This window comes from Pseudophryne corroboree, unplaced genomic scaffold (genome assembly GCF_028390025.1).
Source record: "Pseudophryne corroboree isolate aPseCor3 unplaced genomic scaffold, aPseCor3.hap2 scaffold_227, whole genome shotgun sequence".
Lineage (NCBI taxonomy): Eukaryota > Metazoa > Chordata > Amphibia > Anura > Myobatrachidae > Pseudophryne > Pseudophryne corroboree.
Window position 1 is genome coordinate 95,723 of NW_026968921.1, and position 70,861 is coordinate 166,583.

The 70,861-nt window shown below is 41.5% G+C and overlaps 20 non-coding genes and 2 pseudogenes across 20 annotated transcripts; 13 read left to right on the plus strand and 9 right to left on the minus strand.

The window, feature by feature from the left end:
* The first annotated feature begins 11,644 nt into the window (after positions 1-11,644).
* LOC135009487 (U1 spliceosomal RNA) lies at positions 11,645-11,808 on the plus strand. The gene has a single exon (XR_010209028.1). It is a non-coding gene; the product is annotated as a U1 spliceosomal RNA (small nuclear RNA).
* Positions 11,809-11,960: 152 nt separating this feature from the next.
* Positions 11,961-12,123, plus strand: LOC135009593 (U1 spliceosomal RNA). Its single transcript, XR_010209131.1, has one exon. It is a non-coding gene; the product is annotated as a U1 spliceosomal RNA (small nuclear RNA).
* A 655-nt stretch (positions 12,124-12,778) lies between these two features.
* On the plus strand, positions 12,779-12,942 carry LOC135009443 (U1 spliceosomal RNA). Its single transcript, XR_010208985.1, has one exon. It is a non-coding gene; the product is annotated as a U1 spliceosomal RNA (small nuclear RNA).
* Positions 12,943-19,672: 6,730 nt separating this feature from the next.
* LOC135009470 (U1 spliceosomal RNA) lies at positions 19,673-19,836 on the plus strand. Its single transcript, XR_010209012.1, has one exon. It is a non-coding gene; the product is annotated as a U1 spliceosomal RNA (small nuclear RNA).
* Positions 19,837-19,988: 152 nt separating this feature from the next.
* LOC135009686 (U1 spliceosomal RNA) lies at positions 19,989-20,123 on the plus strand (annotated as a pseudogene).
* Positions 20,124-20,825: 702 nt separating this feature from the next.
* Positions 20,826-20,989, plus strand: LOC135009419 (U1 spliceosomal RNA). Its single transcript, XR_010208962.1, has one exon. It is a non-coding gene; the product is annotated as a U1 spliceosomal RNA (small nuclear RNA).
* Positions 20,990-21,141: 152 nt separating this feature from the next.
* LOC135009612 (U1 spliceosomal RNA) lies at positions 21,142-21,304 on the plus strand. The gene has a single exon (XR_010209146.1). It is a non-coding gene; the product is annotated as a U1 spliceosomal RNA (small nuclear RNA).
* Positions 21,305-21,975: 671 nt separating this feature from the next.
* Positions 21,976-22,139, plus strand: LOC135009432 (U1 spliceosomal RNA). The gene has a single exon (XR_010208974.1). It is a non-coding gene; the product is annotated as a U1 spliceosomal RNA (small nuclear RNA).
* A 152-nt stretch (positions 22,140-22,291) lies between these two features.
* Positions 22,292-22,454, plus strand: LOC135009696 (U1 spliceosomal RNA). Its single transcript, XR_010209209.1, has one exon. It is a non-coding gene; the product is annotated as a U1 spliceosomal RNA (small nuclear RNA).
* A 671-nt stretch (positions 22,455-23,125) lies between these two features.
* Positions 23,126-23,289, plus strand: LOC135009838 (U1 spliceosomal RNA). Its single transcript, XR_010209335.1, has one exon. It is a non-coding gene; the product is annotated as a U1 spliceosomal RNA (small nuclear RNA).
* A 6,633-nt stretch (positions 23,290-29,922) lies between these two features.
* LOC135009730 (U5 spliceosomal RNA) lies at positions 29,923-30,038 on the minus strand. The gene has a single exon (XR_010209231.1). It is a non-coding gene; the product is annotated as a U5 spliceosomal RNA (small nuclear RNA).
* Positions 30,039-30,324: 286 nt separating this feature from the next.
* LOC135009828 (U5 spliceosomal RNA) lies at positions 30,325-30,441 on the minus strand. The gene has a single exon (XR_010209325.1). It is a non-coding gene; the product is annotated as a U5 spliceosomal RNA (small nuclear RNA).
* A 270-nt stretch (positions 30,442-30,711) lies between these two features.
* Positions 30,712-30,827, minus strand: LOC135009726 (U5 spliceosomal RNA). Its single transcript, XR_010209227.1, has one exon. It is a non-coding gene; the product is annotated as a U5 spliceosomal RNA (small nuclear RNA).
* Positions 30,828-30,971: 144 nt separating this feature from the next.
* LOC135009479 (U1 spliceosomal RNA) lies at positions 30,972-31,135 on the plus strand. The gene has a single exon (XR_010209020.1). It is a non-coding gene; the product is annotated as a U1 spliceosomal RNA (small nuclear RNA).
* A 3,838-nt stretch (positions 31,136-34,973) lies between these two features.
* Positions 34,974-35,086, minus strand: LOC135009833 (U5 spliceosomal RNA). The gene has a single exon (XR_010209330.1). It is a non-coding gene; the product is annotated as a U5 spliceosomal RNA (small nuclear RNA).
* Positions 35,087-35,361: 275 nt separating this feature from the next.
* On the minus strand, positions 35,362-35,477 carry LOC135009778 (U5 spliceosomal RNA). Its single transcript, XR_010209278.1, has one exon. It is a non-coding gene; the product is annotated as a U5 spliceosomal RNA (small nuclear RNA).
* Positions 35,478-35,752: 275 nt separating this feature from the next.
* Positions 35,753-35,868, minus strand: LOC135009743 (U5 spliceosomal RNA). The gene has a single exon (XR_010209243.1). It is a non-coding gene; the product is annotated as a U5 spliceosomal RNA (small nuclear RNA).
* Positions 35,869-38,268: 2,400 nt separating this feature from the next.
* Positions 38,269-38,384, minus strand: LOC135009803 (U5 spliceosomal RNA). Its single transcript, XR_010209301.1, has one exon. It is a non-coding gene; the product is annotated as a U5 spliceosomal RNA (small nuclear RNA).
* Positions 38,385-38,654: 270 nt separating this feature from the next.
* On the minus strand, positions 38,655-38,770 carry LOC135009727 (U5 spliceosomal RNA). The gene has a single exon (XR_010209228.1). It is a non-coding gene; the product is annotated as a U5 spliceosomal RNA (small nuclear RNA).
* Positions 38,771-38,914: 144 nt separating this feature from the next.
* Positions 38,915-39,078, plus strand: LOC135009490 (U1 spliceosomal RNA). The gene has a single exon (XR_010209031.1). It is a non-coding gene; the product is annotated as a U1 spliceosomal RNA (small nuclear RNA).
* Positions 39,079-63,877: 24,799 nt separating this feature from the next.
* LOC135009590 (U1 spliceosomal RNA) lies at positions 63,878-64,040 on the plus strand. Its single transcript, XR_010209129.1, has one exon. It is a non-coding gene; the product is annotated as a U1 spliceosomal RNA (small nuclear RNA).
* Positions 64,041-66,121: 2,081 nt separating this feature from the next.
* LOC135009706 (U1 spliceosomal RNA) lies at positions 66,122-66,300 on the minus strand (annotated as a pseudogene).
* Positions 66,301-70,861: the final 4,561 nt, after the last annotated feature.

Genomic DNA, 70,861 nt, shown 5'->3' on the forward strand with positions numbered 1-70,861 from the left:
AGTAAAAATAAAAGCTAAAATATCAATCCCAGTTTTGGATTACTTTAATGAACAAAAAAAAATGCATATAGCAAAGGATAGTTTCAATCTGGCTACCTCTGGGTTATGGGCCCAGCATGCTTCCATTGCAGTACTCTGCTGCACATGTAAGTGCAAGAGATCCTGAAGCACTCACTCATCATGCGAAAGTACCAATGTGTTTCTTCGTTGGTTGCTGGAAGAAACATCTTACAAAAACTCTCCAGATTATTGACTTTTTAAAGTTTTTTTAGGAAACGTTCTAGATGAATGCTTATTAGTCTTTGTCAGTATGTACTTTTTGCAAAGTGTCTCTGTGGCGCAATTGGTTAGTGTGTTCAGCTATTAATCAAAAAGTTGGTGGTTCAATCCCACCCAGGGACATAATTGACCTTGTGATCAGATTTTGGTGATATTTAAGTAGACAAGTCAAAATTGCAAACCCCCTCTTATGGTGTAGGGTACCTGGCCTTCTCTGATGTAATCAGAGTTAGATTTGATTAAGTGATTTTATAAAAAAACAGCTAGGAAGCACAATTTAGCAGTGGGTTGCAGAGAAAAAGAAAAATGCTGGCAGAAAAATCCAATTGAGTGATTAAACAGCTCTTCATTTTCTGGCTTTATTTTTATGATAACAAATTTGTTCTCTGAAAAGTGTCCACAAAGCCAAGTATCTGATTAACATTTTTGTAGGGATGGTTTTTCACCTATTACTAAATTAAACTTGCTTCATTGGAAAGGCAGCAAGATGCATCCTCATTTCAATATCTACGGAAATAATACAGGTTGACACCAGGAAACATTAACGCCACTGCATCTTTGCTGTTTTCTCATGTGGAAGTCTGTTTAATGTGAAAACAAGGTGATATCTAATTAGCACACAGGTAAGGAATTAAGAAAATCTTTATTTAAGGGTGAAGATGTTTCTCACAAAATCGTTGCCCCAATGCATCATTGAAATTCAAGCTGGAAAGATGATTTTAATATATCACTTGTACATTTTGTATTGCTCTTCTGGTGACAATGTAGTTTGTTTTTGTCAATTACCATTTTAAAAATCGGGTAAAGAAAATTAATTGGATTTTTGAAAGAAAACAATACTGTCAATATACTATTAAAACAAATTAAAATGGTAAAAGTTATTGTACTTTAAGTAAAAATAAAAGCTAAAATATCAATCCCAGTTTTGGATTACTTTAATGAACAAAAAAAAAATGCATATAGCAAAGGATAGTTTCAATCTGCCTACCTCTGGGTTATGGGCCCAGCATGCTTCCAGTGCAGTACTCTGCTGCACATGTAAGTGCAAGAGATCCTGAAGCACTCACTCATCATGCGAAAGTACCAATGTGTTTCTTCATTGGTTGCTGGAAGAAACATCTTACAAAAACTCTCCAGATTATTGACTTTTTAAAGTTTTTCTAGGAAACGTTCTAGATGAATGCTTATTAGTCTTTGTCAGTATGTACTTTTTGCAAAGTGTCTCTGTGGCGCAATCGGTTAGTGTGTTCAGCTATTAATCAGAAGGTTGGTGGTTCAATCCCACCCAGGGACGTAATTGACATTGTGATCAGATTTTGGTAATATTTAAGTAGACAAGTCAAAATTGCAAAACCCCTCTTATGGTGTAGGGTACCTGGCCTTCTCTGATGTAATCAGAGTTAGATTTGATTAAGTGATTTTATAAAAAAAACAGCTAGGAAGCACAATTTAGCAGTGGGTTGCAGAGAAAAAGAAAAATGCTGGCAGAAAAATCCAATTGAGTGATTAAACAGCTCTTCATTTTCTGGCTTTATTTTTATGATAACAAATTTGTTCTCTGAAAAGTGTCCACAAAGCCAAGTATCTGATTAACATCTTTGTAGGGATGGTTTTTCACCTATTACTAAATTAAACTTGCTTCATTGGAAAGGCAGCAAGATGCATCCTCATTTCAATATCTACGGAAATAATACAGGTTGACACCAGGAAACATTAACGCCACTGCATCTTTGCTGTTTTCTCATGTGGAAGTCTGTTTAATGTGAAAACAAAGTGATATCTAATTAGCACACAGGTAAGGAATTAAGAAAATCTTTATTTAAGGGTGAAGATGTTTCTCACAAAATCGTTGCCCCAATGCATCATTGAAATTCAAGCTGGAAAGATGATTTTAATGTATCACTTGTACATTTTGTATTGCTCTTCTGGTGACAATGTAGTTTGTTTTTGTCAATTACCATTTTAATAATAGGGTAAAGAAAATTAAGTGGATTTTTGAAAGAAAACAATACTGTCAATATACTATTAAAACAAATTAAAATGGTAAAAGTTATTGTACTTTAAGTAAAAATAAAAGCTAAAATATCAATCCCAGTTTTGGATTACTTTAATGAACAAAAAAAAATGCATATAGCAAAGGATAGTTTCAATCTGCCTACCTCTGGGTTATGGGCCCAGCATGCTTCCATTGCAGTACTCTGCTGCACATTTAAGTGCAAGAGATCCTGAAGCACTCACTCATCATGCGAAAGTACCAATGTGTTTCTTCATTGGTTGCTGGAAGAAACATCTTACAAAAACTCTCCAGATTATTGACTTTTTAAAGTTTTTCTAGGAAACGTTCTAGATGAATGCTTATTAGTCTTTGTCAGTATGGACTTTTTGCAAAGTGTCTCTGTGGCGCAATCTGTTAGTGTGTTCAGCTATTAATCAAAAGGTTGGTGGTTCAATCCCACCCAGGGACGTAATTGACCTTGTGATCAGATTTTGGTGATATTTAAGTAGACAAGTCAAAATTGCAAACCCTCTCTTATGGTGTAGGGTACCTGGCCTTCTCTGATGTAATCAGAGTTAGATTTGATTAAGTGATTTTATAAAAAAAACAGCTAGGAAGCACAATTTAGCAGTGGGTTGCAGAGAAAAAGAAAAATGCTGGCAGAAAAATCCAATTGAGTGATTAAACAGCTCTTCATTTTCTGGCTTTATTTTTATGATAACAAATTTGTTCTCTGAAAAGTGTCCACAAAGCCAAGTATCTGATTAACATCTTTGTAGGGATGGTTTTTCACCTATTACTAAATTAAACTTGCTTCATTAAAAAGGCAGCAAGATGCATCCTCATTTCAATATCTACAGAAATAATACAGGTTGACACCAGGAAACATTAACACCACTGCATCTTTGCTGTTTTCTCATGTGGAAGTCTGTTTAATGTGAAAACAAGGTGATATCTAATTAGCACACAGGTAAAGAATTAAGAAAATCTTTATTTAAGGGTGAAGATGTTTCTCACAAAATCGTTGCCCCAATGCATCATTGAAATTCAAGCTGGAAAGATGATTTTAATATATCACTTGTACATTTTGTATTGCTCTTCTGGTGACAATGTAGTTTGTTTTTGTCAATTACCATTTTAATAATCGGGTAAAGAAAATTAATTGGATTTTTGAAAGAAAACAATACTGTCAATATACTATTAAAACAAATTAAAATGGTAAAAGTTATTGTACTTTAAGTAAAAATAAAAGCTAAAATATCAATCCCAGTTTTGGATTACTTTAATGAACAAAAAAAAATGCATATAGCAAAGGATAGTTTCAATCTGGCTACCTCTGGGTTATGGGCCCAGCATGCTTCCATTGCAGTACTCTGCTGCACATGTAAGTGCAAGAGATCCTGAAGCACTCACTCATCATGCGAAAGTACCAATGTGTTTCTTCGTTGGTTGCTGGAAGAAACATCTTACAAAAACTCTCCAGATTATTGACTTTTTAAAGTTTTTTTAGGAAACGTTCTAGATGAATGCTTATTAGTCTTTGTCAGTATGTACTTTTTGCAAAGTGTCTCTGTGGCGCAATTGGTTAGTGTGTTCAGCTATTAATCAAAAAGTTGGTGGTTCAATCCCACCCAGGGACATAATTGACCTTGTGATCAGATTTTGGTGATATTTAAGTAGACAAGTCAAAATTGCAAACCCCCTCTTATGGTGTAGGGTACCTGGCCTTCTCTGATGTAATCAGAGTTAGATTTGATTAAGTGATTTTATAAAAAAACAGCTAGGAAGCACAATTTAGCAGTGGGTTGCAGAGAAAAAGAAAAATGCTGGCAGAAAAATCCAATTGAGTGATTAAACAGCTCTTCATTTTCTGGCTTTATTTTTATGATAACAAATTTGTTCTCTGAAAAGTGTCCACAAAGCCAAGTATCTGATTAACATTTTTGTAGGGATGGTTTTTCACCTATTACTAAATTAAACTTGCTTCATTGGAAAGGCAGCAAGATGCATCCTCATTTCAATATCTACGGAAATAATACAGGTTGACACCAGGAAACATTAACGCCACTGCATCTTTGCTGTTTTCTCATGTGGAAGTCTGTTTAATGTGAAAACAAGGTGATATCTAATTAGCACACAGGTAAGGAATTAAGAAAATCTTTATTTAAGGGTGAAGATGTTTCTCACAAAATCGTTGCCCCAATGCATCATTGAAATTCAAGCTGGAAAGATGATTTTAATATATCACTTGTACATTTTGTATTGCTCTTCTGGTGACAATGTAGTTTGTTTTTGTCAATTACCATTTTAAAAATCGGGTAAAGAAAATTAATTGGATTTTTGAAAGAAAACAATACTGTCAATATACTATTAAAACAAATTAAAATGGTAAAAGTTATTGTACTTTAAGTAAAAATAAAAGCTAAAATATCAATCCCAGTTTTGGATTACTTTAATGAACAAAAAAAAAATGCATATAGCAAAGGATAGTTTCAATCTGCCTACCTCTGGGTTATGGGCCCAGCATGCTTCCAGTGCAGTACTCTGCTGCACATGTAAGTGCAAGAGATCCTGAAGCACTCACTCATCATGCGAAAGTACCAATGTGTTTCTTCATTGGTTGCTGGAAGAAACATCTTACAAAAACTCTCCAGATTATTGACTTTTTAAAGTTTTTCTAGGAAACGTTCTAGATGAATGCTTATTAGTCTTTGTCAGTATGTACTTTTTGCAAAGTGTCTCTGTGGCGCAATCGGTTAGTGTGTTCAGCTATTAATCAGAAGGTTGGTGGTTCAATCCCACCCAGGGACGTAATTGACATTGTGATCAGATTTTGGTAATATTTAAGTAGACAAGTCAAAATTGCAAAACCCCTCTTATGGTGTAGGGTACCTGGCCTTCTCTGATGTAATCAGAGTTAGATTTGATTAAGTGATTTTATAAAAAAAACAGCTAGGAAGCACAATTTAGCAGTGGGTTGCAGAGAAAAAGAAAAATGCTGGCAGAAAAATCCAATTGAGTGATTAAACAGCTCTTCATTTTCTGGCTTTATTTTTATGATAACAAATTTGTTCTCTGAAAAGTGTCCACAAAGCCAAGTATCTGATTAACATCTTTGTAGGGATGGTTTTTCACCTATTACTAAATTAAACTTGCTTCATTGGAAAGGCAGCAAGATGCATCCTCATTTCAATATCTACGGAAATAATACAGGTTGACACCAGGAAACATTAACGCCACTGCATCTTTGCTGTTTTCTCATGTGGAAGTCTGTTTAATGTGAAAACAAAGTGATATCTAATTAGCACACAGGTAAGGAATTAAGAAAATCTTTATTTAAGGGTGAAGATGTTTCTCACAAAATCGTTGCCCCAATGCATCATTGAAATTCAAGCTGGAAAGATGATTTTAATATATCACTTGTACATTTTGTATTGCTCTTCTGGTGACAATGTAGTTTGTTTTTGTCAATTACCATTTTAATAATCGGGTAAAGAAAATTAATTGGATTTTTGAAAGAAAACAATACTGTCAATATACTATTAAAACAAATTAAAATGGTAAAAGTTATTGTACTTTAAGTAAAAATAAAAGAGCAAAAATATCAATCCCAGTTTTGGATTACTTTAATTAACAAAAAAAAAATGCATATAGCAGAGGATAGTTTCAATCTGCCTACCTCTGGGTTATGGACCCAGCATGCTTTCATAACAGTACTATGCTGCACATGTAAGTGCAAGAGATCCTGAAGCACTCACTCATCATGGGAAAGTACCAATGTGTTTCTTCATTGGTTGATGGAAGAAACATCTTACAAAAACTCTCCAGATTATTGACTATTTAAAGTTTTTATAGGAAACGTTCTAGATGAATGCTTATTAGCCTTTGTCAGTATGTACTCTTGCGCTGTGGCGCAATCAGTTAGTGTGTACAGCTATTAACCAAAAGGTTGGTGGTTCAATCCCACCCAGGGACATAATTGACCTTGTTATCAGATTTTGTTGATCTTTAAGTAGACAAGTCAAAATTTCGAAAACCCCTGTTATGGTGTAGGGTACCTGGCCTTCTCTGATGTAATCAGAGTTAGATTTGATTCAGTGATTTTATAAAAACAGCTAGGAAGCACAATTTAGCAGTGGGTTGCAGAGAAAAAGAAATATGCTATCAAAAAAATCCAATTGAGTGATTAAACAGCTCTTCATTTTCTGGCTTTATTTTTATGCTAACTAATTTGTTCTCTGAAAAGTGTCCACAAAGCCAAGTATCTGATTAACATATTTGTAGGGATGTTTTTTCACCTATTACTAAATTAAACTTGCTTCATTGGAAAGGCAGCAAGATGCATCCTCATTTCAATATCTACTGAAATAATACAGGTTGACACCAGGAAACATTAACGCCACTGCATCCTTGCTGCTTTCTCATGTGGAAGTCTGTTTAATGTGAAAACAAGGTGATATCTAATTAGCACACAGGTAAGGAATTAAGAAAATCTTTATTTAAGGGTAAAGATGTTTCTCACAAAATCATTGCCCCAATGCATCATTGAAATTCAAGCTGTAAAGATGATTTTAATATATCACTTGTACATTTTGTATTGCTCTTCTGGTGACAATGTAGTTTGTTTTTGTCAATTACCATTTTAATAATAGGGTAAAGAAAATTAAGTGGATTTTTGAAAGAAAACAATACTGTCAATATACTATTAAAACAAATTAAAATGGTAAAAGTTATTGTACTTTAAGTAAAAATAAAAGCTAAAATATCAATCCCAGTTTTGGATTACTTTAATGAACAAAAAAAAAATGCATATGGCAAAGGATAGTTTCAATCTGCCTACCTCTGGGTTATGGGCCCAGCATGCTTCCATTGCAGTACTCTGCTGCACATGTAAGTGCAAGAGATCCTGAAGCACTCACTCATCATGCGAAAGTACCAATGTGTTTCTTCATTGGTTGCTGGAAGAAACATCTTACAAAAACTCTCCAGATTATTGACTTTTTAAAGTTTTTCTAGGAAACGTTCTAGATGAATGCTTATTAGTCTTTGTCAGTATATTCTTTTTGCAAAGTGTCTCTGTGGCGCAATCGGTTAGTGTGTTCAGCTATTAATCAAAAGGTTGGTGGTTCAATCCCACCCAGGGACGTAATTGACCTTGTGATCAGATTTTGGTGATATTTAAGTAGACGAGTCAAAATTGCAAACCCCTTCTTATGGTGTAGGGTACCTGGCCTTCTCTGATGTAATCAGAGTTAGATTTGATTAAGTGATTTTATAAAAAAAACAGCTAGGAAGCACAATTTAGCAGTGGGTTGCAGAGAAAAAGAAAAATGCTGGCAGAAAAATCCAATTGAGTGATTAAACAGCTCTTCATTTTCTGGCTTTATTTTTATGATAACAAATTTGTTCTCTGAAAAGTGTCCACAAAGCCAAGTATCTGATTAACATATTTGTAGGGATGGTTTTTCACCTATTACTAAATTAAACTTGCTTCATTGGAAAGGCAGCAAGATGCATCCTCATTTCAATATCTACTGAAATAATACAGGTTGACACCATGAAACATTAACGCCACTGCATCTTTGCTGTTTTCTCATGTGGAAGTCTGTTTAATGTGAAAACAAGGTGATATCTAATTAGCACACAGGTAAGGAATTAAGAAAATCTTTATTTAAGGGTGAAGATGTTTCTCACAAAATCGTTGCCCCAATGCATCATTGAAATCCAAGCTGGAAAGATGATTTTAATATATCACTTGTACATTTTGTATTGCTCTTCTGGTGACAATGTAGTTTGTTTTTGTCAATTACCATTTTAATAATCGGGTAAAGAAAATTAAGTGGATTTTTGAAAGAAAACAATACTGTCAATATACTATTAAAACAAATTAAAATGGTAAAAGTTATTGTACTTTAAGTAAAAATAAAAGAGCAAAAATATCAATCCCAGTTTTGGTTTACTTTAATTAACAAAAAAAAATGCATATAGCAGAGGATAGTTTCAATCTGCCTACCTCAGGGTTATGGACCCAGCGAGCTTCCATTACAGTACTCTGCTGCACATGTAATTGCAAGAGATCCTGAAGCACTCACTCATCATGGGAAAGTACCAATGTGTTTCTTCATTGGTTGATGGAAGAAACATCTTACAAAAACTCTCCAGATTATTGACTATTTAAAGTTTTTCTAGGAAACGTTCTAGATGAATGCTTATTAGCCTTTGTCAGTATGTACTTTTGCAAAGTGTCGCTGTGGCGCAATCAGTTAGTGTGTACGGCTATTAACCAAAAGGTTGGTGGTTCAATCCCACCCAGGGACGTAATTGACCTTGTTATCAGATTTTGGTGATCTTTAAGTAGACAAGTCAAAATTTCAAAAACCCCTGTTATGGTGTAGGGTACCTGGCCTTCTCTGATGTAATCAGAGTTAGATTTGATTCAGTGATTTTATAAAAACAGCTAGGAAGCACAATTTAGCAGTGGTTTGCAGAGAAAAAGAAATATGCTGGCAAAAAAATCCAATTGAGTGATTAAACAGCTCTTCATTTTCTGGCTTTATTTTTATGCTAACAAATTTGTTCTCTGAAAAGTGTCCACAAAGCCAAGTATCTGATTAACATCTTTGTAGGGATGGTTTTTCACCTATTACTAAATTAAACTTGCTTCATTGGAAAGGCAGCAAGATGCATCCTCATTTCAATATCTACTGAAATAATACAGGTTGACACCAGGAAACATTAACGCCACTGCATCCTTGCTGCTTTCTCATGTGGAAGTCTGTTTAATGTGAAAACAAGGTGATATCTAATTAGCACACAGGTAAGGAATTAAGAAAATCTTTATTTAAGGGTGAAGATGTTTCTCACAAAATCGTTGCCCCAATGCATCATTGAAATTCAAGCTGGAAAGATGATTTTAATATATCACTTGTACATTTTGTATTGCTCTTCTGGTGACAATGTAGTTTGTTTTTGTCAATTACCATTTTAATAATAGGGTAAAGAAAATTAAGTGGATTTTTGAAAGAAAACAATACTGTCAATATACTATTAAAACAAATTAAAATGGTAAAAGTTATTGTACTTTAAGTAAAAATAAAAGAGCAAAAATATCAATCCCAGTTTTGGATTACTTTAATTAACAAAAAAAAAATGCATATAGCAGAGGATAGTTTCAATCTGCCTACCTCTGGGTTATGGGCCCAGCATGCTTCCATTGCAGTACTCTGCTGCACATGTAAGTGCAAGAGATCCTGAAGCACTCACTCATCATGGGAAAGTACCAATGCGTTTCTTCATTGGTTGATGGAAGAAACATCTTACAAAATCTCTCCAGATTATTGACTTTTTAAAGTTTTCTAGGAAACGTTCTAGATGAATGCTTATTAGCCTTTGTCAGTATGTACTTTTGCAAAGTGTCTCTGTGGTGCAATCGGTTAGTGTGTTTGGTTATTAACCAAAGGGTTGGTGGTTCAATCCCACCCAGGGATGTTATTGACCTTGTCATCAGATTTTGGTGATCTTTAAGTAGACAAGTCAAAATTTCAAACCCCCTCTTATGGTGTAGGGTACCTGGCCTACTCTGATGTAATCAGAGTTAGATTTGATTAAGTGATTTTATCAAAAAACAGCTAGGAAGCACAATTTAGCAGTGGGTTGCAGAGAAAATGAAATATGCTGGCAGAAAAATCCAATTGAGTGATTAAACAGCTCTTCATTTTCTGGCTTTATTTTTATGCTAACAAATTTGTTCTCTGAAAAGTGTCCACAAAGCCAAGTATCGGATTAACATCTTTGTAGGGATGGTTTTTCACCTATTACTAAATTAAACTTGCTTCATTGGAAAGGCAGCAAGATGCATCCTCATTTCAATATCTACTGAAATAATACAGGTTGACACCAGGAAACATTAACGCCACTGCATCCTTGCTGCTTTCTCATGTGGAAGTCTGTTTAATGTGAAAACAAGGTGATATCTAATTAGCACACAGGTAAGGAATTAAGAAAATCTTTATTTAAGGGTGAAGATGTTTCTCACAAAATCGTTGCCCCAATGCATCATTGAAATTCAAGCTGGAAAGATGATTTTAATATATCACTTGTACATTTTGTATTGCTCTTCTGGTGACAATGTAGTTTGTTTTTGTCAATTACCATTTTAATAATCGGGTAAAGAAAATTAAGTGGATTTTTGAAAGAAAACAATACTGTCAATATACTATTAAAACATATTAAAATGGTAAAAGTTATTGTACTTTAAGTAAAAATAAAAGAGAAAAAATATCAATCCCAGTTTTGGATTACTTTAATTAACAAAAAAAAAATGCATATAGCAGAGGATAGTTTCAATCTGCCTACCTCTGGGTTATGAACCCAGCATGCTTTCATTACAGTACTCTGCTGCACATGTAAGTGCAAGAGATCTTGAAGCACTCACTCATCATGGGAAAGTAACAATGTGTTTCTTCGTTGGTTGATGGAAGAAACATCTTACAAAAACTCTCCAGATTATTGACTTTTTAAAGTTTTTCTAGGAAACGTTCTAGATGAATGCTTATTAGCCTTTGTCAGTATGGACTTTTGCAAAGTGTCTCTGTGGCGCAATTGGTTAGTGTGATTGGTTATTAACCAAAGGGTTGGTGGTTCAATCCCACCCAGGGATGTAATTGACCTTGTTATCAGATTTTGGTGATCTTTAAGTAGACAAGTCAAAATTTCAAAAACCCCTGTTATGGTGTAGGGTACCTGGCCTTCTCTGATGTAATCAGAGTTAGATTTGATTCAGTGATTTTATAAAAACAGCTAGGAAGCACAATTTAGCAGTGGTTTGCAGAGAAAAAGAAATATGCTGGCAAAAAAATCCATTTGAGTGATTAAACAGCTCTTCATTTTCTGGCTTTATTTTTATGCTAACAAATTTGTTCTCTGAAAAGTGTCCACAAAGCCAAGTATCTGATTAACATCTTTGTAGGGATGGTTTTTCACCTATTACTAAATTAAACTTGCTTCATTGGAAAGGCAGCAAGATGCATCCTCATTTCAATATCTACTGAAATAATACAGGTTGACACCAGGAAACATTAACGCCACTGCATCCTTGCCGATGATAACCTCAAGTTGGGTCATTCGGTGCTGCAGAGTCGTACGCACTCTTCCACCCGTTCAAGAGCTTTGGTATAACCCCATGGTTCTTAATGTGACCCCAGCATCCTCTAGGTCGTATGAGAAAATAGGATTTTAATACCTACCGGTAAATCCTTTTCTCTTAGTCTGTAGAGGATGCTGGAGTTCCCTTGTGCTGCCTCAGTTGAATCTCCTTTACTTGACAGAGATGTGCCTGAGCAGCGGCCCTCCCCAGCCCTATCCCAAATCATACTTATTTTGCATAGGAGATACCATGGTCATGAAGATTATTCTCCCAGGGTGAGGTTCATTCATTGCATTCTGGGTATGCTGACCCCTGTGATTTCCCCAAATGTGGGTAACTCGACTGCATTATTTGTGGTAGTGGGGGACTGTGTTTGTGTTTTCCTCTGGTCAGCTCTGGTAAAAGTCAGATTTCTTTGTTTCAGATCTTCCTCTAGCCTTGTTCTTCTTTCGAGAGTTCCCTTGTGCTGCCTCAGTTGGATCTCCTTCACTTGACAGGGGGGTGCCCGAGCAGCGACCCTCCCCAGCTCAAGCCCAACTCCTACTTACCTGCCAGGTGAGATACTATGATCATGAAGGTGTTTCTCCCAGGGCAAGGCTCACCCATTGCACTCTGGGTGTGCTGCCTCTGCGATTTCCCCAAATGTGGGAAACTTGACTGCATAATTTGTGTTTCCCCTGGTCGGCTCTCGTATAATTCAGATCTCTTTGTCTCAGGTCTCTCTCCAGCCTAGTTTGCTGTCTGTTTCCACTTCTTTTTTCTTGAGCCCCTCCCTTTTATACCCTTGTGCACTATCCTGACTTCTCCTCCTGTCTGCTTACTTTGTGCCTTCCAATGCACAATGCAAACTACACACCCTTTTACTTGCCTTACAGAGCAGCTCTGGAGCTGTTACAGTGCCAAGCTGCTGTAAGAAATCAGCTTGAATGCTTCAGGGGCTGGGGCATTGTCAACATGAGCCCCACACCGAAGGAGGGTGGGGGTGTTTAATGCGAACTAAGGGTCATCCAAGCGCCGCAAAAGGCCGCCATGCCCTGCATACCCCTTTTCTCTTTTCATATGCAGATGAGGGTTCCAGCCAACTTTGGCCCACTGCTTGGATGACATCACCGTATGCAAATCCATCTTCTGCAGAACTTCCCCCAGGAATGCTTGTACTAGTTGTTGCATTTGGTTTGTTGTTTGGGGGTGCTTCAGTATTAGGCAGCCTTCTGCCCTCCCATGTTCATCTGAAAATATGTGTTCTCCCTACAGTTGTTGTCTCCAGATGAGAGTTCCCTTGTGCTGCCTCAGTTGAATCTCCTTTACTTGACAGAGATGTGCCTGAGCAGCGGCCCTCCCCAGCCCTATCCCAAATCATACTTATTTTGCATAGGCGATACCATGGTCATGAAGATTGTTCTCCCAGGGTGAGGTTCATTCATTGCATTCTGGGTATGCTGACCCCTGTGATTTCCCCAAATGTGGGAAACTCGACTGCATTATTTGTGGTAGTGGGGGACTGTGTTTGTGCTTTCCTCTGGTCAGCTCTGGTAAAAGTCAGATTTCTTTGTCTCAGATCTTCCTCTAGCCTTGTTCTTCTTTCGAGAGTTCCCTTGTGCTGCCTCAGTTGGATCTCCTTCACTTGACAGGGGGTGCCCGAGCAGCAATCCTCCACAGCTCTGGCCCAACTCCTACTTACCTGCCAGGAGAGATACTATGATCTTCACTGTTAGGGCAATCAGGATGTGGAATTCCCTGCCAGGGAAGGTGGTAATGGCGGACTCTGTAATTGGATTTAAAAAAGGAATGGATACATTTCTGAATGAAAAAGCTATCCAAGGTTATAATACTTAAAATATCAACATGGTTAATCCGGGGGTAACATGAGTTGTAGTAGCTAACTAGTCATAAAACATTATTCAGCAAGTATGTAGAATCATCACAACTTAAAACAGGTTGAACACGATGGGCAATTTGCCTCTATTCAACCTCAAAAACTATGTTACTATATGTTACTATATTACTATGTTACTGTAGTATACAGAACACCACAATGCAATGAGCAGTGATAGTGAGCACTGATGAGGATACTAGAACTGACACTGAGCAGCAAGATGCAGCACTGGACTATTAGTAATGTACTGTAGTATGCTGAGCACAACAATGCAGCACAAGACAATGAGCAGTGATACTGAGCACTGATGAGGATACTACTGAGAACTGACACTGAGCAGGAGAGACACACTACTAGTATTACTGAGCAGCAATAAGTATCCACTGATACTGAGCACTGATATTGAGATTTCCACTGAGAGAACATAGCCACGTCCTCTCCGCTCTCTCTTCAATGCACGAGTAAAAATGGCGGCAACGCGCAGCTCTTTATATGGAATCCGAATCTCGCGAGAATCCGACAGCGGGATGATGACATTTTCCCTTGTTCAGGTTTTCCGAGTCAGGCGGGAACAACCGAGCCTGCCTCGTACCAGTGTAAACCACGTGGAGTTCGTGGGGAATTCGGTTCTCGGAGAACCGAACCCGCTCCTCTCTACCTTATACCCATCAATTTTTTTTATTTTCAATCTAAGCCCCTGCAGTTTTCTGTAAGCATCTGCTTTGCTATGATGATCAACAAGTCACAAGGGCAAACACTCAGGGCTTGAGGCGTAGATCTTAGGACCAGCTGCTACAAGCATGGCAGAGGTGTCACTATCACTGGTGACACCCAGAGAGGTGGCGAGGGAGATTGTAATGCAGTGCGCGCAGATAAGCAGCGCAATGGTAAAAAGGAGGCATGGTTTCATAGGTAGGGGCGTGGCCTGGTGGCCTGAATCTACATTTTGTTGCTCCGGGTGTCCCGGGGGTTGGGGGCTGCACCGGGGACTAGTGTGTGAGCGGTGCTGGCTCCTGCACAGTGACATGGCATGGCCACTAGAGATGTGCACCGGAAATTTTTCGGGTTTTGTGTTTTGGTTTTGGGTTCGGTTCCGCGGCCGTGTTTTGGGTTCGAACGCGTTTTGGCTAAACCTCACCGAATTTTTTTTGTCGGATTCGGGTGTGTTTTGGATTCGGGTGTTTTTTTCAAAAAACCCTAAAAAACAGCTTAAATCATAGAATTTGGGAGTCATTTTGATCCCAAAGTATTATTAACCTCAATAACCATAATTTCCACTCATTTTCAGTCTATTCTTAACACCTCACACCTCACAATATTATTTTTAGTCCTAAAATTTGCACCGAGGTCGCTGGATGACTAAGCTCAGTGACCCAAGTGGCCGACACAAACACCTGGCCCATCTAGGAGTGGCACTGCAGTGTCACGCATGATGGCCCTTCCAAAAAACACTCCCCAAACAGCACATGACGCAAAGAAAAAAAGAGGCGCAATGAGGTAGCTGTGTGACTAAGCTCAGCGACCCAAGTGGCCGACACAAACACCTGGCCCATCTAGGAGTGGCACTGCAGTGTCACGCAGGATGGCCCTTCCAAAAAACACTCCCCAAACAGCACATGACGCAAAGAAAAAAAGAGGCGCAATGAGGTAGCTGTGTGACTAAGCTCAGCGACCCAAGTGGACGACACAAACACCTGGCCCATCTAGGAGTGTCACTGCAGTGTCACGCAGGATGGCCCTTCCAAAAAACACTCCCCAAACAGCACATGACGCAAAGAAAAAAAGAGGCGCAATGAGGTAGCTGTGTGACTAAGCTCAGCGCCCAAGTGGCCGACACAAACACCTGGCCCATCTAGGAGTGGCACTGCAGTGTCACGCAGGATGGCCCTTCCAAAAAACATTCCCCAAACAGCACATGACGCAAAGAAAAATAAAAGAAAAAAGAGGTGCAAGGTGGAATTGCCTTGGGCCCTCCCACCCACCCTTATGTTGTATAAACAGGACATGCACACTTTAACCAACCCATCATTTCAGTGACAGGGTCTGCCACACGACTGTGACTGAAATGACGGGTTGGTTTGGACCCCCACCAAAAAAGAAGCAATTAATCTCTCCTTGCACAAACTGGCTCTATAGAGGCAAGATGTCCACCTCATCATCCTCCGATTCATCACCGTGTACATCCCCCTCCTCACAGATTATCAATTCGTCCCCACTGGAATCCACCATCTCAGCTCCCTGTATACTTTGTGGAGGCAATTGCTGCTGGTCAATGTCTCCACGGAGAAATTGATTATAATTCATTTTAATGAACATCATCTTCTCCACATTTTCTGGAAGTAACCTTGTACGCCGATTGCTGACAAGGTGAGCGGCGGCACTAAACACTCTTTCGGAGTACACACTTGTGGGAGGGCAACTTAGGTAGAATAAAGCCAGTTTGTGCAAGGGCCTCCAAATTGCCTCTTTTTCCTGCCAGTATACGTACGGACTGTCTGACGTGCCTACTTGGATGCGGTCACTCATATAATCCTCCACCATTCTTTCAATGGTGAGAGAATCATATGCAGTGACAGTAGACGACATGTCCGTAATCGTTGGCAGGTCCTTCAGTCCGGACCAGATGTCAGCATCAGCAGTCGCTCCAGACTGCCCTGCATCACCGCCAGCGGGTGGGCTCGGAATTCTGAGCCTTTCCTCGCACCCCCAATTGCGGGAGAATGTGAAGGAGGAGCTGTTGACCGATCAAGTTCCGCTTGACTTGATAATTTTCTCACCAGCAGGTCTTTGAACCCCTGCAGACTTGTGTCTGCCGGAAAGAGAGATACAACGTAGGTTTTAAATCTAGGATCGAGCACGATGGCCAAAATGTAGTGCTCTGATTTCAACAGATTGACCACCCGTGAATCCTGGTTAAGCGAATGAAGGGCTCCATCCACAAGTCCCACATGCCTAGCGGAATCGCTCTGTCTTAGCTCCTCCTTCAATGTCTCCAGCTTCTTCTGCAAAAGCCTGATGACGGGAATGACCTCACTCAGGCTGGCAGTGTCTGAACTGACTTCACGTGTGGCAAGTTCAAAAGGTTGCAGAACCTTGCACAACGTTGAAATCATTCTCCACTGCGCTTGAGACAGGTGCATTCCACCTCCTATATCGTGGTCAGATGTATAGGCTTGAATGGCCTTTTGCTGCTCCTCCATCCTCTGAAGCATATAGAGGGTTGAATTCCACCTCGTTACCACTTCTTGCTTCAGATGATGGCAGGGCAGGTTCAGGCGTTTTTGGTGTTGCTCCAGTCTTCTGTACGTGGTGCCTGTACGCCGAAAGTGTCCCGCAATTCTTGTTGCCACCGACAGCATCTCTTGCACGCCCCTGTCGTTTTTTAAATAATTCTGCACCACCAAATTCAAGGTATGTGCAAAACATGGGACGTGCTGGAATTTGCCCAGATATAATGCACGCACAATATTGCTGGCGTTGTCCGATGCCACAAATCCACAGGAGAGTCCAATTGGGGTAAGCCATTCTGTGATGATCTTCCTTAGTTGCCGTAAGAGGTTTTCAGCTGTGTGCGTATTCTGGAAAGCGGTGATACAAAGCGTAGCCTGCCTAGGAAAGAGTTGGCGTTTGCGAGATGCTGCTACTGGTGCCGCCGCTGCTGTTCTTGCGGCGGGAGTCAATACATCTACCCAGTGGGCTGTCACAGTCATATAGTCCTGAGTCTGCCCTGCTCCACTTGTCCACATGTCCGTGGTTAAGTGGACATTGGGTACAACTGCATTTTTTAGGACACTGGTGAGTCTTTTTCTGAGGTCTGTGTACATTTTCTGTATCGCCTGCCTAGAGAAATGGAACCTAGATGGTATTTGGTACCGGGGACACAGTACCTCAATCAAGTCTATAGTTGGCTCTGAAGTAATGATGGATACCGGAACCACGTTTCTCACTGCCCAGGATGCCAAGGCCTCAGTTATCCGCTTTGCAGCAGGATGACTGCTGTGATATTTCATCTTCCTTGCAAAAGACTGTTGGACAGTCAATTGCTTGGTGGAAGTAGTAAAAGTGGTCTTACGACTTCCCCTCTGGGATGACCATCGACTCCCAGCAGCAACAACAGCAGCGCCAGCAGCAGTAGGCGTTACACTCAAGGATGCATCGGAGGAATCCCAGGCAGGAGAGAACTCATCAGAATTGTCAGTGACATGGCCTGCAGGACTATTGGCATTCCTGGGGAAGGAGGAAATTGACACTGAGGGAGTTGGTGGGGTGGTTTGCGTGAGCTTGGTTACAAGAGGAAGGGATTTACTGGTCAGTGGACTGCTTCCGCTGTCGCCCAAAGTTTTTGAACTTGTCACTGACTTATGATGAATGCGCTGCAGGTGACGTATAAGGGAGGATGTTCCGAGGTGGTTAACGTCCGTACCCCTACTTATTACAGCTTGACAAAGGCAACACACGGCTTGACACCTGTTGTCCGCATTTCTGTTGAAATACTTCCACACCGAAGAGCTGATTTTTTTGGTATTTTCACCAGGCATGTCAATGGCCATATTCCTCCCACGGACAACAGGTGTCTCACCGGGTGCCTGACTTAAACAAACCACCTCACCATCAGAATCCTCCTTGTCAATTTCCTCCCCAGCGCCAGCAACACCCATATCCTCCTCATCCTGGTGTACTTCAACACTGACATCTTCAATCTGACTATCAGGAACTGGACTGCGGGTGCTCCTTCCAGCACTTGCAGGGGGCGTGCAAATGGTGGAAGGTGCATGCTCTTCACGTCCAGTGTTGGGAAGGTCAGGCATCGCAACCGACACAATTGGACTCTCCTTGTGGATTTGTGATTTTGAAGAACGCACAGTTCTTTGCTGTGCTTTTGCCAGCTTAAGTCTTTTCATTTTTCTAGCGAGAGGCTGAGTGCTTCCATCCTCATGTGAAGCTGAACCACTAGCCATGAACATAGGCCAGGGCCTCAGCCGTTCCTTGCCACTCCGTGTGGTAAATGGCATATTGGCAAGTTTACGCTTCTCCTCCGACGATTTTTATTTAGATGTTTGAGTCCTTTTTTTACTGATCTTTTGTGTTTTGGATTTTACATGCTCTGTACTATGACATTGGGCATCGGCCTTGGCAGACGACGTTGATGGAATTTCATCGTCTCGGCCATGACTAGTGGCAGCAGCTTCAGCACGAGGTGGAAGTGGATCTTGATCTTTCCCTATTTTTGGAACCTCAACATTTTTGTTCTCCATATTTTAATAGGCACAACTAAAAGGCACCTCAGGTAAACAATGGAGATGGATGGATACTAGTATACTTATGGATGACGAGTGACTGACGACACAGAGGTAGCTACAGCCGTGGACTACCGTACTGCGTCTGCTAGTATAGAGATGATAATTAATGATATAAAAAAAATATATATATAACTACTGTAGGTATATATAATATAATGACGGACCTGGTGGACACTGTCAGCAGACTGCTAAACTACTAGTATGAAGAAGATAGAAAAAAACTTCCACCACAGGTAGGTAGGTATACAATTATGGACGAGCACTGACGACACAGAGATAGCCACAGCCGTGGACTACCGTACTGCGTCTGCTAGTATAGAGATGATAATTAATGATATAAAAAAATATATATATAACTACTGTAGGTATATATAATATAATGACGGACCTGGTGTAATTCAGATCTCTTTGTCTCAGGTCTCTCTCCAGCCTAGTTTGCTGTCTGTTTCCACTTCTCTTTTCTTGAGCCGCTGCCTTCTATGCCCTTGTGCACTCTCCTGACTTCTCCTGTCTGCTTACTTTGTGCCTTCCAACGCACAATGCAAACTACAGGTAGTGCTGCAGGGCCCACACCCTTTTACCTTGCCTTACAGAGCAGCTCTGGAGCTGTTACAGTGCCCAGCTGCAGCAAGAAATCAGCTTGAATGCTTCAGGTGCTGGGGCATAGCCAACAAGAGCCCCACACCGACGGAGGGTGGAGGTGTTTAATGCAAACTAGGGGTCAGCCAAGCGCCGCAAAAGGCCGCCATGCCCTGCATGCCCCTTTTCTCTTTTCATATGCAGACGAGGGTTGAAGCCAACTTTGACCCACTGCTTGGATGACATCACCATATGCAAATCCATCTGCGGCAGGCCTTCCCCCAGGAATGCTTCCACTAGTTGTTGCATTTGGTTTGTTGTTTGGGGGTGCTTCAGTATTAGGCAGCCTTCTGCCCTCCCATGTTCATCTGAAAATATGTGTTCTCCCTGCAGTTGTTGTCCCCAGATGAGAGTTCCCTTGTGCTGCCTCAGTTGAATCTCCTTTACTTGACAGAGATGTGCCTGAGCAGCGGCCCTCCCCAGCCCTATCCCAAATCATACTTATTTTGCATAGGAGATAACATGGTCATGAAGATTGTTCTCCCAGGGTTAGGTTCATTCATTGCATTCTGGGTATGCTGACCTCTGTGATTTCCCCAAATGTGGGAAACTCAACTGCATTATTTGTGGTAGTGGGGGACTGTGTTTGTGCTTTCCTCTGGTCAGCTCTGGTAAAAGTCAGATTTCTTTGTCTCAGATCTTCCTCTAGCCTTGTTCTTCTTTCAAGAGTTCCCTTGTGCTGCCTCAGTTGGATCTCCTTCACTTGACAGGGGGGTGCCCGAGCAGCGACCCTCCCCAGCTCTAGCCCAACTCCTACTTACCTGCCAGGTTAGATACTATGATCATGAAGTTGCTTCTCCCAGGGCAAGGCTCACCCATTGCACTCTGGGTGTGCTGCCCCTGCGATTTCCCCAAATGTGGGAAACTTGACTGCATAATTTGTGTTTCCCCTAGTCGGCTCTCATATAATTCAGATCTCTTTGTCTCAGGTCTCTCTCCAGCCTAGTTTGCTGTCTGTTTCCACTTCTTTTTTCTTGAGCCCCTCCCTTCTACACCCTTGTGCACTATCCTGACTTCTCCTCCTGTCTGCTTACTTTGTGCCTTCCGATGCACAATGCAAACTACAGGTAGTGCTGCAGGGCCCACACCCTTTTACTTGCCTTACAGAGCAGCTCTGGAGCTGTTACAGTGCCAAGCTGCTGAAAGAAATCAGCTTGAATGCTTCAGGGGCTGGGGCATGGCCAACATGAGCCCCACACCGAAGGAGGGTGGGGGTGTTTAATGCGAACTAAGGGTCATCCAAGCGCCGCAAAAGGCCGCCATGCCCTGCATACCCCTTTTCTCTTTTCATATGCAGATGAGGGTTCCAGCCAACTTTGGCCCACTGCTTGGATGACATCACTGTATGCAAATCCGTCTTCTGCAGACCTTCCCCCTGGAATGCTTGAACTAGTTGTTGCATTTGGTTTGTTGTTTGGGGGTGCTTCAGTATTAGGCAGCCTTCTGCCCTCCCATGTTCATCTGAAAATATGTGTTCTCCCGGCAGTTGTTGTCCCCAGATGAGAGTTCCTTTGTGCTGCCTCAGTTGAATCTCCTTTACTTGACAGAGATGTGCCTGAGCAGCGGCCCTCCCCAGCCCTTTCCCAAATCATACTTATTTTGCATAGGAGATACCATGGTCATAAAGATTGTTCTCCCAGGGTGAGGTTCATTCATTGCATTCTGGGTATGCTGACCCCTGTGATTTCCCCAAATGTGGGAAACTCAACTGCATTATTTGTGGTAGTGGGGGACTGTGTTTGTGTTTTCCTCTGGTCAGCTCTGGTAAAAGTCAGATTTCTTTGTCTCAGATCTTCCTCTAGCCTTGTTCTTCTTTCGAGAGTTCCATTGTGCTGCCTCAGTTTGATCTCCTTCACTTGACAGGGGGGTACCCAAGCAGCGACCCTCCCCAGCTCTAGCCCAACTCCTACATACCTGCCAGGTGAGATACTATGATCATGAAGGTGCTTCTCCCAGGGCAAGGCTCACCCATTGCACTCTGGGTGTGCTGCTCCTGCGATTTCCCCAAATGTGGGAAACTTGACTGCATAATTTGTGTTTCCCCTGGTCGGCTCTCGTATAATTCAGATCTCTTTGTCTCAGGTCTCTCTCCAGCCTAGTTTGCTGTCTGTTGCCACTTCTCTTTTCTTGAGCCGCTGCCTTCTATGCCCTTGTGCACTCTCCTGACTTCTCCTGTCTGCTTACTTTGTGCCTTCCAACGCACAATGCAAACTACAGGTAGTGCCGCAGGGCCCACACCCTTTTACTTGCCTTTCAGAGCAGCTCTGGAGCTGTTACAGTGCCCAGCTGCTGCAAGAAATCAGCTTGAATGCTTCAGGGGCTGGGGCATAGCCAACATGAGCCCCACACCGACGGAGGGTGGAGGTGTTTAATGCGAACTAAGGGTCATCCAAGCGCCGCAAAAGGCCGCCATGCCCTGCATACCCCTTTTCTCTTTTCATATGCAGATGAGGGTTCCAGCCAACTTTGGCCCACTGCTTGGATGACATCACCGTATGCAAATCCGTCTTCTGCAGACCTTTTCCCAGGAATGCTTGTACTAGTTGTTGCATTTGGTTTGTTGTTTGGGGGTGCTTCAGTATTAGGCAGCCTTCTGCTCTCCCATGTTCATCTGAAAATATGTGTTCTCCCTGCAGTTGTTGTCCCCAGATGAGAGTTCCCTTGTGCTGCCTCAGTTGAATCTCCTTTACTTGACAGAGATGTGCCTGAGCAGCGGCCCTCCCCAGCCCTATCCCAATTCATACTTATTTTGCATAGGAGATACCATTGTCATGAAGATTGTTCTCCCAGGGTGAGGTTCATTCATTGCATTCTGGGTATGCTGACCCCTGTGATTTCCCCAAATGTGGGAAACTCGACTGCATTATTTGTGGTAGTGGGGGACTGTGTTTGTGCTTTCCTCTGGTCAGCTCTGGTAAAAGTCAGATTTCTTTGTCTCAGATCTTCCTCTAGCCTTGTTCTTTTTTCGAGAGTTTCCTTGTGCTGCCTCAGTTGGAGCTCCTTCACTTGACAGGGGGGTGCCCGAACAGCGACCCTCCCCAGCTCTAGCCCAACTCCTACTTACCTGCCAGGTGAGATACTATGATCAGGAAGGTGCTTCTCCCAGGGCAAGGCTCACCCAATGCACTCTGGGTGTGCTGCTCCTACGATTTCCCCAAATGTGGGACACTTGATTACATAATTTGTGTTTCCTCTGGTCGGCTCTCGTATAATTCAGATCTCTTTGTCTCAGGTCTCTCTCCAGCCTAGTTTGCTGTCTGTTTCCACTTCTCTTTTCTTGAGCCGCTCCCTTCTATGCCCTTGTGCACTATCCTGACTTCTCCCGTCTGCTTACTTTGTGCCTTCCAAAGCACAATGCAAACTACAGGTAGTGCTGCAGGGCCCACACCCTTTTACTTGCTTTACAGAGCAGCTCTGGAGCTGTTACAGTGCCCAGCTGCTGCAAGAAATCAGCTTGAATGCTTCAGGGGCTGGGGCATAGCCAACATGAGCCCCACACCGAAGGAAGGTGGAGGTGTTTAATGCGAACTAGGGGTCATCCAAGCGCCGCAAAAGGCCGCCATGCCCTGCACACCCCATTTTTATTTTCATATGCAGACGAGGGTTGAAGCCAACTTTGACCCACTGCTTGGATGACATCACCTTATGCAAATCCATCTGCTGCAGGCCTTCCCCCAGGAATGCTTGCACTAGTAGTTGCATTTGGTTTGTTGTTTGGGGGTGCTTCAGTATTAGGCAGCCTTCTGCCCTCCCATGTTCATCTGAAAATATGTGTTCTCCCTGCAGTTGTTGTCCCCAGATGAGAGTTCCCTTGTGTTGCCTCAGTTGAATCTCCTTTACTTGACAGAGATGTGCCTGAGCAGCGGCCCTCCCCAGCCCTATCCCAAATCATACTTATTTTGCATAGGAGATACCATGGTCATGAAGATTGTTCTCCCAGGGTGAGGTTCATTCATTGCACTCTGGGTATGCTGACCCCTGTGATTTCCCCAAATGTGGGAAACTCGACTGCATTATTTGTGGTAGTGGGGGACTGTGTTTGTGCTTTCCTCTGGTCAGCTCTGGTAAAAGTCAGATTTCTTTGTCTCAGATCTTCCTCTAGCCTTGTTCTTCTTTCGAGAGTTCCCTTGTGCTGCCTCAGTTGGATCTCCTTCACTTGACAGGGGGTGCCCGAGCAGCAATCCTCCACAGCTCTAGCCCAACTCCTACTTACCTGCCAGGTGAGATACTATGATCTTCACTGTTAGGGCAATCAGGATGTGGAATTCCCTGCCAGGGAAGGTGGTAATGGCGGACTCTGTAATTGGATTTAAAAAAGGAATGGATACATTTCTGAATGAAAAAGCTATCCAAGGTTATAATACTTAAAATATCAACATGGTTAATCCGGGGGTAACATGAGTTATAGTAGTTAACTAGTCATAAAACATTATTCAGCAAGTATGTAGAATCATCACAACTTAAAACAGGTTGAACACGATGGGCAATTTGCCTCTATTCAACCTCAAAAACTATGTTACTATATGTTACTATATTACTATGTTACTGTAGTATACAGAACACCACAATGTAATGAGCAGTGATAGTGAGCACTGATGAGGATACTAGAACTGACACTGAGCAGCAAGATGCAGCACTGGACTATTAGTAATGTACTGTAGTATGCTGAGCACCACAATGCAGCACAAGACAATGAGCAGTGATACTGAGCACTGATGAGGATACTACTGAGAACTGACACTGAGCAGGAGAGACACACTACTAGTATTACTGAGCAGCAATAAGTAACCACTGATACTGAGCACTGATATTGAGATTTCCACTGAGAGAACATAGCCACGTCCTCTCCGCTCTCTCTTCAATGCACGAGTAAAAATGGCGGCAACGCGCAGCTCTTTATATGGAATCCGAATCTCGCGAGAATCCGACAGCGGGATGATGACATTTTCCCTTGTTCAGGTTTTCCGAGTCAGGCGGGAACAACCGAGCCTGCCTCGGACCAGTGTAAACCACGTGGAGTTCGTCGGGAATTCGGTTCTCGGAGAACCGAACCCGCTCCTCTCTACCTTATACCCATCAATTTTTTTATTTTCAATCTAAGCCCCTGCAGTTTTCTGTAAGCATCTGCTTCGCTATGATGATCAACAAGTCACAAGGGCAAACACTCAGGGCTTGAGGCGTAGATCTTAGGACCAGCTGCTACAAGCATGGCAGAGGTGTCACTATCACTGGTGACACCCAGAGAGGTGGCGAGGGAGATTGTAATGCAGTGCGCGCAGATAAGCAGTGCAATGGTAAAAAGGAGGCATGGTTTCATAGGTAGGGGCGTGGCCTGGTGGCCTGAATCTACATTTTGTTGCTCCGGGTGTCCCGGGGGTTGGGGGCTGCACCCGGGGACTAGTGTGTGTGCGGTGCTGGCTCCTGCACAGTGACAGTGCATGGCCACCGAGCATGACGCCTCCATTCTTGACCATGCTGTAATTGCAGTCGCACTGCAGTTCAGCGTGATCATATAAAATGGTGTAGCCTCCTGCTGGTGCAGACTGTATGTGCGCGCAGGAAGCCGCCACCATTTTTGTGATCACAGCGGCTGAATGTGATGTCATACAGCCGCTGTGACCACGCCCCCTGTGTCTCCTCCGTTGCAGACCCCATTTTGAAGCCTTGCCCCCGCACCGCTCCATCCCTGACTTGGAAATGGAGTGTTGCTGACCCCCCTCTCCCCCCCCCCCCCGCCCCGATTGACAGGCAGAGGCGATCGCATTCTCTGCGGGGTGCCGCAGAAAATGCAGGCACATGCGTATGCTCTTAGCAATTTTTGCAGTTGGATCGCTTATTGTGATTGCAATCCAACCTGAATCAGGCCCTATTACCTATCACAATGCGCTGCGGGCAGTACAAAATTGGGTTAATATAGGAGTAAAACTCCCAGACCTGTGCTCCTTAACTGTACCTGGTGGCTAGTGGAGCGGCTGCCCAGTAATCAGTGTCCACGCCAGTGCGCACACGGTCCACCCCCTACGGCCACGCTCCCCTTCATCAGCGGCCTCGTGATCCGGAAGGGCGGTGTGTGTGTGACTGACCTTAGGAAGAAACTGGAGCCTCCGCTGCAGTGACCCAGCAACCAGGGCACGGGAGTATACAGCGCCGCTGGGAGTGATGAAGCTGCAGTAAAGATGTCTATTAGACCTAGCCTGCTGCAGCCCTTGTAGATTCTCATAAAACAAGTTCTTCTTTTCTTGTCAAAATTAATAGCTAAGAATAGGCTGCTTGAGGCAGGCCCCTGTTAAGAGGCCTGCTACTGAAGGCACCAACTACAAACTGAGCTCCCTGTTCATGGAAGCGGGGTTATAGAGGAGAATGCACTGAGCATCTTGGGAACAGTCAAAAGCTTTGAGCCGGTTGGTGCCTCAGATCAAGATCCTACTCTACACCCCAATGTGAATCCTTGTGGAGTCCAGTGTACCCCACAGAAGAAATTAATGTGTCACACCCATTGGCAGCAACCTTAGAATAGCTGCTGACGGGCACAATTGAGAAAGGAAGGGGGGGGGGGGACATTTGAATCCAGCACATAGATGCAATTCAAATATGTAATTTGTACCTTCCTATTTTAAAATATAATGGATGAACCTCACCCTGTGAGAACAATCTTCATGATCAAGAGATCTCATATGCAAAATAAGTATGAGTTGGGATAGGGCTGGGGAGGGTGGCTGCTCGGGCAGCCCCTCCCCCGTCAAGTTAAGGAGATTCAACTGAGGACGCACAAGGGAACTCTCGTCTGGGGACAACAACTGCAGGGAGACCACATCTGTTCAGATGAACATGGGAGGGTGGAAGGCTGCCTAATATTGAAGCACCATCAAATATCAAACCATATGCAACAACTAGTACAAGCATTCCAGGGGGAAGGTCTGCAGAAGACGGATTTGCATACGGTGATGTCATCCAAGCAGTGGACCAAAGTTGGCTGGAACCCTCATCTGCATATGAAAAGAGAAAAGGGGCATGCAGGGCATGGCGGCCTTTTGCGGTGCTTGGATGACCCCTAGTTCGCATTAAACACCCCCACCCTCCTTTGGTGTGGGGCTCATGTTGGCCATGCCCCATCCCCTGAAGCATTCAAGCTGATTTCTTGCAGCAGCTGGGCACTGTAACAGCTCCAGAGCTGTTCTGTAAGGCAAGTAAAAGGGTGTGGGCCCTGCAGCACCACCTGTAGTTCGCATTGTGCGTTGGAAGGCACAAAGTAAGCAGACGGGAGGAGAAGTCAGGATAGTGCGCAAGGGCATCCTTTTCTCTTAGTCCGTAGAGGATGCTGGGGTCACATTAAGAACCATGGGGTATAGACGGGATCCGCAAGAGACATGGGCACTTTAAGACTTTCAAAGGGTGTGAACTGGCTCCTCCCTCTATGCCCCTCCTCCAGACTCCAGTTATAGGAACTGAGCCCAGGGAGACGGACATTTCGAGGAAAGGATTTATTGTTAAACTAAGGTGAGCATCTTACCAGCTCACACCTTAAGCATGCCGCAGAACGTGGCATTCAACAGAACACAAGCCAACGGCATGAACAATTGCAGCAAAAAGCTGACCAGAACCATAACACAACATGTGTATAACCACAAGTAATAACTGCAGACACAGTATGGACTGGGACGGGTGCCCAGCATCCTCTACGGACTAAGAGAAAAGGATTTACCGGTAGGTATTAAAATCCTATTTTCTCATACGACCTAGAGGATGCTGGGGTCACATTAAGAACCATGGGGTTATACCAAAGCTCTTGAACGGGTGGGAGAGTGCGTACGACTCTGCAGCACCGAATGACCCAACTTGAGGTTATCATCAGCCAAGGTATCAAACTTGTAAAACTTAGCAAAAGTGTTTACTAAATAGCTGCTCGGCAAAATTGCAATGCCGAGACTCCCCGACCAGCTGCCCAGGATGAACCCACCTTTCTAGTAGAATGGGTCTTCACCTATTTCAGTAACGGCAATCCTGCCGTGGAATGAGCATGCTGAATCTTACCACAGATCCAGCGCATAATGGTCTACATGGAAGCAGGACACCCAATCCTGTTGGGAGCATACAGGACAAACAGAGCCTCTGTTTTCCTAATCTGAACCGTTCTGGTGACATAAATTTTCAAAGTTCTGACCACAGCCAGAGACTTTGACTCAACGAAGGTGTCAGTGGCCAAAGGCACCATGTGGAAAGATGAACCACCTTCGGCAGAAATTGTTGACGTGTCCTCAATTCTGCTCTATCTTCATGAAAGATCAAATAAAGGCTCTTGTGATACTGCATGGTTTGTACTGTTTTCCATGTGCTCCCAGATCTTTCAAGCAAGTAGCATGGTCAAGAAAGTTCTGTTTGAAAAGTAACAACATTTACTGTCATTGTTATAGAATTTGGGAGAAAAAACAAGAAGAAATCTGCACTGTTGACGCACTGGACAGAATGAATGAATCATAAAATATAACCTTTATTAAGTATGTATTAAAATTGGATAAATATTAATATTATTATCCCAAACTGCAGTGAAACATAAAGGTTAAAATCACAGAACTAACATACATGTGCATAAGAAGAATAAAGAGATGTGAAAAAAAGGTTTAAAAAGCGTGTCCGTGTGTGATTATTTTTGAAGGCACAACCCTGGCGGGGTTGTTTATATAGATATATATGTTGCTAATAATCACTTTCTAGCGTAATGTTATTAAATAGCTGTTAGTATCTATGTCGTCAGGTACCACTGGGTCGTATCCTATATACTCCCTTCACTCAATAGGGGTTACCTCCCGGGAAGCCATCCCCATTGGCGAATTTGTGGGGGTGATTGAGTATAACCGGTAAGCTAACCTCCAATTTGTGGGGTGCTTAGGTAGATGGGGATCACTTATTTCTCTGTGTCCCCTAAGACTATATTCCTAAATTCAATACCATAGGGGGATAGCTTTCTATATCGGATAAGGAATCACTTGATAGGGAAATCTCTATGCATCATGGAAAGATCATATTTATTAATATCCAAACTAAAAAAATGATGAATAGCTTTAATTTAGCTGTTTAGATATAGTTAATTGGCGAGATATACCAACAGGTGCGGTTGCCTTAAGGAATATGGCAATTCCAATATAAATAGCAGCCCTCCTTCATATAATCAGCCAGATCTTATTAAATCTGGTCCAGATATAGCCGTTCAGATATACTTAATTGACAACATATATCAATCGGTGGGGTTGCCTTAAGGAATATAGCAATTCCAATTCTCATATAAATAGCAACCTTCCTTCATATATTCAGCCAGATCTTATTTAATCTGATCTAGGCGTAGGCAATAATGCTTTCCTTAGAGGTATAGCCACCTCAATTCTTATTAGGAAGCAAAGTGTCTGTCATAATGGTTTATCCAATTCATCTAAGAAATAATATATTCCATGTGTCAGAGATTCATTACTCTCTATTTACACTGTTAAAGAGTTAATTCTTATTATGTTACAGTGTAATGAAATTATCATATAGGGAGATGTGGCAATTCCATGTGCTATATATATATAATAACCCTTAGTGGTCCAGATTCCACAATGAGGAATTTTCTTATAAACCGCTGAAACACACAGCTGTTTGACTGACTTCCAAATATATCTATCTCACTTTGTAACAGTCTTATGATAGAGAAACTGTTACATATTCGGTCACTTAGTTATCTAAAGGTAAACAGACTCAGTGTGAGGGTAATATAATATATCAAATGCGCTGTCAATAATCGTGGTAACTGGTGTAATAATGTGGTATATTGAGTATGCTAGTAAGGCATATAACTGCTCTCCAGCCTTTAAGTGTTACCAATCAATTTGTTACACTGTAAAGGATTTATGGTGTCCTGTTAGGACATGCAGCTGCTAGGCTGACTCAAAGATTTATCCATTTGTAACAATTATGTAACAGTTATATACATGTTACTGGTATTACATAGAAATAGTATGACACAGGCCAGCAGTCCCATGTGTCTAGATTCCACAATAGGAGATTTTCTTTGTCTTATAAACTGCTGGAACACACAGCTGCTAGACTGACTTCAAATATATATATTACTTTGTAACAGTCTTATAGTAAAGAGACTGTTACACACTGTCATTTAGTTATCTCAAGGTTAGCAGATTCTGTGTGAGGATAGTGTTCTGTTAGAACATGCAGCTGCTAGGCTGACTCATAGAAAATGTATCCATTTGTAACAAATGACACATACAGCATTAAATTAATATCTATAGCAGCCCATGTGACATCTCTACTCTTATCATAATTGTCTGGTTATTGCCAATCTGGACAGCAGGAGTGATATATATTCACTAGTCCCAATATCCCATCATATAAATATACCCACACTGATATACTTTCTTATCAAGAGTTATTAGTAGCTATCTGTATGCACTTTAGACATTGTAATTGCTAAGTGACATCATATCTAGTGTATTCCTTTCTTATAGCTCAGCTTCTATTCCCTATTAGTGGAGACTAACAGCTAACATCATAATCATATATTTTTGTTTTATAACATTTCACATGAGTCAAATACACGAGGACACGCCGTGCCCTACACGCGTGTTTCACTGCATCTATGGCAACTTACATTAAAGCTAACAAGAAAGCACACTCGTTCTGTCTTTAAACAGATAAAAGAAACCCCAATAATATGGGGCATGCAAAAATTTAGATAAAACTCAGTTTTGCTCCTCTCCACGGAAATCTTTAGTAAAAGGCGAAAGATTTGTTCGTTCTGAAGAGAAACCAGAGCATGACCAAGATTCCACCTGTCGCCTGAGTGCCATGCCAGCAGTCCTCATTCAGCTCAAAGTGAGCACCCAATATGAAAGAAAGAAAGCAGATTTCTCACCAGGCTTCCCCTTGCTATAAGCATGGTTTGTACTCTTTTCCATGTGCTCCCAGATCTTTCAAGCAATTAGTATGGTCAAGAAAGTTCTGCTTGAAAAGAAACAGACATTTACTGTCATTGTTATACAAATAAACTTACATTAAAGCCAACAAGAAAGCTCACTCGTTCTGTCTTTAAACTGATAAAAGAAACCCCAATAATATGGGGCATGCAAAAATTGAGATAAAACTCAGTTTTGCTCCTCTCCACGGATAATCTTTAATAAAAGGCGAAAGATTTGTTCATTCTGAAGAGAAACCAGAGCATGACCAAGATTCCACCTGTCGCCTGAGTGCCATGCCAGCAGTCCTCATTCAGATCAAAGTGAGCGCCCAATTTGAAAGAAAGCAGATTTCTCACCTGGCTTCTCCTTGCTATAAGCATGGTTTGTACTGTATTCCATGTGCTCCCAGATCTTTCAAGCAAGTAGCATGGTCAAGAAAGTTCTGTTTGAAAAGAAACAAACATTTACTGTAATTTCTATGCAAATGAGCTTTCATTAAAGCACACTCATTCTATCTTTAAACCGATAAAAGAAACCCCAAAAAGATGGGGCATGCAAAAATTGAGGTAAAACTCAGTTTTGCTCCTCTCCACGGAAATCTTTAGTAAAAGGCGAAAGATTTGTTCGTTCTGAAGAGAAACCAGAGCATGACCAAGATTTTCATCTGAAAATATGTGTTCTCCCTGCAGTTGTTGTCCCCAGATGAGAGTTCCCTTGTGCTGCCTCAGTTGAATCTCCTTTACTTGACAGAGATGTGCCTGAGCAGCGGCCCTCCCCAGCCCTATCCCAAATCATACTTATTTTGCATAGGAGATACCATGGTCATGAAGATTGTTCTCCCAGGGTGAGGTTCATTCATTGCATTCTGGGTATGCTGACCCCTGTGATTTCCCCAAATGTGGGAAACTCGACTGCATTATTTGTGGTAGTGGGGGACTGTGTTTGTGCTTTCCTCTGGTCAGCTCTGGTAAAAGTCAGATTTCTTTGTCTCAGATCTTCCTCTAGCCTTGTTCTTCTTTCGAGAGTTCCCTTGTGCTGCCTCAGTTGGATCTCCTTCACTTGACAGGGGGTGCCCGAGCAGCAATCCTCCACAGCTCTAGCCCAACTCCTACTTACCTGCCAGGTGAGATACTATGATCTTCACTGTTAGGGCAATCAGGATGTGGAATTCCCTGCCAGGGAAGGTGGTAATGGCGGACTCTGTAATTGGATTTAAAAAAGGAATGGATACATTTCTGAATGAAAAAGCTATCCAAGGTTATAATACTTAAAATATCAACATGGTTAATCCGGGGGTAACATGAGTTATAGTAGCTAACTAGTCATAAAACATTATTCAGCAAGTATGTAGAATCATCACAACTTAAAACAGGTTGAACACGATGGGCAATTTGCCTCTATTCAACCTCAAAAACTATGTTACTATATGTTACTATATTACTATGTTACTGTAGTATACAGAAAACCAAAATGCAATGAACAGTGATAGTGAGCACTGATGAGGATACTAGAACTGACACTGAGCAGCAAGATGCAGCACTGGACTATTAGTAATGTACTGTAGTATGCTGAGCACCACAATGCAGCACAAGACAATGAGCAGTGATCTGAGCACTGATGAGGATACTACTGAGAACTGACACTGAGCAGGAGAGACACACTACTAGTATTACTGAGCAGCAATAAGTAACCACTGATACTGAGCACTGCTATTGAGATTTCCACTGAGAGAACATAGCCACGTCCATTCCGCTCTCTCTTCAATGCACGAGTAAAAATGGCGGCAACGCGCAGCTCTTTATATGGAATCCGAATCTCGCGAGAATCCGACAGCGGGATGATGACATTTTCCCTTGTTCAGGTTTTCCGAGTCAGGCGGGAACAACCGAGCCTGCCTCGGACCAGTGTAAACCACGTGGAGTTCGTGGGGAATTCGGTTCTCGGAGAACCGAACCCGCTCCTCTCTACCTTATACCCATCAATTTTTTTATTTTCAATCTAAGCCCCTGCAGTTTTCTGTAAGCATCTGCTTCGCTATGATGATCAACAAGTCACAAGGGCAAACACTCAGGGCTTGAGGCGTAGATCTTAGGACCAGCTGCTACAAGCATGGCAGAGGTGTCACTATTACTGGTGACACCCAGAGAGGTGGCGAGGGAGATTGTAATGCAGTGCGCGCAGATAAGCAGCGCAATGGTAAAAAGGAGGCATGGTTTCATAGGTAGGGACGTGGCCTGGTGGCCTGAATCTACATTTTGTTGCTCCGGGTGTCCCGGGGGTTGGGGACTGCACCCGGGGACTAGTGTGTGAGCGGTGCTGGCTCCTGCACAGTGAAAAGGCATGGCCACCCAGCATGACGCCTCCCTTCTTGACCATGCTGTAATTGCAGTCGCACTGCAGTTCAGCGTGATCATAAAAAATGGTGTAGCCTCCTGCTGGTGCAGACTGTATGTGCGCGCAGGAAGCCGCCACCATTTTTGTGATCACAGCGGCTGAATGTGATGTCATACAGCCGCTGTGACCACGCCCCCTGTGTCTCCTCCATTGCAGACCCCATTTTGAAGCCTTGCACCCGCACCGCTCCATCCCTCACTTGGAAATGGAGTGTTGCTGACCCACCTATCCCCCCCCCCCCGCCCCGATTGACAGGCAGAGGCGATCGCATTCTCTGCGGGGTGCCGCAGAAAATGCATGCACATGCGTATGCTCTTAGCAATTTTTGCAGTTGGATCGCTTATTGTGATTGCAATCCAACCTGAATCAGGCCCTATTACCTATCACAATGCGCTGCGGGCAGTACAAAATTGGGTTAATATAGGAGAAAAACCCCCAGACCTGTGCTCCTTAACTGTACCTGGTGGCTAGTGGAGCGGCTGCCCAGTAATCAGTGTCCACGCCAGTGAGCACACGGTCCACCCCCTACGGCCACGCTCCCCTTCAACAGCGGCCTCGTGATCCGGAAGGGTGGTGTGTGTGTGACTGACCTTAGGATGAAACCGGAGCCTCCGCTGCAGTGACCCAGCAACCAGGGCACGGGAGTATACAGCGTCGCTGGGAGTGATGAAGCTGCAGTAAAGATGTCTATTAGACCTAGCCTGCTGCAGCCCTTGTAGATTCTCATAAAACAAGTTCTTCTTTTCTTGTCAAAATTTATAGCTAAGAATAGGCTGCCTGAGGCAGGCCCCTGTTAAGTGGCCTGCTACTGAAGGCACCAACTACAAACTGAGCTCCCTGTTCATGGAAGCGGGGTTATAGAGGAGAATGCACTGAGCATCTTGGGAACAGTCAAAAGCTTTGAGCCGGTTGGTGCCTCAGATCAAGATCCTACTCTACACCCCAATGTGAATCCTTGTGGAGTCCAGTGTACCCCACAGAAGAAATTAATGTGTCACACCCATTGGCAGCAACCTTAGAATAGCTGCTGACGGGCACAATTGAGAATGGAAGGGGGGGGGGACATTTGAATCCAGCACATAAATGCAATTCAAATATGTAATTTGTACCTTCCTATTTTAAAATATAATGGATGAACCTCACCCTGTGAGAACAATCTTCATGATCAAGAAATCTCATATGCAAAATAAGTATGAGTTGGGATAGGGCTGGGGAGGGTGTCTGCTCTGGCAGCCCCTCCCCCGTCAAGTTAAGGAGATTCAACTGAGGAAGCACAAGGGAACTCTCGTCTGGGGACAACAACTGCAGGGAGACCACATCTTTTCAGATGAACATGGGAGGGCGGAAGGCTGCCTAATACTGAAGCACCATCAAATATCAAACCATATGCAACATCTAGTACAAGCATTCCTGGGGGAAGGTCTGCAGCAGACGGATTTGCATACAGTGATGTTATCCAAGCAGTGGGCCAAAGTTGGCTGGAACCCTCATCTGCATATGAAAAGAGAAAAGGGGCGTGCAGGGCATGGCGGCCTTTTGCAGTGCTTGGATGACCCCTAGTTCTCATTAAACACCCCCACCCTCCTTTGGTGTGGGGCTCATGTTGGCCATGCCCCATCCCCTGAAGCATTCAAGCTGATTTCTTGCAGCAGCTGGGCACTGTAACAGCTCCAGAGCTGTTCTGTAAGGCAAGTAAAAGGGTGTGGGCCCTGCAGCACCACCTGTAGTTCGCATTGTGCGTTGGAAGGCACAAAGTAAGCAGACGGGAGGAGAAGTCAGGATAGTGCGCAAGGGCATCCTTTTCTCTTAGTCCGTAGAGGATGCTGGGGTCACATTAAGAACCATGGGGTATAGACGGGATCCGCAAGAGACATGGGCACTTTAAGACTATCAAAGGGTGTGAACTGGCTCCTCCCTCTATGCCCCTCCTCCAGACTCCAGTTATAGGAACTGTGCCCAGGGAGACGGACATTTCGAGGAAAGGATTTATTGTTAAACTAAGGTGAGCATCTTACCAGCTCACACCTTAAGCATGCCGCAGAACGTGGCATTCAACAGAACACAAGCCTACGGCATGAACAATTGCAGCGTGGCCTAAGTAAAAGGGGGTGTGACTTCGCGGGAGGACCCGCGATCGCGAGTCACGCCCCCGTTTTCGGCACTGAGGGGGCATGCCCAGCGCTCTGTGAGCCGCTGGCATGCCACCTCTCCCTCTGACTTCAGTGAATAGACGCTGTGCGCATGCGCACAGCGTCTATTCACCGCTGCTCTGCTAAGCAGGGCAGCGACAGACAGAGCCTCCCAACTGTCCTCCCCACCGCGGGACACTGCGGCCCGCAGGTGGGACAGCGGGACAGTCCCCAAAAAACGGGACTGTCCCGCGAAAATCGGGACAGTTGGGAGGTATGATATGGGGCATGCAAAAATTGAGATAAAACTCAGTTTTGCTCCTCTCCACGGAAATCTTTAATAAAAGGCGAAATATTTGTTAGTTCTGAAGAGAAACCAGAGCATGACCAAGATTCCACCTGTCGCCTGAGTGCCATGCCAGCAGTTCTCATTCAGCTGAAAGTGAGCACCCAATTTGAATGAAAGAAAGCAGATTTCTCACCAGGCTTACCCTTGCTATAAACATGGTTTGTACTCTTTTCCATGTGCTCCCAGATCTTTCAAGCAATTAGTGTGGTCAAGAAAGTTCTGTTTGAAAAGAAACAAACATTTACTGTAATTTCTATGCAAATGAGCTTACATTAAAGCACACTCGTTCTATCTTTAAACAGATAAAATAAAACCCCAATAAGATGGGGCAAGGAAAAAATGAGATAAAACTCAGTTTTGCTCCTCTCCACGGAAATCTTTAGTAAAAGGCGAAAGATTTGTTCGTTCTGAAGAGAAACCAGAGCATGACCAAGATTCCACCTGTCGCCTGAGTGCCATGCCAGCAGTTCTTATTCAGCTCAAAGTGAGCACCCAATTTGAAAGAAAGAAAGCAGATCTCTCACCAGGCTTCCCCTAGCTATAAACATGGTTTGTATTTTTTTCCATGTGTTCCCAGATCTTTCAAGCAATTAGTATAGTCAAGAAAGTTCTGTTTGAAAAGAAACAAACATTTACTGTCATTTCTATGCAAATGAGCTTACATTAAAGCACACTCGTTCTATCTTTAAACCGATAAAATAAAACCCCAATAAGATGGGGCATGCAAAATTTGAGATAAAACTCAGTTTTGCTCCTCTCCACGGAAATCTTTAGTAAAAGGCGAAAGATTTGTTCGTTCTGAAGAGAAACCAGAGCATGACCAAGATTCCACCTGTCGCCTGAGTGCCATGCCAGCCAGGGCCGGCTCCAGGCCTACTAGCACCCTGAGCGAGAAAATGTAAAAGTGCCCCCCCCCCCCCCATGCGCGCGCCGAAGGCGCGCGCGCCCTTGGAAAAGTGGGCGTGGCCTCTTGAAAAAGTGGGCGTGGTCTCGTCCCCCAGCAGTGCCAGCTACACATGACATGCCCTCCAGCAGTGCCAGCTACACGTGCTAGTGTTCACTTTTTAGGGCAGGTTGCTGATCACAGGGAGGGCACATTTTTAAGTTAGGTGGGCAAAATGATGTACATACTGTAATGCTTGTTGTTCCCATTTCCACACGCTAAAGCATGGACAGTGCGCGCCGAAGGCGCGCAGCAAAAATTTAGGGGAGTTACTTCGTGGGGAAGGTGCGTAGCCACATTATAGTGGCAATTCACATTACACCACACAGTAGTGCAGCTAATACACATTGCACCAGGTAGAACCTCCTATAAGAGCACGTTAGACACATTGCGCCAGGTAGAGCACTGAGACACACTGCCCAGCCACAGACGCCTAGCGGGAACACTACATGATATGCCCCCCAGCAGTGCCAGCTACACATGACATGCCCCCCAGCAGTGCCAGCTACACGTGACATGCCCCCCAGCAGTGCCAGCTACATAAATGGCCACACAGTTCCAGATGGATAAATGCCCCCACAGCGCAGATATGCCCCCACAGTGCCACATACATTAATGCCCTCACAGTGCAAGATATGCCCCCACAGTGCAAGAAATGTCCCCACAGTGCAAGAAATGCCCCCACAGTGCAAGAAATGCCCCCACGGTGCCAGATACATAAATGCCCCCACGGTGCCAGATACATAAATGCCCCCACGGTGCCAGATACATAAATGCCCCCACGGTGCCTGATACATAAATGCCCCCACGGTGCCAGATACATAAATGCCCCCACGGTGCCAGATACATAAATGCCCCCACGGTGCCAGATACATAAATGTCCCCACGGTGCCTGATACATAAATGCCCCCACGGTGCATGATACATAAATGCCCCCACGGTGCATGATACATAAATGCCCCCACGGTGCCTGATACATAAATGCCCCCACGGTGCCTGATACATAAATGCCCCCACAGAGCCAGATAAATGCCCCCACAGTGCCAGATATGTCCCCACAGTGCCAGATATGCCCCCACAGTGCCAGATATGCCCCCACGGTGCCAGAAATGCCCCCACAGTGCCAGATAAATGCCCCCAGTGCCAGATAAATGCCCCCACAGTGCCAGATAAATGCCCCCACAGTGCCAGATATGCCCCCACAGTGCCAGATATGCCCCCACAGTGCCTGATATGTCCCCACAGTGCCAGATATGTCCCCACAGTGCCAGAAATGCCCCCACAGTGCCAGATAATGCCCCCACAGAGCCAGATAAATGCCCCCACAGAGCCAGATAAATGCCCCCACAGAGCCAGATAAATGCCCCCACAGTGCCAGAAATGCCCCCACAGTGCCAGAAATGCCCACACAGTGCCAGAAATGCCCCCACAGTGCCAGAAATGTCCCCACAGTGCCTGATATGCCCCCACAGGGCCAGATATGTCCCCACAGTGCCAAATATGCCCCCACAGAGCCAGATATGCAATGCCCCCACAGTGCCAGAAATGCCCCCACAGTGCCAGAAATGCCCCCCACAGAGCCAGAAATGCCCCCACAGTGCCAGAAATGCCCCCACATAACCAAAAATGCCCCCTGTGTGCCAGAAATGCCCCCACAGTGCGGATCTCCCCCCCCCCCAAAAAAAAAAATACCTGCGGCGCTGGGGAGGAGTACTGCTGTCCGCCTGTGTGGGAGCGCTGGCGGGCGGGCGGGAGGCCGGGCGAGTGAGCCTGAGCCTGGGTCCGGGCTGGCGGGCGGGTGGGCGGCCACTTGTGCAGGCGGGCTATGCGCGGCGCCGGCGTCTGACGTTAGATACCGGCGCCGCGCAGCGCGCATACACAGCGCGACCGCCAAATGCTGCAGCAGCACACACACAGGGCCGGCTCCAGCATCGAATATGGCGGCGCCAGCGCGTGGCGCCCATTAAGGGTGGCGCCCTGCGCGGCCGCTCTATTCGAACATGCCTAGAGCCGGCCCTGATGCCAGCAGTCCTCATTCAGCTCAAAGTGAGCACCCAATTTGAAAGAAAGAAAGCAGATTTCTCACCAGGCTTCCCCTTGCTATAAGCATGGTTTGTACTCTTTTCCATGTGCTCCCAGATCTTTCAAGCAATTAGTATGGTCAAGAAAGTTCTGCTTGAAAAGAAACAGACATTTACTGTCATTGTTATACAAATAAACTTACATTAAAGCTAACAAGAAAGCACACTCGTTCTGTCTTTAAACTGATAAAAGAAACCCCAATAATATGGGGCATGCAAAAATTGAGATAAAACTCAGTTTTGCTCCTCTCCACGGAAATCTTTAATAAAAGGCGAAATATTTGTTAGTTCTGAAGAGAAACCAGAGCATGACCAAGATTCCACCTGTCGCCTGAGTGCCATGCCAGCAGTCCTCATTCAGATCAAAGTGAGCGCCCAATTTGAAAGAAAGCAGATTTCTCACCTGGCTTCTCCTTGCTATAAGCATGGTTTGTACTGTATTCCATGTGCTCCCAGATCTTTCAAGCAAGTAGCATGGTCAAGAAAGTTCTGTTTGAAAAGAAACAAACATTTACTGTAATTTCTATGCAAATGAGCTTTCATTAAAGCACACTCATTCTATCTTTAAACCGATAAAAGAAACCCCAAAAAGATGGGGCATGCAAAAATTGAGGTAAAACTCAGTTTTGCTCCTCTCCACGGAAATCTTTAGTAAAAGGCGAAAGATTTGTTCGTTCTGAAGAGAAACCAGAGCATGACCAAGATTTTCATCTGAAAATATGTGTTCTCCCTGCAGTTGTTGTCCCCAGATGAGAGTTCCCTTGTGCTGCCTCAGTTGAATCTCCTTTACTTGACAGAGATGTGCCTGAGCAGCGGCCCTCCCCAGCCCTATCCCAAATCATACTTATTTTGCATAGGAGATACCATGGTCATGAAGATTGTTCTCCCAGGGTGAGGTTCATTCATTGCATTCTGGGTATGCTGACCCCTGTGATTTCCCCAAATGTGGGAAACTCGACTGCATTATTTGTGGTAGTGGGGGACTGTGTTTGTGCTTTCCTCTGGTCAGCTCTGGTAAAAGTCAGATTTCTTTGTCTCAGATCTTCCTCTAGCCTTGTTCTTCTTTCGAGAGTTCCCTTGTGCTGCCTCAGTTGGATCTCCTTCACTTGACAGGGGGTGCCCGAGCAGCAATCCTCCACAGCTCTAGCCCAACTCCTACTTACCTGCCAGGTGAGATACTATGATCTTCACTGTTAGGGCAATCAGGATGTGGAATTCCCTGCCAGGGAAGGTGGTAATGGTGGACTCTGTAATTGGATTTAAAAAAGGAATGGATACATTTCTGAATGAAAAAGCTATCCAAGGTTATAATACTTAAAATATCAACATGGTTAATCCGGGGGTAACATGAGTTATAGTAGCTAACTAGTCATAAAACATTATTCAGCAAGTATGTAGAATCATCACAACTTAAAACAGGTTGAACACGATGGGCAATTTGCCTCTATTCAACCTCAAAAACTATGTTACTATATGTTACTATATTACTATGTTACTGTAGTATACAGAAAACCAAAATGCAATGAACAGTGATAGTGAGCACTGATGAGGATACTAGAACTGACACTGAGCAGCAAGATGCAGCACTGGACTATTAGTAATGTACTGTAGTATGCTGAGCACCACAATGCAGCACAAGACAATGAGCAGTGATACTGAGCACTGATGAGGATACTACTGAGAACTGACACTGAGCAGGAGAGACACACTACTAGTATTACTGAGCAGCAATAAGTAACCACTGATACTGAGCACTGATATTGAGATTTCCACTGAGAGAACATAGCCACGTCCATTCCGCTCTATCTTCAATGCACGAGTAAAAATGGCGGCAACGCGCAGCTCTTTATATGGAATCCGAATCTCGCGAGAATCCGACAGCGGGATGATGACATTTTCCCTTTTTCAGGTTTTCCGAGTCAGGCGGGAACAACCGAGCCTGCCTCGGACCAGTGTAAACAACGTGGAGTTCGTGGGGAATTCGGTTCTCGGAGAACCGAACCCGCTCCTCTCTACCTTATACCTATCAATTTTTTTATTTTCAATCTAAGCCCCTGCAGTTTTCTGTAAGCATCTGCTTCGCTATGATGATCAACAAGTCACAAGGGCAAACACTCAGGGCTTGAGGCGTAGATCTTAGGACCAGCTGCTACAAGCATGGCAGAGGTGTCACTATCACTGGTGACACCCAGAGAGGTGGCGAGGGAGATTGTAATGCAGTGCGCGCAGATAAGCAGCGCAATGGTAAAAAGGAGGCATGGTTTCATAGGTAGGGGCGTGGCCTGGTGGCCTGAATCTACATTTTGTTGCTCCGGGTGTCCCGGGGGTTGGGGGCTGCACCCGGGGACTAGTGTGTGAGCGGTGCTGGCTCCTGCACAGTGAAAGGGCATGGCCACCCAGCATGACGCCTCCCTTCTTGACCATGCTGTAATTGCAGTCGCACTGCAGTTCAGCGTGATCATAAAAAATGATGTAGCCTCCTGCTGGTGCAGACTGTATGTGCGCGCAGGAAGCCGCCACCATTTTTGTGATCACAGCGGCTGAATGTGATGTCATACAGCCGCTGTGACCACGCCCCCTGTGTCTCCTCCGTTGCAGACCCCATTTTGAAGCCTTGCCCCCGCACCGCTCCATCCCTGACTTGGAAATGGAGTGTTGCTGACCCACCTATCCCCCCCCCCCCGCCCCGATTGACAGGCAGAGGCGATCGCATTCTCTGCGGGGTGCCACAGAAAATGCAGGCACATGCGTATGCTCTTAGCAATTTTTGCAGTTGGATCGCTTATTGTGATTGCAATCCAACCTGAATCAGGCCCTATTACCTATCACAATGCGCTGCGGGCAGTACAAAATTGGGTTAATATAGGAGAAAAACCCCCAGACCTGTGCTCCTTAACTGTACCTGGTGGCTAGTGGAGCGGCTGCCCAGTAATCAGTGTCCACGCCAGTGCGCACACGGTCCACCCCCTACGGCCACGCTCCCCTTCATCAGCGGCCTCGTGATCCGGAAGGGTGGTGTGTGTGTGACTGACCTTAGGATGAAACCGGAGCCTCCGCTGCAGTGACCCAGCAACCAGGGCATGGGAGTATACAGCGCCGCTGGGAGTGATGAAGCTGCAGTAAAGATGTCTATTAGACCTAGCCTGCTGCAGCCCTTGTAGATTCTCATAAAACAAGTTCTTCTTTTCTTGTCAAAATTTATAGCTAAGAATAGGCTGCCTGAGGCAGGCCCCTGTTAAGTGGCCTGCTACTGAAGGCACCAACTACAAACTGAGCTCCCTGTTCATGGAAGCGGGGTTATAGAGGAGAATGCACTGAGCATCTTGGGAACAGTCAAAAGCTTTGAGCCGGTTGGTGCCTCAGATCAAGATCCTACTCTACACCCCAATGTGAATCCTTGTGGAGTCCAGTGTACCCCACAGAAGAAATTAATGTGTCACACCCATTGGCAGCAACCTTAGAATAGCTGCTGACGGGCACAATTGAGAATGGAAGGGGGGGGGGGGGGACATTTGAATCCAGCACATAAATGCAATTCAAATATGTAATTTGTACCTTCCTATTTTAAAATATAATGGATGAACCTCACCATGTGAGAACAATCTTCATGATCAAGAGATCTCATATGCAAAATAAGTATGAGTTGGGATAGGGCTGGGGAGGGTGGCTGCTCGGGCAGCCCCTCCCCCGTCAAGTTAAGGAGATTCAACTGAGGAAGCACAAGGGAACTCTCGTCTGGGGACAACAACTGCAGGGAGACCACATCTTTTCAGATGAACATGGGAGGGCGGAAGGCTGCCTAATACTGAAGCACCATCAAATATCAAACCATATGCAACATCAAGTACAAGCATTCCTGGGGGAAGGTCTGCAGCAGACGGATTTGCATACAGTGATGTTATCCAAGCAGTGGGCCAAAGTTGGCTGGAACCCTCATCTGCATATGAAAAGAGAAAAGGGGCGTGCAGGGCATGGCGGCCTTTTGCAGTGCTTGGATGACCCCTAGGTCTCATTAAACACCCACACCCTCCTTTGGTGTGGGGCTCATGTTGGCCATGCCCCATCCCCTGAAGCATTCAAGCTGATTTCTTGCAGCAGCTGGGCACTGTAACAGCTCCAGAGCTGTTCTGTAAGGCAAGTAAAAGGGTGTGGGCCCTGCAGCACCACCTGTAGTTCGCATTGTGCGTTGGAAGGCACAAAGTAAGCAGACGGGAGGAGAAGTCAGGATAGTGCGCAAGGGCATCCTTTTCTCTTAGTCCGTAGAGGATGCTGGGGTCACATTAAGAACCATGGGGTATAGACGGGATCCGCAAGAGACATGGGCACTTTAAGACTATCAAAGGGTGTGAACTGGCTCCTCCCTCTATGCCCCTCCTCCAGACTCCAGTTATAGGAACTGTGCCAAGGGAGACGGACATTTCGAGGAAAGGATTTATTGTTAAACTAAGGTGAGCATCTTACCAGCTCACACCTTAAGCATGCCGCAGAACGTGGCATTCAACAGAACACAAGCCAACGGCATGAACAATTGCAGCAAAAAGCTGACCAGAACCATAACACAACATGTGTATAACCACAAGTAATAACTGCAGACACAGTATGGACTGGGACGGGTGCCCAGCATCCTCTACAGACTAAGAGAAAAGGATTTACCGGTAGGTATTAAAATCCTATTTTCTCATACGACCTAGAGGATGCTGGGGTCACATTAAGAACCATGGGGTTATACCAAAGCTCTTGAACGGGTGGAAGAGTGCGTTCGACTCTGCAGCACCGAATGACCCAACTTGAGGTTATCATCGGCAAGGATGCAGTGGCGTTAATGTTTCCTGGTGTCAACCTGTATTATTTCAGTAGATATTGAAATGAGGATGCATCTTGCTGCCTTTCCAATGAAGCAAGTTTAATTTAGTAATAGGTGAAAAACCATCCCTACAAAGATGTTAATCAGATACTTGGCTTTGTGGACACTTTTCAGAGAACAAATTAGTTAGCATAAAAATAAAGCCAGAAAATGAAGAGCTGTTTAATCACTCAATTGGATTTTTCTGCCAGCATATTTCATTTTCTCTGCAACCCACTGCTAAATTGTGCTTCCTAGCTGTTTTTTGATAAAATCACTTAATCAAATCTAACTCTGATTACATCAGAGTAGGCCAGGTACCCTACACCATAAGAGGGGGTTTGAAATTTTGACTTGTCTACTTAAAGATAACCAAAATCTGATGACAAGGTCAATAACATCCCTGGGTGGGATTGAACCACCAACCCTTTGGTTAATAACCAAACACACTAACCGATTGCACCACAGAGACACTTTGCAAAAGTACATACTGACAAAGGCTAATAAGCATTCATCTAGAACAATTCCTAGAAAACTTTAAAAAGTCAATAATCTGGAGAGATTTTGTAAGATGTTTCTTCCATCAACCAATGAAGAAACGCATTGGTACTTTCCCATGATGAGTGAGTGCTTCAGGATCTCTTGCACTTACATGTGCAGCAGAGTACTGCAATGGAAGCATGCTGGGCCCATAACCCAGAGGTAGGCAGATTGAAACTATCCTCTGCTATATGCATTTTTTTTTGTTAAAGTAATCCAAAACTGGGATTGATATTTTTGCTCTTTTATTTTTACTTAAAGTACAATAACTTTTACCATTTTAATTTGTTTTAATAGTATATTGACAGTATTGTTTTCTTTCAAAAATCCACTTAATTTTCTTTACCCTATTATTAAAATGGTAATTGACAAAAACAAACTACATTGTCACCAGAAGAGCAATACAAAATGTACAAGTGATATATTAAAATCATCTTTCCAGCTTGAATTTCAATGATGCATTGGGGCAACGATTTTGTGAGAAACATCTTCACCCTTAAATAAAGATTTTCTTAATTCCTTACCTGTGTGCTAATTAGATATCACCTTGTTTTCACATTAAACAGACTTCCACATGAGAAAGCAGCAAGGATGCAGTGGCGTTAATGTTTCCTGGTGTCAACCTGTATTATTTCAGTAGATATTGAAATGAGGATGCATCTTGCTGCCTTTCCAATGAAGCAAGTTTAATTTAGTAATAGGTGAAAAACCATCCCTACAAAGATGTTAATCAGATACTTGGCTTTGTGGACACTTTTCAGAGAACAAATTTGTTAGCATAAAAATAAAGCCAGAAAATGAAGAGCTGTTTAATCACTCAATTGGATTTTTTTGCCAGCATATTTCTTTTTCTCTGCAAACCACTGCTAAATTGTGCTTCCTAGCTGTTTTTATAAAATCACTGAATCAAATCTAACTCTGATTACATCAGAGAAGGCCAGGTACCCTACACCATAAAAGGGGTTTTTGAAATTTTGACTTGTCTACTTAAATATCACCAAAATCTGATCACAAGGTCAATTACGTCCCTGGGTGGGATTGAACCACCAACCTTTTGATTAATAGCTGAACACACTAACCGATTGCGCCACAGAGACACTTTGCAAAAAGAATATACTGACAAAGACTAATAAGCATTCATCTAGAACGTTTCCTAGAAAAACTTTAAAAAGTCAATAATCTGGAGAGTTTTTGTAAGATGTTTCTTCCAGCAACCAATGAAGAAACACATTGGTACTTTCGCATGATGAGTGAGTGCTTCAGGATCTCTTGCACTTACATGTGCAGCAGAGTACTGCAATGGAAGCATGCTGGGCCCATAACCCAGAGGTAGGCAGATTGAAACTATCCTTTGCTATATGCATTTTTTTTTTGTTCATTAAAGTAATCCAAAACTGGGATTGATATTTTAGCTTTTATTTTTACTTAAAGTACAATAACTTTTACCATTTTAATTTGTTTTAATAGTATATTGACAGTATTGTTTTCTTTCAAAAATCCACTTAATTTTCTTTACCCTATTATTAAAATGGTAATTGACAAAAACAAACTACATTGTCACCAGAAGAGCAATACAAAATGTACAAGTGATATATTAAAATCATCTTTCCAGCTTGAATTTCAATGATGCATTGGGGCAATGATTTTGTGAGAAACATCTTTACCCTTAAATAAAGATTTTCTTAATTCCTTACCTGTGTGCTAATTAGATATCACCTTGTTTTCACATTAAACAGACTTCCACATGAGAAAGCAGCAAGGATGCAGTGGCGTTAATGTTTCCTGGTGTCAACCTGTATTATTTCAGTAGATATTGAAATGAGGATGCATCTTGCTGCCTTTCCAATGAAGCAAGTTTAATTTAGTAATAGGTGAAAAACCATCCCTACAAATATGTTAATCAGATACTTGGCTTTGTGGACACTTTTCAGAGAACAAATTTGTTATCATAAAAATAAAGCCAGAAAATGAAGAGCTGTTTAATCACTCAATTGTATTTTTCTGCCAGCATTTTTCTTTTTCTCTGCAACCCACTGCTAAATTGTGCTTCCTAGCTGTTTTTTTATAAAATCACTTAATCAAATCTAACTCTGATTACATCAGAGAAGGCCAGGTACCCTACACTATAAGAAGGGGTTTGCAATTTTGACTTGTCTACTTAAATATCACCAAAATCTGATCACAAGGTCAATTACGTCCCTGGGTGGGATTGAACCACCAACCTTTTGATTAATAGCTGAACACACTAACCGATTGCGCCACAGAGACACTTTGCAAAAAGAATATACTGACAAAGACTAATAAGCATTCATCTAGAACGTTTCCTAGAAAAACTTTAAAAAGTCAATAATCTGGAGAGTTTTTGTAAGATGTTTCTTCCAGCAACCAATGAAGAAACACATTGGTACTTTCGCATGATGAGTGAGTGCTTCAGGATCTCTTGCACTTACATGTGCAGCAGAGTACTGCAATGGAAGCATGCTGGGCCCATAACCCAGAGGTAGGCAGATTGAAACTATCCTTTGCTATATGCATTTTTTTTTGTTCATTAAAGTAATCCAAAACTGGGATTGATATTTTAGCTTTTATTTTTACTTAAAGTACAATAACTTTTACCATTTTAATTTGTTTTAATAGTATATTGACAGTATTGTTTTCTTTCAAAAATCCACTTAATTTTCTTTACCCTATTATTAAAATGGTAATTGACAAAAACAAACTACATTGTCACCAGAAGAGCAATACAAAATGTACAAGTGATATATTAAAATCATCTTTCCAGCTTGAATTTCAATGATGCATTGGGGCAATGATTTTGTGAGAAACATCTTTACCCTTAAATAAAGATTTTCTTAATTCCTTACCTGTGTGCTAATTAGATATCACCTTGTTTTCACATTAAACAGACTTCCACATGAGAAAGCAGCAAGGATGCAGTGGCGTTAATGTTTCCTGGTGTCAACCTGTATTATTTCAGTAGATATTGAAATGAGGATGCATCTTGCTGCCTTTCCAATGAAGCAAGTTTAATTTAGTAATAGGTGAAAAACCATCCCTACAAATATGTTAATCAGATACTTGGCTTTGTGGACACTTTTCAGAGAACAAATTAGTTAGCATAAAAATAAAGCCAGAAAATGAAGAGCTGTTTAATCACTCAATTGGATTTTTCTGCCAGCATATTTCTTTTTCTCTGCAACCCACTGCTAAATTGTGCTTCCTAGCTGTTTTTATAAAATCACTGAATCAAATCTAACTCTGATTACATCAGAGAAGGCCAGGTACCCTACACCATAACAGGGGGTTTGAAATTTTGACTTGTCTGCTTAAAGATCACCAAAATCTGATAACAAGGTCAATTAAGTCCCTGGGTGGGATTGAACCACCAACCTTTTGGTTAATAGCCTTACACACTAACTGATTGCGCCACAGCGACACTTTGCAAAAGTACTTACTGACAAAGGCTAATAAGCATTCATCTAGAACGATTCCTAGAAACATTTTAAAAAGTCAATAATGTGGAGAGTTTTTGTAAGATGTTTCTTCCATCAACCAATGAAGAAACACATTGGTACTTTCCCATGATGAGTGAGTGCTTCAGGATCTCTTGCACTTACATGTGCAGCAGAGTACTGTAATGGAAGCATGCTGGGTCCATAACCCAGAGGTAGGCAGATTGAAACTATCCTCTGCTATATGCATTTTTTTTTGTTCATTAAAGTAATCCAAAACTGGGATTGATATTTTAGCTTTTATTTTTACTTAAAGTACAATAACTTTTACCATTTTAATTTGTTTTAATAGTATATTGACAGTATTGTTTTCTTTCAAAAATCCAATTAATTTTCTTTACCCGATTATTAAAATGGTAACTGACAAAAACAAACTACATTGTCACCAGAAGAGCAATACAAAATGTACAAGTGATATATTAAAATCATCTTTCCAGCTTGAATTTCAATGATGCATTGGGGCAACGATTTTGTGAGAAACATCTTCACCCTTAAATAAAGATTTTCTTAATTCCTTACCTGTGTGCTAATTAGATATCACCTTGTTTTCACATTAAACAGACTTCCACATGAGAAAGCAGCAAGGATGCAGTGGCGTTAATGTTTCCTGGTGTCAACCTGTATTATTTCAGTAGATATTGAAATGAGGATGCATCTTGCTGCCTTTCCAATGAAGCAAGTTTAATTCAGTAATAGGTGAAAAACCATCCCTACAAAGGTGTTAATCAGAGACTTGGCTTTGTGGACACTTTTCAGAGAACAAATTTGTTATCATAAAAATAAAGCCAGAAAATGAAGAGCTGTTTAATCACTCAATTGTATTTTTCTGCCAGCATTTTTCTTTTTCTCTGCAACCCACTGCTAAATTGTGCTTCCTAGCTGTTTTTTTATAAAATCACTTAATCAAATCTAACTCTGATTACATCAGAGAAGGCCAGGTACCCTACACCATAAGAGGGGGTTTGCAATTTTGACTTGTCTACTTAAATATCACCAAAATCTGATCACAAGGTCAATTACGTCCCTGGGTGGGATTGAACCACCAACCTTTTGATTAATAGCTGAACACACTAACCGATTGCGCCACAGAGACACTTTGCAAAAAGAATATACTGACAAAGACTAATAAGCATTCATCTAGAACGTTTCCTAGAAAAACTTTAAAAAGTCAATAATCTGGAGAGTTTTTGTAAGATGTTTCTTCCAGCAACCAATGAAGAAACACATTGGTACTTTCGCATGATGAGTGAGGGCTTCAGGATCTCTTGCACTTACATGTGCAGCAGAGTACTGCAATGGAAGCATGCTGGGCCCATAACCCAGAGGTAGGCAGATTGAAACTATCCTTTGCTATATGCATTTTTTTTTTGTTCATTAAAGTAATCCAAAACTGGGATTGATATTTTAGCTTTTATTTTTACTTAAAGTACAATAACTTTTACCATTTTAATTTGTTTTAATAGTATATTGACAGTATTGTTTTCTTTCAAAAATCCACTTAATTTTCTTTACCCTATTATTAAAATGGTAATTGACAAAAACAAACTACATTGTCACCAGAAGAGCAATACAAAATGTACAAGTGATATATTAAAATCATCTTTCCAGCTTGAATTTCAATGATGCATTGGGGCAATGATTTTGTGAGAAACATCTTTACCCTTAAATAAAGATTTTCTTAATTCCTTACCTGTGTGCTAATTAGATATCACCTTGTTTTCACATTAAACAGACTTCCACATGAGAAAGCAGCAAGGATGCAGTGGCGTTAATGTTTCCTGGTGTCAACCTGTATTATTTCAGTAGATATTGAAATGAGGATGCATCTTGCTGCCTTTCCAATGAAGCAAGTTTAATTTAGTAATAGGTGAAAAACCATCCCTACAAATATGTTAATCAGATACTTGGCTTTGTGGACACTTTTCAGAGAACAAATTAGTTAGCATAAAAATAAAGCCAGAAAATGAAGAGCTGTTTAATCACTCAATTGGATTTTTCTGCCAGCATATTTCTTTTTCTCTGCAACCCACTGCTAAATTGTGCTTCCTAGCTGTTTTTATAAAATCACTGAATCAAATCTAACTCTGATTACATCAGAGAAGGCCAGGTACCCTACACCATAACAGGGGGTTTGAAATTTTGACTTGTCTGCTTAAAGATCACCAAAATCTGATAACAAGGTCAATTAAGTCCCTGGGTGGGATTGAACCACCAACCTTTTGGTTAATAGCCTTACACACTAACTGATTGCGCCACAGCGACACTTTGCAAAAGTACTTACTGACAAAGGCTAATAAGCATTCATCTAGAACGATTCATAGAAACATTTTAAAAAGTCAATAATGTGGAGAGTTTTTGTAAGATGTTTCTTCCATCAACCAATGAAGAAACACATTGGTACTTTCCCATGATGAGTGAGTGCTTCAGGATCTCTTGCACTTACATGTGCAGCAGAGTACTGTTATGAAAGCATGCTGGGTCCATAACCCAGAGGTAGGCAGATTGAAACTATCCTCTGCTATATGCATTTTTTTTTGTTAATTAAAGTAATCCAAAACTGGGATTGATATTTTTGCTCTTTTATTTTTACTTAAAGTACAATAACTTTTACCATTTTAATTTGTTTTAATAGTATATTGACAGTATTGTTTTCTTTCAAAAATCCAATTACTTTTCTTTACCCGATTATTAAAATGGTAATTGACAAAAACAAACTACATTGTCACCAGAAGAGCAATACAAAATGTACAAGTGATATATTAAAATCATCTTTCCAGCTTGAATTTCAATGATGCATTGGGGCAACGATTTTGTGAGAAACATCTTCACCCTTAAATAAAGATTTTCTTAATTCCTTACCTGTGTGCTAATTAGATATCACTTTGTTTTCACATTAAACAGACTTCCACATGAGAAAACAGCAAAGATGCAGTGGCGTTAATGTTTCCTGGTGTCAACCTGTATTATTTCCGTAGATATTGAAATGAGGATGCATCTTGCTGCCTTTCCAATGAAGCAAGTTTAATTTAGTAATAGGTGAAAAACCATCCCTACAAAGATGTTAATCAGATACTTGGCTTTGTGGACACTTTTCAGAGAACAAATTTGTTATCATAAAAATAAAGCCAGAAAATGAAGAGCTGTTTAATCACTCAATTGGATTTTTCTGCCAGCATTTTTCTTTTTCTCTGCAACCCACTGCTAAATTGTGCTTCCTAGCTGTTTTTTTTATAAAATCACTTAATCAAATCTAACTCTGATTACATCAGAGAAGGCCAGGTACCCTACACCATAAGAGGGGTTTTGCAATTTTGACTTGTCTACTTAAATATTACCAAAATCTGATCACAAGGTCAATTACGTCCCTGGGTGGGATTGAACCACCAACCTTCTGATTAATAGCTGAACACACTAACCGATTGCGCCACAGAGACACTTTGCAAAAAGTACATACTGACAAAGACTAATAAGCATTCATCTAGAACGTTTCCTAGAAAAACTTTAAAAAGTCAATAATCTGGAGAGTTTTTGTAAAATGTTTCTTCCAGCAACCAATGAAGAAACACATTGGTACTTTCGCATGATGAGTGAGTGCTTCAGGATCTCTTGCACTTACATGTGCAGCAGAGTACTGCACTGGAAGTATGCTGGGCCCATAACCCAGAGGTAGGCAGATTGAAACTATCCTTTGCTATATGCATTTTTTTTTGTTCATTAAAGTAATCCAAAACTGGGATTGATATTTTAGCTTTTATTTTTACTTAAAGTACAATAACTTTTACCATTTTAATTTGTTTTAATAGTATATTGACAGTATTGTTTTCTTTCAAAAATCCAATTAATTTTCTTTACCCGATTTTTAAAATGGTAATTGACAAAAACAAACTACATTGTCACCAGAAGAGCAATACAAAATGTACAAGTGATATATTAAAATCATCTTTCCAGCTTGAATTTCAATGATGCATTGGGGCAACGATTTTGTGAGAAACATCTTCACCCTTAAATAAAGATTTTCTTAATTCCTTACCTGTGTGCTAATTAGATATCACCTTGTTTTCACATTAAACAGACTTCCACATGAGAAAACAGCAAAGATGCAGTGGCGTTAATGTTTCCTGGTGTCAACCTGTATTATTTCCGTAGATATTGAAATGAGGATGCATCTTGCTGCCTTTCCAATGAAGCAAGTTTAATTTAGTAATAGGTGAAAAACCATCCCTACAAAAATGTTAATCAGATACTTGGCTTTGTGGACACTTTTCAGAGAACAAATTTGTTATCATAAAAATAAAGCCAGAAAATGAAGAGCTGTTTAATCACTCAATTGGATTTTTCTGCCAGCATTTTTCTTTTTCTCTGCAACCCACTGCTAAATTGTGCTTCCTAGCTGTTTTTTTTATAAAATCACTTAATCAAATCTAACTCTGATTACATCAGAGAAGGCCAGGTACCCTACACCATAAGAGGGGGTTTGCAATTTTGACTTGTCTACTTAAATATCACCAAAATCTGATCACAAGGTCAATTATGTCCCTGGGTGGGATTGAACCACCAACTTTTTGATTAATAGCTGAACACACTAACCAATTGCGCCACAGAGACACTTTGCAAAAAGTACATACTGACAAAGACTAATAAGCATTCATCTAGAACGTTTCCTAAAAAAACTTTAAAAAGTCAATAATCTGGAGAGTTTTTGTAAGATGTTTCTTCCAGCAACCAACGAAGAAACACATTGGTACTTTCGCATGATGAGTGAGTGCTTCAGGATCTCTTGCACTTACATGTGCAGCAGAGTACTGCAATGGAAGCATGCTGGGCCCATAACCCAGAGGTAGGCAGATTGAAACTATCCTTTGCTATATGCATTTTTTTTTGTTCATTAAAGTAATCCAAAACTGGGATTGATATTTTAGCTTTTATTTTTACTTAAAGTACAATAACTTTTACCATTTTAATTTGTTTTAATAGTATATTGACAGTATTGTTTTCTTTCAAAAATCCACTTAATTTTCTTTACCCTATTATTAAAATGGTAATTGACAAAAACAAACTACATTGTCACCAGAAGAGCAATACAAAATGTACAAGTGATACATTAAAATCATCTTTCCAGCTTGAATTTCAATGATGCATTGGGGCAACTATTACGTGAGAAACATCTTCACCCTTAAATAAAGATTTTCTTAATTCCTTACCTGTGTGCTAATTAGATATCACCTTGTTTTCACATTAAACAGACTTCCACATGAGAAAGCAGCAAGGATGCAGTGGCGTTAATGTTTCCTGGTGTCAACCTGTATTATTTCAGTAGATATTGAAATGAGGATGCATCTTGCTGCCTTTCCAATGAAGCAAGTTTAATTTAGTAATAGATGAAAAACCATCCCTACAAATATGTTAATCAGATACTTGGCTTTGTGGACACTTTTCAGAGAACAAATTAGTTAGCATAAAAATAAAGCCAGAAAATGAAGAGCTGTTTAATCACTCAATTGGATTTTTCTGCCAGCATATTTCTTTTTCTCTGCAACCCACTGCTAAATTGTGCTTCCTAGCTGTTTTTATAAAATCACTGAATCAAATCTAACTACATCAGAGAAGGCCAGGTACCCTACACCATAACAGGGGGTTTGAAATTTTGACTTGTCTACTTAAAGATCACCAAAATCTGATAACAAGGTCAATTAAGTCCCTGGGTGGGATTGAACCACCAACCTTTTGGTTAATAGCCTTACACACTAACTGATTGCGCCACAGCGACACTTTGCAAAAGTACATACTGACAAAGGCTAATAAGCATTCATCTAGAACGATTCCTAGAAACATTTTAAAAAGTCAATAATGTGGAGAGTTTTTGTAAGATGTTTCTTCCATCAACCAATGAAGAAACACATTGGTACTTTCCCATGATGAGTGAGTGCTTCAGGATCTTTTGCACTTACATGTGCAGCAGAGTACTGTAATGGAAGCATGCTGGGTCCATAACCCAGAGGTAGGCAGATTGATACTATCCTCTGCTATATGCATTTTTTTTTGTTAATTAACGTAATCCAAAACTGGGATTGATATTTTTGCTCTTTTATTTTTACTTAAAGTACAATAACTTTTACCATTTTAATTTGTTTTAATAGTATATTGACAGTATTGTTTTCTTTCAAAAATCCACTTAATTTTCTTTACCCGATTATTAAAATGGTAATTGACAAAAACAAACTACATTGTCACCAGAAGAGCAATACAAAATGTACAAGTGATATATTAAAATCATCTTTCCAGCTTGAATTTCAATGATGCATTGGGGCAACGATTTTGTGAGAAACATCTTCACCCTTAAATAAAGATTTTCTTAATTCCTTACCTGTGTGCTAATTAGATATCACCTTGTTTTCACATTAAACAGACTTCCACATGAGAAAACAGTAAAGATGCAGTGGCGTTAATGTTTCCTGGTGTCAACCTGTATTATTTCCGTAGATATTGAAATGAGGATGCATCTTGCTGCCTTTCCAATGAAGCAAGTTTAATTTAGTAATAGGTGAAAAACCATCCCTACAAAGATGTTAATCAGATACTTGGCTTTGTGGACACTTTTCAGAGAACAAATTTGTTATCATAAAAATAAAACCAGAAAATGAAGAGCTGTTTAATCACTCAATTGGATTTTTCTGCCAGCATTATTCTTTTTCTCTGCAACCCACTGCTAAATTGTGCTTCCTAGCTGTTTTTTTATAAAATCACTTAATCAAATCTAACTCTGATTACATCAGAGAAGGCCAGGTACCCTACACCATAACAGGGGGTTTGCAATTTTGACTTGTCTACTTAAATATCACCAAAATCTGATCACAAGGTCAATTATGTCCCTGGGAGGGATTGAACCACCAACCTTTTGATTAATAGCTGAACACACTAACCGATTGCGCCACAGAGACACTTTGCAAAAAGTACATACTGACAAAGACTAATAAGCATTCATCTAGAACGTTTCCTAGAAAAACTTTAAAAAATCAATAATCTGGAGAGTTTTTGTAAGATGTTTCTTCCAGCAACCAATGAAGAAACACATTGGTACTTTCGCATGATGAGTGAGTGCTTCAGGATCTCTTGCACTTACATGTGCAGCAGAGTACTGCAATGAAAGCATGCTGGGCCCATAACCCAGAGGTAGGCAGATTGAAACTATCCTTTGCTATATGCATTTTTTTTTTTTGTTCATTAAAGTAATCCAAAACTGGGATTGATATTTTAGCTTTTATTTTTACTTAAAGTACAATAACTTTTACCATTTTAATTTGTTTTAATAGTATATTGACAGTATTGTTTTCTTTCAAAAATCCACTTAATTTTCTTTACCCTATTATTAAAATGGTAATTGACAAAAACAAACTACATTGTCACCAGAAGAGCAATACAAAATGTACAAGTGATATATTAAAATCATCTTTCCAGCTTGAATTTCAATGATGCATTGGGGCAACGATTTTGTGAGAAACATCTTCACCCTTAAATAAAGATTTTCTTAATTCCTTACCTGTGTGCTAATTAGATATCACCTTGTTTTCACATTAAACAGACTTCCACATGAGAAAGCAGCAAGGATGCAGTGGCGTTAATGTTTCCTGGTGTCAACCTGTATTATTTCAGTAGATATTGAAATGAGGATGCATCTTGCTGCCTTTCCAATGAAGCAAGTTTAATTTAGTAATAGGTGAAAAACCATCCCTACAAATATGTTAATCAGATACTTGGCTTTGTGGACACTTTTCAGAGAACAAATTAGTTAGCATAAAAATAAAGCCAGAAAATGAAGAGCTGTTTAATCACTCAATTGGATTTTTCTGCCAGCATATTTCTTTTTCTCTGCAACCCACTGCTAAATTGTGCTTCCTAGCTGTTTTTATAAAATCACTGAATCAAATCTAACTCTGATTACATCAGAGAAGGCCAGGTACCCTACACCATAACAGGGGGTTTGAAATTTTGACTTGTCTACTTAAAGATCACCAAAATCTGATAACAAGATCAATTAAGTCCCTTGGTGGGATTGAACCACCAACTTTTTGGTTAATAGCCTTACACACTAACTGATTGCGCCACAGTGACACTTTGCAAAAGTACTTACTGACAAAGGCTAATAAGCATTCATCTAGAACGATTCCTAGAAACATTTTAAAAAGTCAATAATGTGGAGAGTTTTTGTAAGATGTTTCTTCCATCAACCAATGAAGAAACACATTGGTACTTTCCCATGATGAGTGAGTGCTTCAGGATCTCTTGCACTTACATGTGCAGCAGAGTACTGTAATGGAAGCATGCTGGGTCCATAACCCAGAGGTAGGCAGATTGAAACTATCCTCTGCTATATGCATTTTTTTTTGTTAATTAAAGTAATCCAAAACTGGGATTGATATTTTTGCTCTTTTATTTTTACTTAAAGTACATTAACTTTTACCATTTTAATTTGTTTTAATAGTATATTGACAGTATTGTTTTCTTTCAAAAATCCAATTAATTTTCTTTACCCGATTATTAAAATGGTAATTGACAAAAGCAAACTACATTGTCACCAGAAGAGCAATACAAAATGTACAAGTGATATATTAAAATCATCTTTCCAGCTTGAATTTCAATGATGCATTGGGGCAACGATTTTGTGAGAAACATCTTCACCCTTAAATAAAGATTTTCTTAATTCCTTACCTGTGTGCTAATTAGATATCACCTTGTTTTCACATTAAACAGACTTCCACATGAGAAAGCAGCAAGGATGCAGTGGCGTTAATGTTTCCTGGTGTCAACCTGTATTATTTCAGTAGATATTGAAATGAGGATGCATCTTGCTGCCTTTCCAATGAAGCAAGTTTAATTTAGTAATAGGTGAAAAACCATCCCTACAAAGATGTTAATTAGATACTTGGCTTTGTGGACACTTTTCAGAGAACAAATTTGTTAGCATAAAAATAAAGCCAGAAAATGAAGAGCTGTTTAATCACTCAATTGGATTTTTTTGCCAGCATATTTCTTTTTCTCTGCAACCCACTGCTAAATTGTGCTTCCTAGCTGTTTTTATAAAATCACTGAATCAAATCTAACTCTGATTACATCAGAGAAGGCCAGGTACCCTACACCATAACAGGGGTTTTCGAAATTTTGACTTGTCTACTTAAAGATCAACAAAATCTGATAACAAGGTCAATTACGTCCCTGGGTGGGATTGAACCACCAACCTTTTGGTTAATAGCCGTACACACTAACTGATTGCGCCACAGCGACACTTTGCAAAAGTACTTACTGACAAAGGCTAATAAGCATTCATCTAGAATGTTTCCTAGAAAAACTTTAAAAAGTCAATAATCTGGAGAGTTTTTGTAAGATGTTTCTTCCATCAACCAACGAAGAAACACATTGGTACTTTCCCATGATGAGTGAGTGCTTCAGGATCTCTTGCACTTACATGTGCAGCAGAGTACTGCATTGGAAACATGCTGGGCCCATAACCCAGAGGTAGGCAGAATGAAACTATCCTCTGCTATATGCATTTTTTATTGTTAATTAAAGTAATCCAAAACTGGGATTGATATTTTTGCTCTTTTATTTTTACTTAAAGTACAATAACTTTTACCATTTTAATTTGTTTTAATAGTATATTGACAGTATTGTTTTCTTTCAAAAATCCACTTAATTTTCTTTACCCTATTATTATAATGGTAATTGACAAAAACAAACTACATTGTCACCAGAAGAGCAATACAAAATGTACAAGTGATATATTAAAATCATCTTTCCAGCTTGAATTTCAATGATGCATTGGGGCAACGATTTTGTGAGAAACATCTTCACCCTTAAATAAAGATTTTCTTAATTCCTTACCTGTGTGCTAATTAGATATCACCTTGTTTTCACATTAAACAGACTTCCACATGAGAAAACAGCAAAGATGCAGTGGCGTTAATGTTTCCTGGTGTCAACCTGTATTATTTCCGTAGATATTGAAATGAGGATGCATCTTGCTGCCTTTCCAATGAAGCAAGTTTAATTTAGTAATAGGTTAAAAACCATCCCTACAAAGATGTTAATCAGACACTTGGCTTTGTGGACACTTTTCAGAGAACAAATTAGTTAGCATAAAAATAAAGCCAGAAAATGAAGAGCTGTTTAATCACTCAATTGGATTTTTCTGCCAGCATATTTCTTTTTCTCTGCAACCCACTGCTAAATTGTGCTTCCTAGCTGTTTTTTTATAAAATCACTTAATCAAATCTAACTCTGATTACATCAGAGAAGGCCAGGTACCCTACACCATAAGAGGGGGTTTGAAATTTTGACTTGTCTACTTAAAGATCACCAAAATCTGATAACAAGGTCAATTACATCCCTGGGTGGTATTGAACCACCAACCCTTTGATTAATAACCAAACACACTAACCGATTGCGCCACAGAGACACTTTGCAAACTTACATACTGACAAAGGCTAATAAGCATTCATCTAGAACGTTTCCTAGAAAAACTTTAAAAAGTCAATAATCTGGAGAGTTTTTGTAAGATGTTTCTTCCATCAACCAACGAAGAAACACATTGGTACTTTCCCATGATGAGTGAGTGCTTCAGGATCTCTTGCACTTACATGTGCAGCAGAGTACTGCATTGGAAACATGCTGGGCCCATAACCCAGAGGTAGGCAGATTGAAACTATCCTCTGCTATATGCATTTTTTATTGTTAATTAAAGTAATCCAAAACTGGGATTGATATTTTTGCTCTTTTATTTTTACTTAAAGTACAATAACTTTTACCATTTTAATTTGTTTTAATAGTATATTGACAGTATTGTTTTCTTTCAAAAATCCACTTAATTTTCTTTACCCTATTATTATAATGGTAATTGAAAAAAACAAACTACATTGTCACCAGAAGAGCAATACAAAATGTACAAGTGATATATTAAAATCATCTTTCCAGCTTGAATTTCAATGATGCATTGGGGCAACGATTTTGTGAGAAACACCTTCACCCTTAAATAAAGATTTTCTAAATTCCTTACCTGTGTGCTAATTAGATATCACCTTGTTTTCACATTAAACAGACTTCCACATGCGAAAGCAGCAAGGATGCAGTGGCGTTAATGTTTCCTGGTGTCAACCTGTATTATTTCAGTAGACATTGAAATGAGGATGCATCTTGCTGCCTTTCCAATGAAGCAAGTTTAATTTAGTAATAGGTGAAAAACCATCCCTACAAAGATGTTAATCAGAGACTTGGCTTTGTGGACACTTTTCAGAGAACAAATTTGTTAGCATAAAAATAAAGCCAGAAAATGAAGAGCTGTTTAATCACTCAATTGGATTTTTTTGCCAGCATATTTCTTTTTCTCTGCAACTCACTGCTAAATTGTGCTTCCTAGCTGTTTTTATAAAATCACTAAATCAAATCTAACTCTGATTACATCAGAGAAGGACAGGTACCCTACACCATAACAGGGGGTTTGAAATTTTGACTTGTCTACTTAAAGATCACCAAAATCTGATAACAAGGTCAATTAAGTCCCTGGGTGGGATTGAACCACCAACCTTTTGGTTAATAGCCTCACACACTAACTGATTGCGCCACAGCGACACTTTGCAAAAGTACTTACTGACAAAGACTAATACGCATTCATCTAGAACGATTCCTAGAAACATTTTAAAAAGTCAATAATGTGGAGAGTTTTTGTAAGATGTTTCTTCCATCAACCAATGAAGAAACACATTGGTACTTTCCCATGATGAGTGAGTGCTTCAGGATCTCTTGCACTTACATGTGCAGCAGAGTACTGTAATGGAAGCATGCTGGGTCCATAACCCAGAGGTAGGCAGATTGAAACTATCCTCTGTTATATGCATTTTTTTTGTTAATTAAAGTAATCCAAAACTGGGATTGATATTTTTGCTCTTTTATTTTTACTTAAAGTACAATAACTTTTACCATTTTAATTTGTTTTAATAGTATATTGACAGTATTGTTTTCTTTCAAAAATCCAATTAATTTTCTTTACCCGATTATTAAAATGGTAATTGACAAAAGCAAACTACATTGTCACCAGAAGAGCAATACAAAATGTACAAGTGATATATTAAAATCATCTTTCCAGCTTGAATTTCAATGATGCATTGGGGCAACGATTTTGTGAGAAAAATCTTCACCCTTAAATAAAGATTTTCTTAATTCCTTACCTGTGTGCTAATTAGATATCACCTTGTTTTCACATTAAACAGACTTCCACATGAGAAAGCAGCAAGGATGCAGTGGCGTTAATGTTTCCTGGTGTCAACCTGTATTATTTCAGTAGATATTGAAATGAGGATGCATCTTGCTGCCTTTCCAATGAAGCAAGTTTAATTTAGTAATAGGTGAAAAACCATCCCTACAAAGATGTTAATCAGATACTTGGCTTTGTGGACACTTTTCAGAGAACAAATTTGTTAGCATAAAAATAAAGCCAGAAAATGAAGAGCTGTTTAATCACTCAATTGGATTTTTTTGCCAGCATATTTCTTTTTCTCTGCAACCCACTGCTAAATTGTGCTTCCTAGCTGTTTTTATAAAATCACTGAATCAAATCTAACTCTGATTACATCAGAGAAGGCCAGGTACCCTACACCATAACAGCGGTTTTCGAAATTTTGACTTGTCTACTTAAAGTTCAACAAAATCTGATAACAAGGTCAATTATGTCCCTGGGTGGGGTTGAACCAACAACCTTTTGGTTAATAGCCATACACACTAACTGATTGAGCCACAGCGACACTTTGCAAAAGTACTTACTGACAAAGGCTAATAAGCATTCATCTAGAACGTTTCCTATAAAAACTTTAAATAGTCAATAATCTGGAGAGTTTTTGTAAGATGTTTCTTCCATCAACCAATGAAGAAACACATTGGTACTTTCCCATGATGAGTGAGTGCTTCAGGATCTCTTGCACTTACATGTGCAGCAGAGTACTGTAATGGAAGCATGCTGGGTCCATAACCCAGAGGTAGGCAGATTGAAACTATCCTCTGCTATATGCCTTTTTTTTGTTAATTAAAGTAATCCAAAACTGGGATTGATATTTGTGCTCTTTTATTTTTACTTAAAGTACAATAACTTTTACCATTTTAATTTGTTTTAATAGTATATTGACAGTATTGTTTTCTTTCAAAAATCCAATTAATTTTCTTTACCCGATTATTAAAATGGTAATTGACAAAAACAAACTACATTGTCACCAGAAGAGCAATACAAAATGTACAAGTGATATATTAAAATCATCTTTCCAGCTTGAATTTCAATGATGCATTGGGGCAACGATTTTGTGAGAAACATCTTCACCCTTAAATAAAGATTTTCTTAATTCCTTACCTGTGTGCTAATTAGATATCACCTTGTTTTCACATTAAACAGACTTCCACATGAGAAAACAGCAAAGATGCAGTGGCGTTAATGTTTCCTGGTGTCAACCTGTATTATTTCCGTAGATATTGAAATGAGGATGCATCTTGCTGCCTTTCCAATGAAGCAAGTTTAATTTAGTAATAGGTGAAAAACCATCCCTACAAAGATGTTAATCAGACACTTGGCTTTGTGGACACTTTTCAGAGAACAAATTAGTTAGCATAAAAATAAAGCCAGAAAATGAAGAGCAGTTTAATCACTCAATTGGATTTTTCTGCCAGCATATTTCTTTTTCTCTGCAACCCACTGCTAAATTGTGCTTCCTAGCTGTTTTTTTATAAAATCACTTAATCAAATCTAACTCTGATTACATCAGAGAAGGCCAGGTACCCTACACCATAAGAGGGGGTTTGAAATTTTGACTAGTCTACTTAAAGATCACCAAAATCTGATAACAAGGTCAATTACATCCCTGGGTGGGATTGAACCACCAACCCTTTGATTAATAACCAAACACACTAACCGATTGCGCCACAGAGACACTTTGCAAACTTACATACTGACAAAGGCTAATAAGCATTCATCTAGAACGTTTCCTAGAAAAACTTTAAAAAGTCAATAATCTGGAGAGTTTTTGTAAGATGTTTCTTCCATCAACCAACGAAGAAACACATTGGTACTTTCCCATGATGAGTGAGTGCTTCAGGATCTCTTGCACTTACATGTGCAGCAGAGTACTGCATTGGAAACATGCTGGGCCCATAACCCAGAGGTAGGCAGATTGAAACTATCCTCTGCTATATGCATTTTTTATTGTTAATTAAAGTAATCCAAAACTGGGATTGATATTTTTGCTCTTTTATTTTTACTTTAAAGTACAATAACTTTTACCATTTTAATTTGTTTTAATAGTATATTGACAGTATTGTTTTCTTTCAAAAATCCACTTAATTTTCTTTACCCTATTTTTATAATGGTAATTGACAAAAACAAACTACATTGTCACCAGAAGAGCAATACAAAATGTACAAGTGATATATTAAAATCATCTTTCCAGCTTGAATTTCAATGATGCATTGGGGCAACGATTTTGTGAGAAACATCTTCACCCTTAAATAAAGATTTTCTTAATTCCTTACCTGTGTGCTAATTAGATATCACCTTGTTTTCACATTAAACAGACTTCCACATGCGAAAGCAGCAAGGATGCAGTGGCGTTAATGTTTCCTGGTGTCAACCTGTATTATTTCAGTAGACATTGAAATGAGGATGCATCTTGCTGCCTTTCCAATGAAGCAAGTTTAATTTAGTAATAGGTGAAAAACCATCCCTACAAAGGTGTTAATCAGAGACTTGGCTTTGTGGACACTTTTCAGAGAACAAATTTGTTAGCATAAAAATAAAGCCAGAAAATGAAGAGCTGTTTAATCACTCAATTGGATTTTTTTGCCAGCATATTTCTTTTTCTCTGCAACTCACTGCTAAATTGTGCTTCCTAGCTGTTTTTATAAAATCACTGAATCAAATCTAACTCTGATTACATCAGAGAAGGCCAGGTACCCTACACCATAACAGGGGGTTTGAAATTTTGACTTGTCTACTTAAAGATCACCAAAATCTGATAACAAGGTCAATTACGTCCCTGGGTGGGATTGAACCACCAACCTTTTGGTTAATAACCATACACACAGACTGATTGCGCCACAGCGACACTTTGCAAAAGTACATACTGACAAATGCTAATAAGCATTCATCTAGAACGTTTCCTAGAAACATTTTAAAAAGTCAATAATGTGGAGAGTTTTTGTAAGATGTTTCTTCCATCAACCAATGAAGAAACACATTGGAACTTTCCCATGATAAGTGAGTGCTTCAGGACCTCTTGCACTTACATGTGCAGCAGAGTACTGTAATGGAAGCATGCTGGGTCCATAACCCAGAGGTAGGCAGATTGAAACTATCCTCTGCTATATGCATTTTTTTTTGTTAATTAAAGTAATCCAAAACTGGGATTGATATTTTTGCTCTTTTATTTTTACTTAAAGTACAATAACTTTTACCATTTTAATTTGTTTTAATAGTATATTGACAGTATTGTTTTCTTTCAAAAATCCAATTAATTTTCTTTACCCGATTATTAAAATGGTAATTGACAAAAACAAACTACATTGTCACCAGAAGAGCAATACAAAATGTACAAGTGATATATTAAAATCATCTTTCCAGCTTGAATTTCAATGATGCATTGGGGCAACGATTTTGTGAGAAACATCTTCACCCTTTAATAAAGATTTTCTTAATTCCTTACCTGTGTGCTAATTAGATATCACCTTGTTTTCACATTAAACAGACTTCCACATGAGAAAGCAGCAAGGATGCAGTGGCGTTAATGTTTCCTGGTGTCAACCTGTATTATTTCAGTAGATATTGAAATGAGGATGCATCTTGCTGCCTTTCCAATGAAGCAAGTTTAATTTAGTAATAGGTGAAAAACCATCCAAGAGCTGTTTAATCACTCAATTGGATTTTTTTGCCAGCATATTTCTTTTTCTCTGCAACCCACTGCTAAATTGTGCTTCCTAGCTGTTTTTATAAAATCACTGAATCAAATCTAACTCTGATTACATCAGAGAAGTCTAAATACCTAACACCATAACAGGGGGTTTGAAATTTTGACTTGTCTACTTAAAGATCACCAAAATCTGATAACAAAGTCAATTACATCCCTGGGTGGGATTGAACCACCAACCTTTTGGTTAATAGCCATACACACTAACTGATTGCGCCACAGCGACACTTTGCAAAATTACATACTGACAAAGGCTAATAAACAATCATCTAGAACGTTTCCTAGAAAAACTTTAAAAAGTCAATAATCTGGAGTGTTTTTGTAAGATGTTTCTGCCATCAACCAATGAAGAAACACATTGGTACTTTCCCATGATGAGTGAGTGCTTCAGGATCTCTTGCACTTACATGTGCAGCAGAGTACTGCAATGGAAGCATGCTGGGCCCATAACCCAGAGGTAGAAAGATTGAAACTATCCTCTGCTATATGCATTTTTTATTGTTAATTAAAGTAATCCAAAACTGGGATTGATATTTTTGCTCTTTTATTTTTACTTAAAGTACAATAACTTTTACCATTTTAATTTGTTTTAATAGTATATTGACAGTATTGTTTTCTTTCAAAAATTCACTTAATTTTCTTTTCTGTGTGCTAATTAGATATCACCTTGTTTTCACATTAAATAGACTTCCACATGAGAAAGCAGCAAGGATGCAGTGGCGTTAATGTTTCCTGGTGGTAGTGGGGTACTGTGTTTGTGCTTTCCTCTGGTCAGCTCTGGTAAAAGTCAGATTTCTTTGTCTCAGATCTTCCTCTAGCCTTGTTCTTCTTTCGAGAGTTCCCTTGTGCTGCCTCAGTTGGATCTCCTTCACTTGACAGGGGGGTACCCGAGCAGCGACCCTCCCCAGCACTAGCCCAACTCCTACTTACCTGCCAGGTGAGATACTATGATCAGGAAGGTGCTTCTCCCAGGGAAAGGCTCACCCATTGCACTCTGGGTGTGCTGCTCCTGCGATTTCCCCAAATGTGGGAAACTTGACTGCATAATTTGTGTTTCCCCTGGTCGGCTCTCGTATAATTCAGATCTCTTTGTCTCAGGTCTCTCTCCAGCCTAGTTTGCTGTCTGTTTCCACTTCTCTTTTCTTAAACCGCTCCCTTCTATTCCCTTGTGCACCTTAATTAAATCTAACTCTGATTACGTCAGAGAAGGCCAGGTACCCTACACCATAAGAGGGGGTTTGAAATTTTGACTTGTCTACTTAAAGATCACCAAAATCTGATCACAAGGTCAATTACATCACTGGGTGGGAACCTTTTGGTTAATAGCCCATGTAAGTGCAAGAGATCCTGAAGCACTCACTCATCATGGGAATGTACCAATGTGTTTCTTACAAAAATTCTCCAGATTATTGACTTTTTAAAGTTTTTCTAGGAAACGTTCTAGATGAATGCTTATTAGCCTTTGTCAGTATGTACTTTTGCAAAGTGTCGCTGTGGCGCAATCAGTTAGTGTGTATGGCTATTAACCTAAAGGTTGGTGATTCAATCCCACCCAGGGACGTAATAGACCTTGTTATCAAATTTTGGTGATCTTTAAGTAGACAAGTCAAAATTTCAAACCCCCTCTTATGGTGTAGGGTACCCGGCCTTCTCTGATGTAATCAGAATTAGATTTGATTAAGTGATTTTATAAAAAACAGCTAGGAAGCACAATTTAGCAGTGGGTTGCAGAGAAAAAAAATTATGCTGGCAGAAAAGTCCAATTGAGTGATTAAACAGCTCTTCATTTTCTGATTTTATGTTTATGCTAACAAATTTGCTCTCTGAAAAGTGTCCACAAAGCCAAGTCTCTGATTAACACCTTTGTAGGAATGGTTTTTCACCTATTACTGAATTAAACTTGCTTCATTGGAAAGGCAGCAAGATGCATCCTCATTTCAATGTCTACTGAAATAATACAGGTTGACACCAGGAAACATAAACGTCACTGCATCCTTGCTGCTTCCTCATGGGGAAGTCTGTTTAATGTGAAAACAAGGTGATATCTAATCAGCACACAGGTAAGGAATTAAGAAAATCTTTCTTTATGGGTGAAGATGTTTCTCACAAAATTGTTGCACCAAGGCATCATTGAAATTCAAGCTGGAAAGATGATTTTAATATATCACTTGTACATTTTGTACTGCTCTTCTGGTGACAATGTAGATTGTTTTTGTCAATTACCATTTTAATAATCGGGTAAAGAAAATTAATTGGATTTTTGAAAGAAAACAATACTGTCAATATACTATTAAAACAAATTAAAACAGTAAAAGTTATTGTACTTTAAGTAAAAATAAAAGAGCCAAAATATCAATCCCAGTTTTGGATTACTTTAATTAACAAAAAAAATGCATATAGCAGAGGACAGTTGCAATCTGCCTACCTCTGGGTTATAGGCCCAGCATGCTTCCATTGTAGTCCTTTGCTGCACATGTAAGTGCAAGAGATCCTGAAGCACTCACTCATCATGGGGAAGTACCAATGTGTTTCTTCATTGGTTGATGGAAGGAACATCTTACAAAAACTCTCCAGATTATTGACTTTTTAAAGTTTTTCTAGGAAACGTTCTAGATGAATGCTTATTAACCTTTGTCAGTATGTACTTTTGCAAAGTGTCTCTGAGGCGCAAACAGTTAGCGTGTTCAGTTGTTAACCAAAAGGTTGGTGGTTCAATCCCACCTAGGGACGTAATTGACCTCGTTATCAGATTTTGGTGATCTTTAAGTAGACAAGTAAAAATTTCAAACCACCTCTTATGGTGTAGGGTACCTGGCCTTCTCTGATGTAATCAGAGTTAGATTTGATTAAGTGATTTTATAAAAAAAACAGCCACGAAGCACAATTTAGCAGTGGGTTGCAGAGAAAAAGAAATATGCTGGCAGAAAAATCCAATTGAGTGATTAAACAGCTCTTCATTTTCTGGCTTTATTTTTATGCTAACAAATTTGTGCTCTGAAAAGTGTCCACAAAGCCAAGTATCTGATTAACACCTTTGTAGGGATGGTTTTTCACCTATTATTAAATTAAACTTGCTTCATTGGAAAGGCAGCAAGTGATGTCATCCAAGCAGTGGGTCAAAGTTGGCTTCAAACCTCGTCTGCTTATGAAAAGAGAAAAGGGGTATGCAGGGCATGGCGGCCTTTTGCGGTGCTTGGATGACCCCTAGTTCGCATTAAATAATGCAGTCGAGTTTCCCACATTTGGGGAAATCACAGGGGTCAGCATACCCAGAATGCAATGAATGAACCGCACCCTGGGAGAACAGTCTTCATGACCATGGTATCTCCTATGCAAAATAAGTATGATTTGGGATAGGGCTGGGGAGGGCCGCTGCTCAGGCACATCTCTGTCAAGTAAAGGAGATTCAACTGAGGCAGCACAAGGGAACTCTCATCTGGGGACAACAACTGCAGGGAGAACACATATTTTCAGATGAACATGGGAGGGCAGAAGGCTGCCTAATACTGAAGCACCCCCAAACAACAAACCAAATGCAACAACTAGTGCAAGCATTCCTGGGGGAAGGCCTGCAGCAGATGGATTTGCATATGGCGATGTCATCCAAGCAGTGGGTCAAAGTTGGCTTCAACCCTCGTCTGCATATGAAAAGAGAAAAGGGGCGTGCAGGGCATGGCAGCCTTTTGCGGCACTTGGATGACCCCTAGTTTGCATTAAACACCTCCACCCTCCGTCGGTGTGGGGCTCATGTTGGCTATGCCCCAGCCCCTGAAGCATTCAAGCTGATTTCTTGCAGCAGCTGGGCACTGTAACAGCTCCAGAGCTGCTCTGTAAGGCAAGTAAAAGGGTGTGGGCCCTGCAGCACTACCTGTAGTTCGCATTGTGCGAGACCCCTAGTTCGCATTAAACACCCCCACCCTCCTTCGGTGTGGGGCTCATGTTGGCCATGCCCCAGCCCCTGAAGCATTCACGCTGATTTCTTGCAGCAGCTGGGCACTGTAACAGCTCAAGAGCTGCTCTGTAAGGCAAGTAAAAGGGTGTGGGCCCTGCAGCACTACCTGTAGTTTGCATTGTGCATTGGAAGGCACAAAGTAAGCAGACGGGAGGAGAAGTCAGGATAGTGCACAAGGGTATAGACGGGAGGGGCTCAAGAAAAAAGAAGTGGAAACAGACAGCAAACTAGGCTTCCAATGCACAATGCAAACTACAGGTAGTGCTGCAGGGCCCACACCCTTTTACTTGCCTTACAGAGCAGCTCTGGAGCTGTTTAATCACTCAATTGGATTTTTCTGCCAGCATAATTTTTCTCTTACGTCCTAGAGGATGCTGGGGACTCCGTAAGGACCATGGGGGATAGACGGGCTCCGCAGGAGACATGGGCACTTAAAGAAAGACTTTAGATCTGGGTGTGCACTGGCTCCTCCCTCTATGCCCCTCCTCCAGACCTCAGTTTACTACTGTGCCCAGAGGAGACTGGGTGCTTTTCAGGGAGCTCTCCTGAGTTTCCTGACAGAAAGTATATTTGTTAGATTTTTTTATTTTCAGGGAGCCTGCTGGCAACAGACTCCCTGCATCGAGGGGCGGAGGGGAGAGATGCACACCTACTTCTGTGAGTTGATAGGCTCTGCTTCTTAGGCTACTGTACAGCATTAGCTCCAGAGGGATCGGTACGCAGGTCTCACCCTCGCCGTCCGTCCCAGAGCCGCGCCGCCGTCCCCCTCGCAGAGCCGGAAGATAGAAGCCGGGTGAGTATGAGAAGAAAAGAAGACTTCAGAGGCGGCGGAAGACTTCATGATCTTCACTGAGGTAACGCACAGCAGTAAAGCTGTGCTCCATTGCTCCCATACACCTCACACACGGCAGTCAGTGTAAGGGTGAAGGGCTCAGGGGGGACGCCCTGGGCAGCAATATAGACCTCTCTTTGGCAAAATAAATATATATGCAGCTAGGCACTGTATATATATATAAGAGCCCCCGCCATTTTTTTACTATATTTGAGCGGGACAGAAGCCCGTCGCTGAGGGGGTGGGGCTTCTCCCTCAGCACTCACCAGCACCATTTTCTCCACAGCACCGCTGAGGGGAAGCTCCACGGACTCTCCCCTGCTTATACCACGGTAGAAAGAGGGTCTTAAAGAAGAGGGGGGCACATAATTAGGCGCATATATATATGGAAATACAGCGCTACTGGGTAAACATAAAATTATTGTGTTTTTTTCCTGGGTCATATAGCGCTGGGGTGTGTGCTGGCATACTCTCTCTCTCTGTCTCTCCAAAGGGCCTTGTTGGGGAACTGTCCTCAGATAAGAGGATTCCCTGAGTGTATGGTGTGTCGGTACACGTGTGTCGACATGTCTGAGGTAGAAGGCTCTCCTAGAGAGGAGCAGGAGCAAATTAATGTGGTGTCTCCATCGACAACGCCGACACCTGACTGAATGGATATGTGAAATGTTTTAAGTGCTAATGTAAACTTATTACACAAGAGATCAGACAAAGCAGAAGCTAGGGAACAGTCAGGGAGTCAACCCATGCCTGTCCCTATGTCGCAGGGACCTTCGGGGTCTCAAAAGCGCCCACTATCCCAAATAGTTGACACAGATACCGACACGGATTCTGACTCCAGTGTCGACTACGATGATGCAAAGTTACAGCCAAAATTGGCTAAATGTATTCGATATATGATTATTGCAATAAAAGATGTTTTGCACATCACAGAGTCCCCTGTCCCTGACACGAGGGTACACATCTATAAGGGAAAGAAACCTGAGATAACCTTTCCCCCCTCACATGAGTTGAACGAATTATGTGAAAAAGCTTGGGAATCTCCAGACAAAAAGCTGCAGATTCCCAAAAGGATTCTTATGGCGTATCCTTTCCCGCCAATGGACAGGATACGGTGGGAATCCTCCCCTAGGGTGGATAAAGCATTGACACGCTTATCCAAAAAGGTAGCGCTGCCATCCCAGGATACGGCTACCATCAGGGACCATGCTGACCGCAAGCAGGAGGTTACCCTAAAGTCCATTTACACACATTCTGGTACCTTACTCAGACCGGCAATTGCGTCGGCCGGGGTTGTAGCGCGGTGGCAGCATGGACAGATACCTTATCAGCAGAGATTGAGACCCTAGATAAGGATGCTATGTTATTGACCATAGGGCATATAAAAGATGCTGTCCTATATATAAGAGATGCTCAAAGTGACATTAGTCTACTGGGTTCTAGAATAAACGCTATGTCAATTTCTGCTAGACGAGTCCTATGGACCCGGCAATGGACAGGTGATGCCGACTCAAAAAGGTATATGGAGGTTTTACCTTACAGGGGTGAGGAATTGTTTGGGGAAGGTCTCTCGGACCTAGTCTCCACAGCTACAGCTGGTAAATCAAATTTTTTGCCTTATATTCCCTCACAGCCTAAGAAAGCACCACATTATCAAATGCAGTCCTTTCGATCACAGAGAAACAAGAAAGTACGAGGTGTGTCCTTTCTTGCCAGAGGTAAGGGCAGAGGGAAGAAGCTGCACAACACAGCTAGTTCCCAGGAACAGAAGTCCTCCCCGGCCTCTACAAAATCCACCGCATGACGCTGGGGCTCCGCTAAAGGAGTCCGCCCAGTTGGGGGCACGTCTTCGAGTTTTCAGCCACATCTGGGTTCATTCGCAGGTGGATCCCTAGGCAATAGAAATTGTTTCTCAGGGTTACAAGCTGAAATTCGAAGAGGTGCCTCCTCGCCGGTTTTTCAAATCGGCCCTACCATCTTCTCCCCAGGAAAGGGAGATAGTGTTAAATGCAATTCACAAATTGTATCTTCAACAGGTGGTGGTCAAGGTTCCCCTGCTTCAACAAGGAAATGGAAATTATTCGACCCTGTTTGTAGTCCCAAAACCGGACGGTTTGGTCAGACCCATATTAAATTTAAAATCCCTGAACCTATACTTGAAAAGGTTCAAGTTCAAGATGGAATCGCTAAGAGCGGTCATCGCCAGCCTAGAAGGGGGGGATTTTATGATATCTCTGGACATAAAGGATGCATACCTTCATGTACTCATTTATCCACCTCATCAGGCGTACCTAAGATTTGCGGTACAGTATTGTCATTACCAATTTCAGACGTTGCCGTTTGGTCTCTCCAGAATTTTCTCCGAGAATTTTCACCAAGGTAATGACGGAAATTATGGTGCTCCTGCGAAAGCAAGGTGTCACAATTATCCCGTACTTGAACGATCTCCTCATAAAAGCGAGATCAAGAGAGCAGTTGCTGAACAGCGTATAACTTTCACTGAAGGTGTTACAGCAACACGGCTGGATTCTCAATATCCCGAAGTCGCAGTTGGTTCCTACGACTCGTCTGACTTTGCTTGGGCATTATTCTGGATACGGACCAGAAAAGGGTTTATCTTCCGATAGAAAAGGCCCAGGAACTCATGACTCTGGTCAGGAACCTATTGAAACCAAAACAGGTGTCAGTGCATCACTGCACTCGAGTCCTGGGAATGATGGTGGCATCATACGAGGCCATTCCCTTCGGCAGGTTCCATGCGAGGATCTTGCAATGGGACCTACTGGACAAGTGGTCCGGGTCACATCTACAGATTCATCAGTTGATCACCCTGTCCCCCAGGGCCAGGGTATCTCTCCTGTGGTGGCTGCAGAGTGCTCACCTTCTAGAGGGCCGCAGGTTCGGCATTCAGGACTGGATCCTGGTGACCACGAACGCGAGCCTCCGAGGTTGGGGAGCAGCCACACAGGGAAGAAATTTCCAAGGTCTTTGGTCAAGTCAGGAGACTTGTCTTCACATCAACATCCTGGAGCTAAGGGCCATATACAACGCCCTATGTCAAGCGGAGACCTTACTTCGCGACCAACCAGTTCTGATCCAGTCAGACAACGTCACCGCACTAGTTC